The 70041-nt window shown below is 39.6% G+C and overlaps 6 protein-coding genes across 12 annotated transcripts in view; 3 read left to right on the top strand and 3 right to left on the bottom strand.

Annotated features, from left to right (window-relative positions):
- Positions 1-3656, bottom strand: part of kmt2d (lysine (K)-specific methyltransferase 2D) — a 34426-nt gene extending 30770 nt beyond the window's left edge. Inside the window, exons 1-3 of one of the 4 annotated variants that reach the window (XM_016673669.1) lie at positions 2817-3656; positions 539-621; positions 1-93 (exon numbers count right to left, since the gene is read on the bottom strand). The exon at positions 1-93 is cut by the window's left edge and continues 16 nt beyond it. In XM_016673669.1, the coding sequence (XP_016529155.1) occupies positions 1-93; positions 539-587 (142 nt within the window). In that variant the 5' untranslated portion in view covers positions 588-621; positions 2817-3656. Of the gene's footprint in view, positions 94-538; positions 622-1110; positions 1579-2816 lie in introns of those variants that run through there. The other 3 variants (XM_007556596.2, XM_016673668.1, XM_016673666.1) reach the window with 3 other exon arrangements.
- A 4479-nt stretch (positions 3657-8135) lies between these two features.
- Positions 8136-15010, bottom strand: dhh (desert hedgehog signaling molecule). Its single transcript, XM_007556594.2, has 3 exons — positions 14006-15010; positions 10275-10536; positions 8136-9354 (listed from the first exon to the last, which is right to left on the bottom strand). The coding sequence occupies exons 1-3, from the start codon at positions 14312-14314 to the stop codon at positions 8585-8587; spliced, it is 1341 nt and encodes a 446-aa protein (XP_007556656.1). The 5' UTR covers positions 14315-15010; the 3' UTR covers positions 8136-8584.
- Positions 15011-24017: 9007 nt separating this feature from the next.
- On the bottom strand, positions 24018-40898 carry lmbr1l (limb development membrane protein 1-like). Of its 2 annotated transcripts, XR_476562.2 has the most exons (18): positions 40718-40898; positions 33186-33270; positions 30120-30153; positions 29666-29805; positions 29155-29258; positions 28835-28958; positions 28666-28734; positions 28514-28578; positions 28076-28148; positions 27907-27993; positions 27707-27783; positions 27532-27609; positions 27359-27432; positions 26405-26495; positions 26247-26313; positions 25359-25520; positions 25117-25213; positions 24376-24462 (listed from the first exon to the last, which is right to left on the bottom strand). XR_476562.2 is itself a non-coding variant. In XM_007556591.2 (17 exons), exons 1-17 carry the CDS (start codon positions 40778-40780, stop codon positions 24377-24379), a joined length of 1479 nt encoding a protein of 492 aa, XP_007556653.1. In that variant the 5' UTR covers positions 40781-40898; the 3' UTR covers positions 24018-24376. The 2 variants fall into 2 exon arrangements, 1 of the variants encoding a protein (XP_007556653.1); XM_007556591.2 differs by lacking the exon at positions 25117-25213 and having other exon boundaries at positions 24018-24462.
- A 116-nt stretch (positions 40899-41014) lies between these two features.
- Positions 41015-44426, top strand: LOC103141128 (dnaJ homolog subfamily C member 22-like). Its single transcript, XM_007556592.2, has 4 exons — positions 41015-42559; positions 43023-43626; positions 43712-44004; positions 44084-44426. Exons 2-4 carry the CDS (start codon positions 43080-43082, stop codon positions 44258-44260), a joined length of 1017 nt encoding a protein of 338 aa, XP_007556654.1. The 5' UTR covers positions 41015-42559; positions 43023-43079; the 3' UTR covers positions 44261-44426.
- Positions 44427-48607: 4181 nt separating this feature from the next.
- LOC103141125 (dnaJ homolog subfamily C member 22-like) lies at positions 48608-55715 on the top strand. The gene is made up of 4 exons (XM_007556589.2): positions 48608-52235; positions 52699-53302; positions 53388-53680; positions 53760-55715. The coding sequence occupies exons 2-4, from the start codon at positions 52756-52758 to the stop codon at positions 53934-53936; spliced, it is 1017 nt and encodes a 338-aa protein (XP_007556651.1). The 5' UTR covers positions 48608-52235; positions 52699-52755; the 3' UTR covers positions 53937-55715.
- A 24-nt stretch (positions 55716-55739) lies between these two features.
- On the top strand, positions 55740-68454 carry ikzf4 (IKAROS family zinc finger 4). 3 transcript variants are annotated; one of them, XM_016673694.1, is made up of 8 exons: positions 55740-55827; positions 59196-59250; positions 60976-61083; positions 61219-61518; positions 61596-61790; positions 63306-63440; positions 63539-63670; positions 65039-68454. In XM_016673694.1, exons 2-8 carry the CDS (start codon positions 59211-59213, stop codon positions 65857-65859), a joined length of 1731 nt encoding a protein of 576 aa, XP_016529180.1. In that variant the 5' UTR covers positions 55740-55827; positions 59196-59210; the 3' UTR covers positions 65860-68454. The 3 variants fall into 3 exon arrangements, with proteins under 3 accessions (XP_016529180.1, XP_016529179.1, XP_016529178.1); XM_016673693.1 differs by having other exon boundaries at positions 55818-56600; positions 61623-61790; XM_016673692.1 differs by having other exon boundaries at positions 55818-56600.
- The last annotated feature ends 1587 nt before the right edge of the window (positions 68455-70041 follow it).

Raw genomic sequence — 70041 nt, 5'->3', positions numbered from 1 at the left:
AGGTTGCATCAACACCAGACTCGTCTGCGGCAGGAGAGACTTTGGACGACTCCTGGAGGGAGACGGGCTGGTGTCCAGAGGCGCTATCATCTGCTAGCAAATACAAAAAAAATAAATAATAAAACAGATATATAGAGATATCAAATTATTTATTACTGCTTAGTTCAAATTAAATTAGAGATCCATATCCCCATAAAAAAAAACTATATCCAAAATAAAGATGCATCAATAAACATAACAAAAAAGGTTTTTTTTTTTCTTGTTCTTTTAAATATTAAATGCATCACATTCAAGAACTCCCAACTCATTTTGGATCATAAACACATCAACCAACAGAACAATTTTCTGCTGGATTAAAATTCAGTGCATCTATCCGAGAACATAACAAGCATTGTTCCTATTATTTGGTATAATCCTTAGGATTATCCCTAGGGTTAAAAAAATAATAATACTCAACAGAAAGAAAGTTGGAAATCAGTATCAATTAGAAAAAGCTTAATTGGAGCAGGTATGAAATGGAATACCATGAAAACTTTACCTGTTGGTTCAGAGTCATTCTCTTCGCAGTTCGATTTCTGCTCGTCCATTCCACGTACAAATTTTGACCTCCTTAACAGAGATCTACAAAACAAAACAAAATTGTGGATCACAAACAGGGCAGGTACGAGAAAACTTTTAGCACATATCAAAATTATTGGAATGATTTCCTTTACTTCGGAAATGGGCAAAACCATCGAGATTAAGTCTGCTTACTTGAAATACCCAACAACTTGGATAAAACACTGACAGTAAAGTGTTACAAAGTCACACGTCTCAAAAATGCAAGGCACTGATTGCAATCTGAAAACCAAACAACTCAAATATTTAGAATAAAAACAAGCATCGGATGCACAACACTGCATTAAGCAATTCAACGTAAAAATACTAAATCAGCGACACAGCTAGTTTAATAAGACAGCCACATTTAGACTTTCCTGTGATCCCCATGTGTTAATTTCGTAGCTTTATTATTAATGCAACCGAGATTTAACGCCAACTCATGAAAATACCGCGAAGGTTACGTACGAGCGATCATTCAGAAATGGCTTTTTAACTATCCAACTTATTTACCAAGCGATGCATAATCCACGTCGATGAAGCCTCCGTGGACAAAAAGCCCTCGAGCTCGCAACTAAGCTGTGTATTATTTAATTAAACAGCCACAAAACGGGATACACAAAGAAAATACAACTTCCTTATTAAGAGCTTCCTGTTGCAGCGGAGCCCTTTTCGTGCAGAACACGGTCACTGAGAAATAATAGTTCCGCCATGGGATTGAAGCGCTCAACGAAACGCCGTAAAACAAACAATGAATGCGAATCGGTTTTAGCCACATAATAGATGAGAAAGGAGAGAACAATAAGTGCGACAACTCGTGTGCATATAAATACACGAGTAATTAATTTTCCAAGTGGCTCTTTGTGTATTACAAAACAATTATTGTGTCATAAGCCCCGAGTACATGCATTTCGTAATGTTTCCTTTTCATTGTATAAAAGTAAATGGAAGTAGATGACATAGTTTTGTTATTGATTCCTTTGCTCTGTCTTTTTTTTTTTAACGAATTCACTCAAAAGCACCACTCCTAAACAGTTTGAATGCAAACGACGTTAACAAAAAAGATCATATTTAAATTAAAAACTTGTAATTAATACGAATAAACATCAGGGGATAACAGTTAAGGTTAAGCAAAGATTTTTGCCACATCTATTTGAATGATCACGCATATATTACAAACATATCCTCATTTTCATGGAGGAAATACGAACAGAGGGGAAGTGATGTGTGGGGTCAAAATACTGTATTGGGGCCTTAAATGAAAATCACTCGAATTCAAATAAAGATATGCTCCCCGATCAAAACCTGGACGATCTTAAAGCAGGCTATTTTTTATTTTATTTTTTTACAACTACAACCAAAACTCCCACAATAAGACTCCACAGACGTACACAGTAAAAACATCCCGAACTGCATCAAAATGAGTGTGAATGCAACTGAGCTAATGGACACAATCTCTTTAGCATTGCAATCTCTTTAACATTGCATCGCTGTTCTCAATCGGGAGCGAGAAACACTCGAAACACACTCCAAAACAAGGCGCACATTTCACAATCCGATACCCCAGCACTAACACGCTTTAAGACGACACGTTTCCGAAGATATGCCATATGCTTTGCTGTAAAGGAAAAACAGAATTGATCGAAGCAAAAGTAATAAACACGATGTCCACAAGACTTCACATTATAGTTAGTGTTGCAAACTAACTGCGAACAGTATTAAATCTGGATATAAAATGGTAATAATCAGAAACTGGGGTGTGCTGCTGAACTACAATAAAGAGTTTATAGCTGAATAATAGCAGAGCCAAGCACTTTCTCAATGTAAACACCGACTTCAAAGGGTTGGTTCCAACCAGCAATTAGACGCATCCATGTCAGTGACGAAAATTCTACAAAGCTAACAATTACCTATTGTGGCGCAGCTACAAACTTTCCCGAAGAAATCCCAAGAACCGAAACTACACTACGCTCAGGGACGTGTAGTTTTGAAATATGTCAACTGGATTTTACTTGGATCTCCATGTGAATACAAGCAGTGCAGAACAACCAAAAGAGAACACACAGGGTACCACAGCTAGCTTTCCAGCAATTAGATAGATTCATCTGGCAGCTAAATGCTACAGATAGCAGCGCTAACACCGGTCTAAGGTCAGGGTTAGTGTGTTTAGATCAGTATGCTGCAAGGAATTAAAGCATGCCACACATGTCCCTACCTACCTTAGAAAAATAATGTCCTCTTCTCATGCATCAGCAAGATCTAAAGAGCCACAAAGCTTCCGAAAATGCTGATGCTCGCTTCATTTTATGTACCCGGACTAACGCTGCGGCTAGCCCCGGCTGTTGTGAGAGTGGGGGAAGTGCAAGTCGGCGGAAGGCAAGTCAGTCAGCAGGCAGGCTTTGCTAGCTGTTTAACTACACGGACAACACCGTCGTTACCCGGCTAACCAACGGCCGGACTTCTGTAATGACCAGTCGGGGAACTTTTGTATCCAAAAGCAAGTCTCCGGCTAGTCCAGAAAAATGTTTCCTGGCTCCACGTAGCGATGGTGAACGTAGCTTGAGGGCTAACATTAGCAAGCTCCAGTTATGTTCTGGAATCTCACTCGAAGAGGTCGTTCGTTGCAGCAAGTTTGCATAAATTGTCTGTATCCGGAAAGTGCTGCGCTGAACTTTGTAGACAAGCCAGGGAAAAATGGTTTCCTTCAAGTTTTTTTTTGTTTTTTTTTTGCCGAGTGCTGACTTTCATCTAACTGAATTTGCAGTTCAACTTTGCATGGGTACCCTTGTATTGGGTCACTAGCATCTCTTCTTTCCCTTCGCTAAACTGCGTTGCGTCTCCAAACGGCTGTTCCACTAAAGTGGCTAGCCTATGCTAGCTGTGCTACGTTATAAACAACTACGTCGAAAATTAATTCATCCAAACGAGCAATTCGTAATTATGCCTCACCGGAGCATATGTTACAACTTGGGGGTGATGCTAAAGAGATAAACCCTGTGGAGGTTGATCATTGAGCACGCAACATGGGATTTTAATTTCGAAAGCGCGGCCACTGAAATATGGTGGATAATAGATATTAGGTCATTAGATTTTCGATCCAGGGAAGCCATTTTTCATTAGATTGTTATGATTGTAACAGCAGAGCTACACTGATATCCCTGTTTGTGAGTGATTTAGCTGGGTTTCACAGTTAAGAAAAAAACGCTTTCTGAGTTAATTCCCTATTTATACAAATTAATATTGGTAAGCAATTGCAGCAAATGTAAATATAGTATTACGACAGATTATTTTTATACTTTTTTTTTACTAGATTTACTGAACGTTTCATGTTGTAAAACAATAAGATTTTTAAAAATCTGATCCTGACCAGTATTTGTTGAGAAACATTTCGTTTTGCCGAATCATTACGAAACTTAGGTGTAATCAGTGGAAAATAATTCAACATCTCTGTCTATGACACAATTACAGTGTTTGTACAAAGATTTAATTAAAAAAAATATGTCATGTGTTTAAATTGATTTAATTTGATACAGAAAACAAAATTTGTCTCCTCTAAATATACTGCCATAATAAGCCATAATATGTATGGCTTATTATATTAACTCCAAAAACCACTGATTATTACTTCAACCAAAGGGCTTTTTGTATTGTTGTGAAATGTCATGAGAAAAGGAATGAGAAAGTAGCAAAAGAAAAAACAGTTCTTTATCTATTTACAGAAGTTGGAAGTAAGTAGTTACATTTACTTTAGTAACTTTTTTGGGGGAGTGAGGGAAGGTGGGGGGGCAACTTCTAGGAATACTTTTGCTGCACCCGAAACGCTTTTTCAAAACTTTTTTGAATTTGAAAACAAAACATTTCTTCTGCTTTAGATGTTTGTTTGTTTGTTTTTTTAAATTATGTTCCAACTTTGTGGGAACAGCTTGAGGGATGATTCCTTTTTATTTCAGTACAACTCCACACCAGATCTCCTTTTTACTCCAGTACTCCACACCAGATCTCAAAGCACGTTCCAAAACGAGACGGATGAGCGAGTTTATTATGGAGGAAGCTAACTGGCCTTCACAAAGTGCTGACCTAAACTTGATGTATTAGATCAGAGATTGCAACCCAGTCCTTACTGCCCAACGTCACTGCAAGACATAACAAATGCCCTAGTGGAAGAATAGTGGAAAGCCTTCATAATTCCAAAACCTCATGGAGAGCTTTTCAAGAAGAGTCATCCATATTCTTAATCCATATTAAACACTATGGATTAAGAATAGGATGTCACTCAAGTTCATATATATGTAAACAAAAAAAAAAAAGATGAGTGGTTACTTTGGTTATATGGTGTTTATAATGCTTAGTCCACAGTATAGTATATTTTTGACCAAGTAACACTAGGAATCTAAAAAAACTCATATTAGTTGTTTACTTTGTCAGGTTTTTTGCTTGGGCATAGCCTGCAGTTAATAAATGTGATAGGCAGTTCTTCTCTCGGTTCAACACCATCGTAGTCCATGTTTACCATAACTGTAAGTGGTATGAAAACGTAGGTGTAAATTTTAGCTGCCTATAAGATCCTAGAGGTGTAGGGTCGCAAATAGCAAAAGGGCGCCGTCTGAGTTGTTGCTTTTCTTCATCTGATGCCTTATCCATGTCAGAAAATTACTCAAAAATAAAACAAATAGCCAGGGAAAAATAAGTTCAAAACAGCTGCTCTGAGAATTAATCTGCTTCTCATCTTGACTAACACTCTCTTTCTCATTGAGCACTTAAAATCCAAGAACAGTTTGCCTACAAAGCCGTTTCATTTAGCAGGAAACTGTAGCCATTTCCCAAGCCCTTCTATAATCTATGAACGGGCACACATGCATAGTACAAGGTTAGCTCTTGGTTTTGTAGGTAACCTTTCATGAAGGCGCCAACCTCCTCCCAACCCTCCTTTCTTGATCCCATTGTGAAAAGGCCTGAGGCAATACACACACTAAAGCTCTAATGTCATTTGGAATGACCCTGTGAACTTACAGAAAATGGGGAACAGCCTGTCCCACTGGAAGAAGGTCACAAGTTTGATCCACGGCCACTCCTGACACGTCTCAGAGGGGGACGTACAATCTAGAAGCAGCTCAAAACGAAGAGCCGCAGTAAAAGTAGGTTTTTATTTATTTTTTTATCGAATTCTCCAGTTTCATTCACTGTAGATGACAGAATTTTCACTGCTGCTGGAGCATTATCTGCAGTTGTGCTAGAAAAAAGAAATCTGATAGACTTTGAGAGCAGAGCACAGAAATAATGTAGAGTGTTACAGCTGAAACAAAATGTTCTGGTTTGAGTTAAACCTAATGGGTATTGTTGCTCCAACGTCAACTTTTCAACACGAAACTAAACGAATATGACATAATTTACAACACCCTCTACATTTATTTTCATTGGCACAACACTTGGTAGCAAGTAACACTAATAATTCATATAAACTAGAAGCAACTGAAGTGTTTAGTACTCTGCACTTTTTTAAGGACATTAGGGTGTTAAAAAAAACAACCTATGAATTATAAATTGAAAACAAGTAACCTTTCCTTCATTACCTTTTTATGCTGATATATTGAGAAGCTCAATTTTTCTCCATGACGTCCAGTGGCATACATGTGAGGGTACATATTTCAATTTCAAGTTGTCCCTCTTCAAAATGGGAAAGACAAGAGAACCGCAGTCTTATCTTATTTGAGATTATGTTTCTGCAATAAAATATCAATTTATTTTAGGTTATTGTACACCAGAGATGCTGTTAAATTAGGAGGTCAGTGTCCGGTGGAAGATGTTAAACCTCTGTGGGGTTTAACGTGAAAATGACTAAAGCTCTTCACAAAGTCTAAGGAGAATAAAAACAGCTTGCCAGCTTCTGCCTCATAAAAATTGTAGAAATACGTACTATGTCTTCAATTTCCCCTACATTCATGAACCCCGGATGTGCCACCTTTGACTCTTTCAGAGAGCTGTCCCCACATACAGATTTTATTGTTGGAGATTTGCGCCAGCAGTTTTCCTCTGGTTCTGTTTGGTCAGCTAATGTTTGAGTTTCTCTTCGTCTGAATGCGAGGTGAACATGTTTTCATTTGGAAAATAAGGCATTACTGGTTCCAGTGACAGGATTACTTAACTCCCCATTCAGCTTTAAGACAATTAGATCAGATTTTGGAGGGGGCTGAGACTGGTTAGAGCGGGTTGACTGATTGGTCAACAGATCTGAACAGAGGGTGGTATTAAAACGCCAAGGTGCTCCTATTGGCCAGGCGATGAGGCCAATGCTTTCCCATCTGGCTCCTGCGCTTCAAGGATAATCCCCTGGAATACCTCCACAGATGTTTACAATGGAATACGAGCCTGGCAAGCACAATGCATTTTTTGTCTTTAGTTGGATGTTTCTATTCAATTTTATTTTATTTTTGACACTTAAAATTTAAAGGTCACTCAATAAAAAAAATAAAAAAAAAAGAAATGGCAAAAAGAAGTCATAAAAAGCCTCTTTCACATAGCTGAGTTTTGTTTATCTGCGGTTTATCCTCTTAATATTTTATTATTGAGGTCACTGGGTTCTGGTAACATCCTACAGAATGCCTAATGCATGCATCTGATGTATAGTTACAGGGATTAACAAGGTACATTTTGCTATGTATATATATTAATATGTTTTTGTAGTAAATTAATTTAGTATTATGAAAAAAAAACAACTTTGTTATTTTATGTTTGAGAAACCACTTTATGTTATCCAGATGACAATACACAATTCCTCCACAAGGGGGTGTATAACCTCATCCTCATTTTATTAACACAGGTCCATTAGCTTTTCCATTTCTGTTTACATTTAAAGCATGTGTCTTGGTAACAAATAAAACATTTTAGATCAAGTGTTTAATGTGCATGTCGGGGGGCACAGTTTCTCCTTAGGTGTATATTTAAGACCAAAAATCCCCAAAACCTTTTCAAATATTAGAAACAAAAAGAAAAAAAAAAAACACACAAATATGCTTTTGTAAATATAAAATGGGAGTAATTACAAAACTACTAAGATCAGAATTCATCATATACACAAAAGCATGAAATTACATTTCATAGTCAAAATAAAATGTTTTCATATTTCCTGGCGGGTTGCACAGTGGAGCACGTTCCGCCTTCATACTTTCCAAGTTAAGGACATTTGCTGAAGAAAAAGTTTAAATTGTTTCATTTCTTATCTACTTTGCGACAGCTAAAAATATTGAATCCACTTGATTTAGACACTTGTTGCCCTCCAAACAAGCATAGTGTTTAAATGTAAAAGAACAGTAACTCAGACGTCATAAAACTGGCATAATTCAAACTGGAATTGTTGCACATCACACAGAGGAAACCCTTTACTCCAATAATCTCAAGGCGATAAAGTCAAGGAGTGGCACAGTTGAGCGTTTTGTTAACTTCTTTACCTTGCATGGACCTTAATCCTCCAGCCACATTTTGCTTAACAAGTCAAAGAGAAATCACTGTAAAATGTGCAGAAGCTAAAGAAAACACAAATATTGCATTTATGGAATTACATTTTTATTCGTTTGGTGATGCGATACCAAGTCAGTGCTTACAATACAAGTTGTAGAATTATTATAGCAATAATAAAATGCAACCTCTATATATTATGATTCATGAAGTACAAAAATAAAGATTCTGTTGTACAGGGAATTCATTCCTATCCCATCATATTTTTCTTTTTTTCTTTTTAATGCAAAAAGAAATAACAGCTGTACAAATACTGACTGATATACAGTAATATTTGGTTTAAATCTTTTCTGACCAATAATTTCATTATTCAACATATCTTACAGACTGCTTATGTTATGGATCGACAGTAGATTAGCATACAGACAGTAGTGTAAAAAGCCAACCAGCAATTTCAGATTCTCACATCCTTCTTATCTGAAGGAAGACAAACAGCAGCTTTACTTCAGGTGTGGCCTGCAGTATGTTTCAACTTTTAAGCATGGAAAATGTCGGAGTCTAAGAAGATGCATGCAAATCTGTAGAGTAGTCTAGCATACCAGTGTACTTCTGATGTCTTCAAGGAGCACTGCTCTTGATCTTTCACTCTAAGAGGTTCGCTGAGATTGTCTTGCTTGTGAATACTTATTTTTTCTGTTGTGCCAAACTGTGTTGCAGTCTCAATGCCAGCTTTTTGCTGCCCTTTTACGTCTTCCCCCCAAAACGAGCGCTTCAGGGAACGGAGAAGCCGTAAAGGTCCAAATGCCCAGTGTGCAAGGTCGTGGTCCTCCAGCAGCGCGTAGCTGGACACAAGCACCCCGTCAACAAACATAGTTCCAGCTTCAGTGAGGGGCGCAAACACTCCCACACTTTCAGTAAGAGAGACGGATACAATTCGGGATGTTTCCATTTGACCCCCCGGTGTGCCGATGAGGACGCAGTCCCCGACTCTGGCTCTGCTCGCGAACACGGCCCGATACTCATTCGCGTTATGTCCGCAGTCAGGGTCTAAAAACACCAAATGATGTGGAGTCACGACCAGTCGGTTGCCACCGTCCGCCTCCAGAGACAGAAAGACAGACCGGCTTTCCTGGTCCCGGTGCAGAAACAAGAGGACTTGGCTGTACACGACCTGACCTGTCCCAGACAGAGCCAGGATCCGGTCGCCAGAGGCCAGTGATGACAGAGTCTTCTGCCTCCCTCCAGCAACCGTCACCCGGGCCCAGCCTGGGAAACAGCCACCCCTCTCCACTGCTTCAGATTTATCTGCAGAGAGGATGAAACAGAAAGTGTTCCTTACTGTCCTTAGTATTAAAAAAAATATTTCAAAAGGTGATACATTTTATTCCTCATGCAGAAGGAGCGACTCAGTAAATTAGAATAATTAAAAGTTTGTTTCAAGCTTTTTAAAATCAAAAACTAAGACTATTGTAAATGCATTTTACACAAAGGTCTGCAATTCAAACATTTGTTTCTGTAAACTTCACTTAATGTGTCGTAAAAATAATATCAACTTCCCAAAATGTTGTTTCTAAGAACATTAGGATGAAAGACTGTCCACGATTCAGGAGTCATTGACATCCTCCACAGGGAAGAAAGATACTAAAACTCATTGCTAAAGAAGCCGTCTGTTCATAGTGCTGTTTCCAAGCATTTAAATGGAAAGCTTGGTGAAAGGAAAAAGTGTGTGCACACAAATGCAATTCTGAGAGATTTTTTTTTATATACATACATTTATATTTTCTCTTCTCTAGTGGCCTTTCTTTGACAGTGATTGGACATGAAAGTGAGTTGTGAGAGAGGAAAAGACATTCGGCAAAGGTCAACAGGCCAGGACTCGAACCTGCTGCGGCCGCATAAAGTTACACATGGGTTGTGCACTTCATGAGTTTATGGCCTCTATTAGTGCAACATTGACTCAGAGACGCCCCAGCAGAGCAGCAGGTAGAATCCCTCGGATATATGCTCCAAATACACAGAGCCATAACCAACGACTGAATGCAGACACTGCTTAGTAAGTCACAATTGTCAAAATTAACAGAATATTGAACGTAATGAAGTTCACTTTTTGAAATGAATTACTGAAATAAACTTTTCATAATATTCTAAATTCACTGAGATGCACTTGTAAGTAAAAAAAAAAAAAAAAAAAAAAAAAAAAAAAAAAAAAAAAAAATCTAACTTACCTGCTTTGACCGAACAGTGGATGTGATACCTAGACTCATAATGGACCCAGTCAAATCCTGCTTCTACAGCCAGCTGGGCCAGGATGCCGTACTTCTTTGTTTCTCTGTCGTCTGTGGTTATATCCACGGCTCGGCCTTCGTAGTGCAGAGAGCCCTGAGGGTGGTGGCCGTCTTCATCCCAGGCCTCCGTCACGCGCAGGTGCACCCCTGGCCACTGGTTCATCACGGCAATGGCCAACCTGTTCAAACAGTCCTTACATCGCTGCAGGAGAATAAAACACACGGGTGGAAGGTTTAAGAATAGGAGAAATGCAGACTGTTTTCAGGCAGGTACAGAGCCACAAGCAACTGTTCATGTTTTAGACACTTCCTTGTTTAAATTAAAAGGATTGGTAACCAGTGTGCTGAGGAGAAATGCAGGATTTTGAATGAAGTGTATTAGAGCAGGAACACATCTAAAGACGTACCTCAAACCCACTGACCTCGTAAAGGTCAGTGGGTTTGAGGTACGTTGTTGAGGACCGCTGGTGTAGAGGACAATATGAGCTTTTTATAGCTTTACATTAGCAAGCACATGTTCCAACACTGCATTAGTTTAACAGGCAGAGTGCCAGAACTGCCCATTATATGTCTTGACATATCTTAAGAACTATATATTTCTCTTTAAAAACATCTTAGACTAAACGTCTTAAAGAATTGATATGATTTTGGTTAAGTTCCCATGTTTTTAAAAACTAGAACTGCACAAAATATCGACTCACATAGGGAAACAAACTTGCAAGGACTGCTTGAATGTACTATTTGGTGGTCTGTAACTTTTAAAGCTCCATTCATTCACGCCCTGTAATATTTAGTCGTTTGCATGGGTTTTCATTTGGTGCATCGTGATGTTCTTGGCTAGAGGTCGTAGTTTTAAACTCAAGATGCACCGATCAGGCACTTACTGGCTCATAGAAATTAGTATTTTCCTTGACAAGAAGGTTAAAGATGGTCTGCATTTATATAGGCACACACCCCGTTTTTACTAAACTAAAAAGCGAGTAAAAGTACATGCTGTTGACTGATGTTTTTAATCAAGCAAACCTAGAGGGAGTTTCTAGCCATGATACATTTAATGAAAAAGAGCAAGGGAAAACTTGCCGATTCCAATCTCTTATCGATCGATTGTGCCATCTTTAACCGTTGTGTGAAATATTTTGTTTCTAGACATTTGGACATTAATATTTCCATTTTCAGTTAGAAACGTCTCTCGCAGGGAGCTCTCGGATGTCTTGCGTCTCCATTTGCAAATTTGAATGAGCTTTCTATGGCGTCTGAGCCGAACTCATGCTCATGCAGCAGACGTTTGCAAGCTTCCTTAAACAGCAAAGGAACTGCTACAGTTACCAGAGCCATGTATCCAAATCTACACCTAAGTATAGAGACCGATAAAACACAGTTCCTCCCTCGCTCTGCTAAAGGCCATCTCAGCTTTGTGCAAACAATCAGACTGCAACCTACTGTAGCCAGTTTGGCACATTCTTTGGTCTTTTCAACAGGGTGGCAGAATAATCAAGGCCATTCTCTGCCTTTCCAGATTGTTCCAGGCTCGAGTTAGACACTTTCACCCCTGAGACATTTGATCAAATGTGTGCACAGTGACTCTTAACACCCCCATGGGCCATAATGTTGCAGACTGTGTCAGCATTGTCGCAAAATAGAGAGTTGTGGGGGGGGGTGGAAGTGGAACAAAAATATGATGACAGCAGCAGCATCTGGGATGATACACTCACTACTTCTTCAGTGCATGATCACTTTAGTCATCTTGTGGCCTTTACAAGTAATTTTAAAATATATTTGTGCAGCAAAATGATGAAAGGCAAAAAAATAAATAAAAAATAGAGGATGAGAGCAAGTTCAGGAGCTCTGTGAGAAGAAAGCAATGCAGAGGAGGGTCGAGGTTGAGGCGAACGAGGAGGCCAGAGGGGAAGAATGTATGGGCTTGGACTTGGGAATGTGACAGAAAGAGTGAGAAAGAGTGAGGGGCAGAAAACAAACTGGGTACATTTCTCTCGCAATGCCATTGAAGAGAGGCGTTTCATTGTCACAACCACAATAGTCGCTTTTCCGACGGTGCCATTACTTCAGCAGGCGGGAATTTTAGTATAGGCGACTTCTTCGGAGTTCTTGAAGTGACGCACAAAGAGCGTCTTTCACGTGTAGGGGGGGTCATATGCACACATTCTGATTGGGTACACAGAGGGTATGCACATACAATTAAAGATTTTCATCACGTACAATCACTCTGGGTGGACGAAGCAACACAGACCTACATCCCAAACATTTACCAGAATCCTCCGTATGATGGATAGAGCTATATCCGATTCAGAAAGAGTTCGGCTGAAAATGTGTTTTTTTCAATACCCGCAATTGTCCTTTTTTTTTTTTTCCCCCCAAAGATCAATACATTTGGGGTTCTATCCCTAGTAAGCAAATACAAACGCAAAAACTTACTGGCACACAAGTGGATTTTTGTTCTATTAAGACAGGGGTGCCCAAAGTCGGTCCTCGAGGGCCGGCTTCCTGCACGTTTTAGTTCTCTCCCTGGTGGTAGTAACAACCTTTTCAGCTTGTCAATGTTCCTCTTAGGCCTTCTAACGAGCCATTACTTGATCCAGGTGCATTAAACCAGGGAGAGAACTAAAACATGCAGGATGCCGGCCCTCGAGGACCAACTTTGGGCACCCCTGTATTAAGAGAACAAAATCTGCAATTTAAATATTTAGTTTTCAGTGTCAACATCTTTGGCTAAAGATTAAAAAGGAGTTTCTGTGGAGGAGCTGGTGCACAGCATTACGTCCTGATTGTGTAATCTATAAAAGATGGAGGAGGGAGTACAGAGTTTTAGCAAACATTGAGTGACGTCCTTTGATTTGAGCTGAACGCAACACATACATAGCAGAAAGTATATGAGCTACAAATCTCAGGAAGTGTTTAAATACAAAAGATCTTTTTAAATCGACAGCAACACACTGATCAATTGTCCACACATAAAAAATTGACTAATTTGTCCTTGATTGGCGAGCGGTTGATCAAATACTAAATAGAATCAGATTTTTGAGTGACCGGATCAAAACCCCCACAGATTTGACTTTTTCTTTCTTTTTTTTTTGATTGAGAAAGTTTAGGGAGTATTCTTCAATGCCTATAGATAATCTTGTAATTTATTATTTTTATGTTCTGCTCTCGTTGTTAAAGACGAGGAAACACGTTCTCTTTCAATTTATTTTTCATTCAAATCCACCTCAAAGAGCAAGCAGCACATCTTTGTGTTATATTCCTTGAAATAACAACATCCAAAGATCAGTGTTGTGGGGCTTTGTTTAATGGCAATGCAGAGGCCCCATAGGAGGGAATCCGCATGCAAAGAAGTCATCTGGGGTTCGAATCCCGACCTCCTGGCCCATTTTCTGTCAGATTGCGGTCAATAAAAGAACACTAGTGCCAGAAATGTTAAAGTCAGCCAAAATCAGATTTGATTATAAAAACTTTATAGTCAAATCTGAATATCTGATTTAAATACTCTCAGATATCGACCAGGTAAAGCCTGATCAGTGCAACTCTATTAATTGATAGTACAAAGACACAAAAAACATCCATCTGTCAGGCCACACTGTTCATTTTCCTGGAGTGGAAGTGTAACCCAACTGAGACCAAGTGATAAATGTAAATCCACAACACACCAACCTCACCTTAGTCATGACCCGATCTGCGCTCGTGTTCTCCTCATCCTTGAAGACAATGTCTGGGTTGTAGTTGCACACCAGCTGGTTGAAGCGCTCAGAGTTGCGCGAGATCTTGCCCTCGGCCCTGCCACTGGCCCCCAGGGTGTTCTCAGAGAAGTTGGGGAAGAACTGCTTGTAGCGCATAGGTGTGAGCTTCCTGGGCCTGGAACGCGTGCCGTACCCAGGACCGGGTCCGCATCCCTGGACCACGCCTAGGCAGGTACAAGCAGCAAGCAGGCCGAGCGGTGCCAGGCGGGCCCACCAGAACTGCTTCATTGGGGAGGGTTGGAGCTCAGAGGCTCAGGATGACAGCCCTGTTCCAGGTGAGTGACGGCAACTGAATGAGGGTCAGATCTTGGTCCATACCCAATCATGGATAACTGGTGCTGGTATTTTAAAATAAACTTAAAGTGTGCCCATTTGAGGTATTTGGATTGTTATTGTTAAACAATAATAATAATAAATTAGAAGTTAAACTACAAAGTGGATATTGCTTTTAACAGTCCCAAAAAGTGTTCCGACTGGTCGAAGTATCTAAAAAGTTTGACATCAGGTATTTAAAGTGATGCAGCATGAGGGTTTCTGAAGAAGTTTCTCAGTAGAGGCGCTGCGTTCCTGTGCTACTCTCGATTCCTCCACAGGTGCCTGTCTTGACGCAGGTGTTTTGAAGGGTTTTTCTGCTCACTTACCGCTCCTCTCCTCTCTCCTCTCCAGCTCCCCTTTAGGAGGCGCACACACCTAAAGCCCGACGCTTCCCCAGACTACAAATCCCTCCTCTGGCGCTGTCATCCTCTTTTTGCGTCCTAATTTCTCGCGTCTTTTGAGATCTTCTCTCTCCTTCGTCCACCCCCTTCTGTTCTCAGCGCTCCTGTCCACCTTGCGCCAGCCATTGGGTCTTATTAGCATCCGGACAAGATTGCCCTCCCTTCCTCTGCGCGCCACAGCACACGCCTCCAATTCAGCCATACAAAGAACATACGATGTTAACACAATGACCCCAACCCCGTCCACGTCAATTACCGTCTCGGGAGGGTTAACCCTTTCATGGATGAGTTATGATAGCCTCACTAGGGATTTGTGATTTCAGTCGGGATTTTTAAAGCAGGTGATTTTTCAAGTTCAGCTGCGTGTTTTAATTTGAATATGTTTCAAAAGTTAGCTTAGTTCACTAATTGCGCGTCAAAATTAAAACATTATTATTTATAATATAGATTAACGCCACAGAGAAGTGTAGACATTTACTTTTGTTATGAAAAGGTGAAACTTTGTTTCTCTGAACATTATATAAGATCAATAAAATATTTTTTTTTCAACGGAAATGGTATGACATTGCTCATTTATTTATTTGATTTGATTTATTTTAGCAGGTAATTTGACTGAGAACAACTTTTCATTTTCAACATCTTGTTCAGAAAAAAAAAACATTATGAGGAGTCTGTTGAACTGACAGTTAGGTAAGGTACGGTAAACTTTATTTATGTAGCGTCTTTCACAGGATAAAACCACAAGGTGCTTCACATTAACACAACCGTAAGAGAAAAATAAAACATAAAGGAGAATAAAATAGCACGCAAAGCAATTATCCAGTAGGAAGTAGTAGTAGATGTCCACAAGGAGGATCAGTCATAAAAGCTCATATATTAACAAGCTGGCTGTTGACAGATTAATGGAAAGTTGAGTAGAAGGAAAAAGTGCCTTGAGAGGTTTGTGAAGCAAACCACTTTTAATAATTTGCTGAACGTCACGAGAAACGGACTGCAGCTCCTTTTCTAAGGCTCACTGAAGTCAAGTTTATCAAGTTTATTTGCATTGCACATTTCAGCAACAAGGCAGTTCAAAGTGCTTTACATCATAAAAACACAAAAATACAAAGTCAAAGAACACATAGTCAACAGTTGAAGTATTACATTTTGTCAGGTGCCATTGTTACACATCCGAATGTTAATTAATGTTTAATTTATTATAGTTCAAAAACAACTCTGAACAGGTGGGGGGTTTTCTGGAAGTTTATTCCAGATTTGTGGTGAGTAGAACCTGAATACAACTTCTCAATTATAAGCTAAAAATACATTCCCATTATAGAAAATATCTGCAAAAAAAACAAAAAAAAGTGGTTTAGTTTTAAACCACTGCTAAAACTAAATTGTTCTGAAAGAAATTTTAGAAAGAGTGAAAACAATCTCAGGAAATTGTTCTGAAACTAAATTGTTTCTGAACAATTTAGTTTTAGCAGTGGTTTAAAATTCAGTGAACTATTGACAGTGATGCATGACGTTCACTTTAATGGACAGATAATTAATTGCAAAACGTAGTATCAGCACTTTAAATTTAATCAATTAAGCAAGTCCTTAATTATTGATGATTGTTACAATTTACTTGGAAAATGTTGTGGATGTCATAAAAAGTTTCTGTAAGCTTTCTCTGCCTTCCCAGTAGGTGGCAGTGTATTGATCCAGTGAAATGGCTCAAACGTGCAAATCTATCATCAACGCCTCCACATGTAAAATAAATCTGCTTTTAAAAGTTGTTCCCCTTTGCTGTGTTTACTGGACACAAGAGACTTAAAATTGTAAGAATTTAAAAAAACTTAAACTCCTGAAACTGCAAAGCTGCGCCCGATAAACTCAAAGGTTCCCCACTAGCTTTGCATTATCATCTTTGAGATACATCCTGAAGAGACATGTCATTTGAACGTACATGACCTTGCTTTTCCTTGCTCATCCCGCCCACTGGAGTAATTTATTAATAGACCGAGTTGAAGGTGAGAGGACCTAAGAAGGAGCACAAGTGTCCTGCCTCGATACCCCTGACCGTGACTTACAGTGTTGCCTTCCTGTGTTCGGGGAGCCGGCCTGACCCCATCTGACACCCAATAACCCCCCAAGACCTCATCACTGGAACGCCCCGTGGCCAGATTGCCAACTTATTATTTTTATCCACCTCGAGACAATAGATGGGAGCCTCATAAAATGACTCCGATAATGACAGACGAGAGAGCAAACATTGTGTCCCAGGGGTGAGACATCTGCAATCACAGGAGGAAGCTGAAATTAATGGCAGATTAAAGGTCAGAGTTTCTCACAGCGCTATCTCTAGTTTCCTGAGACACACAAGGCTCCATTTTTGAACTAAATTTCCTTTTCTCCGGTTTGGTTTGGTTTGGTTTGGTTTGGTCATGTGCAACACCTTGCAATAGTATTGAAACCCTTTGGACATTTTTTTTTTGTTGACAGACTTCTTTGTATTTTATTTTGTTTTTGTGACAGATCAACACAAAGTGGTGGAGCCGAAGAAAAATGGCTTCAGATAAAAACCTTACTACAGATTCTCAACTGGATTTAGATCTAAAGTCTAATGGAGATGGTGTGCTCCAGTTAAATTCCTGTCTTAGTCTTTTGACGCTCATGTCTTGGAGGAAGACTAAAACAAACAATTTTGGGACTCATCTGACCAGTTCACTTTCAACTTGTCCTTGTGTCCCCTGAACGACTTGAGACAAACTTCAAATCTCTCAAAAACATTTTTCTTCTTGCCACTCTTTCATTAAAAAGACCGATCAGAGGGAAGCAAAACAAATAACTGGGCCACAAAATTATGCTACCTGAGTCACGGATCTCTGAAGCTCCTCCAGAGCAACCATCAGCCTCTCGGCTGCTTTTCTGAATAACACCCCACATGATTCTGTGCATTCATTAATGTTGACTTACAAACCTCTGAAACCATCACAGGACAGCTGCGTTTGATCAAAATACACACGTAGGCTGTTTCTAACGTCAACTGGTTTCTTTTGATCTTATTCATAGGGGGTCAGAGTAAAGGGGACTCGTTGTAAATGCATGCCACAAAATCATTTTTATTACATTTCAGTAATTATGCACTAATTTTTCCTGCTCTATCACATCACATGAAACCTCAAGGTAAGGCTTGTGGTTGTAACGCGATAAAAATGTGAAAAGGTTTAAATTCTTTTGCAGTCTTTTATATTTCCTAACACTTTACTCTGACTGAACATGAGGCTCAAATATCTAACGGAGGTCTTAAAATAACTGATTGAAAGAACATTGTTTGATTCCTTCTCCAGCGGTCACCGAGTTCCACGGGGATCGTGGAAAAGGCATCCTCGTTTGGGAGAAGTTTCCAGATGATCCCAGGATGTTGTGGGGAGGGGTGGCGAAAGGCAAGGCTGCATCTTCCTGTCCTTACAGTAAACACAGAGGAAGCCTCGAGTCTGGCCCGAGCGACGCAGATGAGAGATTTCGGCCTCCGTAACAAACGCAGAGAATGACCCAATCAATAAAGGCAACAAACACTTTCGTATCTACAATCGTCCACAGCAACTTTTCCTCTTCAAAGTCGTTTGAAGGGTGAACGATTTCCATCAGGCTTGAAAGGGAAAGGAAGGAAGCAAACATCTGTGGGCTGGAGATGGAAATAAAGTCATTATTATTATGCGTTTTTTTTTTTTATTTTGGTACCCCCTCCCTCTGCCTCTCTCTTGCTCTTAACTTTTCACTCCCCAGATTTCAGGATGGGAGTGCGTGGCTCGGTGAATAGATTTGTTTCCTGCTCGGCCGTAGCACAGAAAACGAGATCTTTCCTGCTTGTGTTAGCTTTCCCCGCTTTGTTCTTTTCCAAACGCGTTCACCTGAACCGCTTGCTTTCGGTGACTTGCGGGAAATCAAACCCGCTACCCAGAGCTTCCGTTAGACGTTTCCACCTTTCCACCCTTCGTGACGCGTTTATCGAAAAATAGAACTTATATTTGCAAAAAAAAAAAAACAAAAAAAAACTGCTGGCTTTGACATTTCAAGTGTTTGTCTTTCTCTGGGAGCTGAATGGACACTCTGCAGGAGCAACTTCCTCCGATGGAGGCCGTTTCATGGGTTGTGGAGGAGGAAAGTCAAGGAGCTGCCATATTCCACACACACACACACACACACACACACATGCACACACACACCTACCCTCTCTCTCTTTCTCTCTCTCTCTCTCACACACACACACATCCTTGCTCTCAGCCCATAGCCACACCACCCTCTCCACTGTCTCTCACCATGTTATCAGTGCAGGAAGAGGCAGGGTGGTGCATTGTGATGTGGCTGTACACACTGGATGATTCTTGGCTTCTGTGCTGTGGTTTTGCATTGGGTATTACGTCAATAAAAGCCGGGTGGGTATTTCTGGTGATGTGTTGAGTTTTGCATTTAAAAAGTCCAAATTATCAGTGGCTACTGGTTACCATTCTGTTCAAGTTCTTTTTTTTAATTTTTTTATTTTTTTTATCAGCTCTGATGAAAAATAGCACCGGTGAGCCGAAGCTGAGATGATGCTGCACAGACATGAAGAATGAAATATAAGGGCTGGAACATCCTGTCGGCAGACAAGAAGGTCAAAGTTTGGGTAAGACATACCGTTCTGCGTGAACCCTGGCCATGAATCGGTGGAAGCCGCACAGAAAACATACGATTTGCTCTCGATTCTCCACTGAAATGAATCCCAGTGAATTTGCGATATCGTCTGTCCCACCCTTTGTGCCACGCTAGAGTCCCCCCCGCCCCCCAACAAAACAAAGGCGCTTCTGCGCCGTCCGATTGTGTGAAGTGAGTGTGCCGTGAGCGTGCACACAGGATGGCGGGCGGCTGCGGCAAACGGACAGTGTGGCCCATTATCTGTTGATTAGCGAGCAAGTCTCGCCTTTTCCTGAGTGATTTTTGTGTTAGCAAGTGCAGAAAAGAGGGAACAACAGTCCCTAATGCACTCTGGCACAAACATCAAACGGGCGACTGTCAGGAAGGCTAATCTGAGCCTCTTTTCCCCCCTTCATTCCCATGTTTTGACAATAAAGATAGCCTATCTCATCCCATTACAAGCTGCCAGTTTCCCGCCTTGTTCCCGATATGCCTGAAATCTGGTCCTGTGGACTGTGTTGCCCAGTGGGACTGCTGGGACGCTTCGACTGAACTGTGTGTAACCTTCGTGTTGCGTGGAAGAATAAATCCAAGGTTTTGATTTGTGGTAGGTTGTAATATGCTGTGCCCACCACACGCCAGCGTTTTAAAACTTTTTAATGATCGGCTCTGTCTGTATGACCGAGTTTTGGGCCAGCGGTTATTTTCTCAGAGACTTTTCCTGACCGGTGAAGGTCAACACACATGTGCTTCACTTAAATGCTCTCTTGTGTTTCTCATTTTGAAGAGTGGCTAAGAGAAATGGACGTCTGTGTCAGATCACACAGTATTTAAACCACATGAAAACACAGTGAGTTTTACTCCACTGCAGTCAGACTCGCCTGCTTTGGAAGAATGCATTTCATTTCAACTCTAGGATCATTTCTAAATTACAATGGCCTCTGAAAGTTTACGCAGCAAGTCTGGTTTGTGGAGACTTGAGAAATAATAATAATAAAAAAGACTTTTGTCTTGACTTTGCCTATTTTTATCAAACGTAATCATTAAGTATTAAGTCGAAGAAGAAAAATAGGAAGATACAAGTGTGAAAACGTGCAATAATCTGGTCACGCATGTGTTTAAACTAAATCTTGAAACGCTTTCTAATTCAGTTTCAGCATTTAGTCTTTGTGAGTTCACACCTGCCATCAATAACATGTAATTTGATCAGCTTTAAACAGTAATAATAATAATAATTCACATCCTTTTAGCTAAAGCCATAGTACATCTGTATGTATGAGGCCTTTTGTTCAACATTATATAATTTTGTTTACTTTAAAAATATCCACTGATTTAGAAAGGGCCATGATCTGTATTTTGGCTTAGCTTCAAGTGTATAATTTCAAATAGAGGAATAAACTATGTCCTAAGAATCACTAATAAAAATACAACTAACTAGAAGCACTCTAGATTTCAAATAAAATAAGCTTATTTTCAAAGAACAGTCATGGTTCACAATCCAGAAATCTCAAGAAAATCAGGTTTTATGTTTTGTTAAATTATCCAGGAAATTAGTCAAAGTTTAAAAAGATTAAAAAAACAAACAAAAAAAAACAGCTTCTGTTAGGCAGAAAGAAGGTGCCAAATTGTCCCCAGTAGGACTACTGTGCACAATGCAAATTTTAACATTGACGCAATGTAGTCATAGCAACAGATAATATGAGTGCCTGACTGGCCTTCCTGCAGTTCAGATATAATTCTTTAAAAAAAAAAAGTATGGTGTATCACAAAAAGGAGAATCAAACGACGACCACAAAGTTCCAGGGTGGCTGAAATATTTCATTCAGCAACGGAACATTCAGATTCTGTTCGCAAAACTGCAACAGACAGCATTCCCAGTTCCCAACTGATGAAAACATCCGTCTACAAGCAGTTATTTTATATTTTTGAAGTTTGATGCTATGGGAAGTAAACTGAGCTGAATGCCGTGGAAATGGGAATTGTACAAACTAGCTAAACAAAACAAAAAAAAGATGACACGTTTGTTTGCTGAACAGAAAGATGGGTTGAAGCACCAGTGCCATACACTAGGCAACATTTCTGCTGCCTGTAGCAAAACGCAACACACAGATTTACTCAGACAAGCAACCTGTCTGGGTTTGCCTCTTTATACACACGTCCTTTCAGCAATGAGGACTTAGGGCCACCGAGCAAAAGTAACAGCAAGATATTTTAGACACTGTTCAGGTCGAGCTTCAGCTCACGTCCTCCTGAATGTGCCTTTGTTGTGCCACTTGGAAGCACCTTAACTCTTTATGGGGCTGTGTAACTTGTGAAGCAATTTCTACAGTATTTTTTTTATTCCACTTAATAATATACTGAGATGCACGACAAGCAGTCAGCTTCTTCAACAATAACCTTGTGGCAGTTCTCCTCCTCGCAGGGTGTAAATCGCTGTCTGGTAGCACTATGTCTGAATTGAAAACATTTAATTGGCTTGATTTTCCAAGCAGCAAAATTGGGGGTTTTGATTACATGTGTGCAAATACTCAAAAAAAAAAAAAAAAAAACTATTTAAATGTAATGATTCTATGATTTTCACAGCTGCAATATGGAAATAAATGAGCTTTCTGATGGTACCCTAATTTATTGACAAGCACATTTTTCATTTTCTTTCAGTGGTTTTATTTAGGGTTTTTTAAATTAACTTGTTAACATCTTTTGTTAAAGACATCAGTCTGTCTCCTTTCCTTTTAGACTCTGGCAAAAGGTCGCACCTTTGATCTGTCCTACGTGTCACTTGGCCACAAGGTTTACCAGCCTCCAGCTGTAGCGCTGATGTTACAGCGACATTTTAGTTCATTTCCTTCAAAACCAAAAGGAAGCAGAATTGCAAAACAAATAAGCTTAATTAAAGCACCCAACAAAAGAAAACAAATGCAAACAAAGAAAAGAAAAAGAAAGGAGGGAGAAATTAATCAGACTTTGGGTTGGCTTGACTTGAACAGACTTCAAGAAAAAAAAAAAAACGGGAGGACGGGAAATGAACAAAAGGCAAGGAAGAGGAAAGGACGAAAGGAGGAGGAAAAGGAGGATGACGAGGAGTTAATGCGAGTGAATGTCCCCTCTCTTGATTTGAAGGGTTTTCTTTTTATCTGGCGCTTGCATCAGAGCGGGGAAAGCGTGGGCCACGGCCACGGCGGCGTCGTGGGTGGACACTGCTGACAGATGGGGCCAAAATATGGCTTTCTTCTGCTGCTGATTAAAGAAGTGCAACAAAAGGGTGGAGAGAGCGCACACACACAGTACGAGTCGCAGCAGATTGCTCACAGCGTTGTTACACTTCATAAAATGTAACGGCATCAAAGGCATGGCTTACAGTAAAAAGGCATATTGATGCGTTTCCAACAGGGGCACAAAAAAGATAAAAAGTCAAAACATTTTCTTTTTTTTTTATTGCTTTACGCTCATAACACTGTAAAACATGAAAAAAATGGAATGCCAAACCAGAGGCCTCTAAAGTAAACACTTTTTTTTTTTTTTTAAGTTGCAGTATCACTTTAAATATTTACTCATACATCACCTAAGAGTTATGGAGAAATGAATAAAACGTGACGTATAAAACCCCAAAATACCCATAAATAGAAAACATTAGACACTTTCTGTTTCAGAAGCAAGAATGAACATTCCCTGAACATCAGTGGGTAAACGTAGTGGCTCGTGTACATAACGTTGGGACTACAAAACACATAGAAGAGGACGATCTCCTCCAACAGAACTTGTTTTTGCGTTTGAGATGCACTGCCCCCTGCTGGTCAAACCAACGGAAAACAAGCTGTTGATGATGCAGGCGCAACAGCAGTGACGAGGGATCACCAACACGCAGCAGATAATGACATAATGCTGAGATTGTGGAATTTTGCACCAGCCCATTCTGGAAACCACTCAGAGCCCTGAGGGTCATATTTGGTTTCTTTACTTTAAAAAAAAAAAACAAACAAAAAAAAAAACAAAACAAAACACACACACACAAAAAAAGGATTCTAAAAATCCTAGCATAAAAGAACAAAACAAACAAACCAAAAAACAAGCAAGTTCTAAAATGACTTTTGGTAAAGTTTCAAAGTGTGCTTTTATGTATAAAATATTGCACAATCCCACACAGATTCTTAGTGATTCACAGTTTGATTGGTAAAGGCAGCAATTCCTCACTAGAATAGTTACATTAAAGGTACAAGGCTTAAGACACATTTCTTGTTTTTTTTTGTTCGTTTTTTCTTCCCAAAAAAAAAAATAAAAAAAAAAGTACAGTTCTGGCCACACTCACAAAATGCTCCCATTCGCCTGCAAAATCAGCAAACACACATAAAAATTCCCTGTGTAACCTCTAGGTTGACATACAACAACGTCTCTTTTCCTCCAATAAAACAACCTCATACTTATTTACAGTAAAAACCCTGTTAGAAAACCAGACCCACACAGAAGAAGAGTCCCAATCTCACAAAGGTTGTGTAATGTGCAATGAACTGACTGGAGTACCAAGAAAACCCTGAAGGAGGACGATGGATTCATGACACAGCTTCACTTCACAAAAAAAAAGAAAAATACTGCTGACTTTATTGTTCAGAAAGGCAGAACTCCCAATATGGCTTCCATCCTTTCTTTGTCGTCCAACGCAGTCTCATCCATGATGACTTGGGACTGAGTGCTCAACTTGCAGTCACTTAGCAGCACAGTTCTTGATCGGGATGCGTCGCTCATGAAAACACACCAACATGCTGTGTTCCTGCTGGCTAAAGAACGGAGGGGCTCGTCTTTGCCCGTCCCTTTAAAGAGGGAAGGCCCCGCTGTCTAACGGCCAGGAGGAGGCTTGAATCACTGGTTCACAAAGTGGTTTGGCCTTAAAAGGTTAGACTAGCCAGTGCTTAGGAGTGGTTTAAAAAAAAAAAAGTCACTGGATTTTAGACAGCCCACTGGCCAGGAGGAGTTTAAAAGGAATGGTAGACGGTGACACAGGTATCGGCAGCCTGTCGAGTCCTGAGACAAAAAGAAAAACAATGGCAGGATTAAATTAGCAAAGCTGAGCAAAATTAAAGGAATTAAAGCAAAATTGAGGAAGACCAAAATTAAAATCTAGAACTCGCAGAACAAACGTAATTCGGGAGGCAACGGAAAGACTGCAGCAGAACCGCTGTGCTGCTGAGATGCTATCTTCACGGCGAGGAAGGGGATCGCGTGTGTAGATGTGACGTGCCCATGCTCTGACTGCTTGTTTGTGTTGGGTGGAAATTTCGAGGGTGTGTGTGTGTGTGTATAATGCAAGGGGTCTAGGGCGGTGTGCCTGAAGGTCCCCAATGGACCTGACTCTCCTCTTGTCCCTTTACAATTTCCTGAAAGAATTGTATTCTTTCTATCTGAGGAAGAGAGACCAGCCCATCGGGAAATGGGGCCAAAGGTGGGGAGCTTATGGTGTAGCCATTAAAGTGCAGCAAGCAGAGTGGAGTGCAGACCCCTCCTCCCCACAAAATAGACGATAAAACAGTCAGAGCTTTGCAAAACTACTTTGACCACTTTTTCCACATAACCTGAAAATCCTTTGAAAATGACACAAAGCATGGATGATTGATCTTCGATCAATCATCCAAAAATTTTTTTTATTTTTATTTTTTTTTTTATTTGGATGTCACCAACCTAAGCTGACGGGTAGCAAAGCAAGGAGATAACTAGCCAGGGACGCAGCTGGCAACCTTGGAAGAGCTGCAGAGACCTAGAGCTTAGGTGGGAGAATCTGCAACAAGCCACGTAAGGAACACAGCAGAAGCATAGAAATTAAGCTCTGGTCAGAGGAGACAAAACGAGAGCTTTTGGTACACATGCGATGCATATATAAAAAGCCCACTTTATGTGAGGATCTAAAGCATGCACTGACTAACCAAAGGCACGGATGAGCTCCCTCCGCACCGCCCAGGTGACTGTCTTTGCAAGGGAGGCGGAGGTGAGACCAGCAAACAGCATGTTGTACAGGAAGACCACGTAGAAGTTCCCAAGCCAGTTATATCGACCAAAGTCTCCCAGCAAATCGAAGCGGGTGATCCCTACAGGAAAGGAGCAGAGGTAGAAGAAAACAAAACAAAAAAAAAGTTACACCAATAGGGTTTGGCTGCAGTGTTGAGAATCATGAAATACATGTGCACTCTTGTGGTCATTGTTAAAACTGCAAGTAAATTGATTATTTTTGCAATTTCTTAAAAGAATTGCCTAAAAAAAGAAAGACAAAAAAAATGGAAGCCCTTTCTCCCCTTATCCAGACACTCAGGAAATAGAGAAAAAAAAATGGCAATGCTACCCGACCTAAAACATGACATATACAGTCTGTCTTCATGTCAACAAATGACAACAAAAAGGTTATGCATATTTTTATACACTGTATACAAATATCAGGTTTAGCGCCTCGAATTTCCTATCTCTCTACTTCTCACTGCAATTTTAACGGCATTCACACCAGAACATGTAAAAATGGGGAACTACACCAAACACTGCAGATGTAAGGCTCCCTATTATCTGCTTGAATAAGGAAATATATTGTCCTCCAATGTTGCAACCCTAATGCGAGTTACACATTCAAGCAATCAGTATTTCCATGGAAACAGGACGAGACACGACACATTCATTTAACCTGTTTTTTTCCTTAAAAAGGAGGACTCAGACGAAATGTTTTATAGCCACATTAACCGCACATTCAAACGTCAAGAGTTCCATTAAAAAAAAAAAAAAATATATATATATGTATATATATATTTGTTATATATGCATGTTCTTACCAAGTGTGCGTGAAAACACCGGCAGTGCAGAGCTCAGAATTAGCAGCGAAACACAGTTTGCAATGATCTGAAAGGGGCATAAACTCAGAGGTAACAGCCAGTAAACAGTGAAACATCTTCAGTTTCCCAGTTAAATTCAGACACTTAAAGCAGCTTACCTGCGTGAGGTTAGTGTCTTTCACGCGAGGCAGGAGGCCACAGAAGAGAGGAGAGCTGTAAAAACCCACAACTGAGGACACCATCAGGTAGCTGCAGTTTACTTTAAGGACTACAGTGAAAACGTGTGTGGAAAAAAAAAAACCTGGTGACTACATCTCACTGTGTTGCTTCAAGAGTAAATCTTAACGCAGGCATCAAATGGAAAAAAAAAAAAAAAAAAAGACAAATAAATCAGTTTGCGGCAACAATTTAATCATTTAGGACTTGAAATGATTAATTGAACTAATAGTGAAGAATCGTCCACTGATTTAGTAATCGATTAATCGTAAACTGGAGTATGCGGACTCTGAAAATGGCCATTTAGTGAAACAACAACACAGAGCAACAATTAAGCCAAAACTGTACAAAGAATATACACAGTTTGCATTTGAGATGAATAACCTTCTGTTCTACCCAGAACTCCTGGGGTGGCATAATCTGCAAAAACAAACAACACAACAATTTTTAAGCACCTTTCGGTATCATTAATCTAAAAACAAAAACAAACAAAAAAACAAAAAAAATCAACAGTTTGGTGCAGTATTTTAGCTGCAGGTCTATCCTTTACTACAAATATTCAAGTGCTCTATGTTTTTGGAATTAAGGCAACAACATTTTCTTAAAAATCAATTAAATTACTTGTTTATTTGCATATTTGAATGTATTTCTAATATTTTGGAAAAAAAAAAAGAAAAAAAAACAGGCTAAGGGTTAAATGAAAATTCTGCTGAATGTGCCTACTTTTAAAAATCTGATTAGAATTTAAAAGAAAAAAAAAATCATTATTTGGAGCCCTTCCGTCCATATGATAACTGACCTGTTTTCTTTTTTTCTTTTTTTTTTTAAATCGGTTACGAGAAAGGTCACTACAAAGCTGAGCACACCACAGGCCGCTGGTTCTGTTGAAAGGATACAGGATGAGGAGCACCTGAACTGCAGCGCCCAGAGAGCCGAACATGGAGAAGGAGGCCATTCCCAGGTGGGGGTCCTACAAAGCAAACATGACAATCCTCACTGTAGGCCGCCGGCTGTCCGTTTCCAACAAAACAGGAAATGTTTCTGGTGCCTTCAAAAGGAGAACCCTGACCTCCATTCCTCTGGGCATGGCCGTCTCATCCAGCAGCAGCTCCAACACATTGAAACAGACCATCAGCACACACATCACCTGGAGAACACACGCAGCAAACCCGTCAGCGAAGGGGTCACAAACCGAGGAGTGAATGTAGGACTCGTGAATGCGGCGCTGCTCTTTGTTTATATACCGTCAGTGCAAGCAGGATAAGCATCGCCAGAGGATAGCCCAAGTTTCGTTGCCATGGTGATGCCTTCCTCCGCATCTCTTTGGGGGAAACAAAAAGGAATAGAACAAAACAAAACAATATATTTTTTTTTTTTTAAACTGTGTGATGTTGATGCTGTGGGAGAAACCCTGCAGACACAAAGCGCCGCCAGTCAGCCTCACCCAGGGCGACACGCCTGCTCTGTACTGCTAGGTACTCTTTTCTCATGGCCTCCATGTTCAACTTGACCCAACACGACGGACTGCCATCTTCGATCGCACATGCAAGAGGGAGAAAATAACCTTTTAAGAGTCAAGCCACAGGGGGAGTGATCACAGTCAAGAGACTTACAATTCAGCTTCCTGTAGAGCGAATCTTCTTCAAACACGGTGCAGCTCAGAGTGTCTTCTATGTCCTCCAGAAGCTGAAACGCAACACGGATCGATTAGGGTGGGACATCAGAACGTGTTCATGTCATTTTCTGAAGTGACACTCTGAATAGATGTGCAATAAAATTTAAAGTAGAGAAATACGACAAAACAATATAAAATTATGTCGAAGTTTTGATTTGTGTCAAACGTTACTGAAAAACGTCCATGGTAAGCAGTACTTCCCGATTAGAAAACATTGTGCTTAAGTACAGCAAGAGCTTCAGTTAAGCACAAGTTAATGCAATGCAAGCTGCAGACCCCGCTTCATGTATACTTTGTTCAAAAAGGTTTTTAAAGACCTGACGGAACCTTGGTACGTGGTGCGGGACTTTGATTTTTGCGGAGAGGCTCGACTTACCCGAGGTTTCACAAGCAGGCTACCCGTAACGCTGAACATTCGAGACAAGCCAAACGGGGTGCACACTGAGAAGGGAAGACACACATTAGTACACAGAAGTGACACAACTCTGTCTCAAAAAGTCTGGCATTTGTGCTCAAGCGTATACTGACGCAGAAGCAGCAGCACTCCAAACAGAGAGATCCCAGAGTACAGGTATGGCAGGTAATACTCCCACAGGTCTGCAGTTTGAAGAGTGGGGGCGGCAGGAGGGGGATAACAATTAGCGACACTTCCAGTGAAGCCCATGTGGAGTACAAGGGTATGATGAGAGTGACTCACCGTAGAGGCTCTGTCGGGCAACGTTGTCATGGAGGAGAGCTGATGCCACCCACACAATACCCAGCACAAGGAGAGCAAGCAAGATCAGCAGGACGACAGCTTCATACACTCGCGCCATTACTCCCTACACAGAAACACGAGTTGTTTGGTGATCAGTTTGAGAGAAGCTCATTTTAAAATCTTAGACATTTACAGGTGTAAGAAAAATAAGGTAGTAAAAAAAAGGTAGGACACAAGAAAGAAATAAAGACAATGATGGGTTAGAGGAAAGAGGGAAGGTCAACAGGAAAAACAGAAGGTCAAAAAAAATAAACTCCTACCTTTTTGGATCCAGCAAACCCCTCCGACTCGGTGAAGAAATACACAAAGGGCATGAGGAAGACGAGGGACAGGTTGGAGAATAAAAACACTAGGTTCCATAACCCTGACAAGAGAGAAACAGATCATTGTTAAAGATTTTGTGTGTGTGTTAGCATTTATTAGTAATTACGACTGTAATGAAACATTTTAGTAGTTCCCTCCATCAACCACTATGTGGCATCGTACTAAAAGACTGGGATATAGGCTCCCTTCCACTGACGATGTGAAATATTTAAAGCAGAATTTCAACAAAGCATAAAGCAGAAAACACACAGCTCACATTGGCTTTACACAGCAGCTCAGGGTGAACCGAACGGCTTCGGTCTTACAGCGAGCATCGCTAATTATCTGCTGGGCTACAGGCCAGTCGAGTATTGACGTGGGTGCTATTACTGATCCTGTGGCACGGTGACTCCCAGCTGTTCTTAATTACTTTCAACGGGACGGACGAACGAAAACAGCGAGACATACCGTGGATGAGAGAGCCATTGAGCCACTGCATGTAGTAGCTGTGTGGGAAGGTGAGCAGAACCTCGTTTGACAGGATGGAGATGGGGAGAAGCAGCACGGCGCACACTGCGACAGAGAGGGTGAACGTGCACAGCCAAAGCCTGGGAGGAGGAACAATAAGATAAGTCAGGAGCGTTTGTGTTTCGCCTCAGCCGAGCAAAATCAGTCTCCGCTAAGCCAAACCGAACACAAATACAAGCATCCCAAATGGAAGGTGCAGAGTGCAGAGCGACAACGGTGCTGGATTTTCACTGCCAAAAGCAATAAACACGCAGGCGACCATGTAACAAGGCGATAAATCAAAAGAAAGACCTCTGGTCGCCAGTCATGTCCCAGTCACTGCTATCTGTGCAATCATCCAAAGTGACAGTCAACGTAACTGCTGTCCAGTTAATCATTACAAGTTTGCACTTACGCAATTTTGTTGACGGTAGCATCTTCGATATCATCTGAAAAGAAAGAAAAAAAAAAAGACAAGTTATCTTGTTTGTGTTTTCAAAACGGAACATGTTTTTCCCCTACACATCTCCGATGTGACTTTTTGAAACTAGGAGTTTAATAATAATAATAATAATAATAATAATAATAATAAAAAAACAGAACAAGAAGTTTTTAATCAAACACTTTATATGATGGGTTTAAAAAAAACAATTCCTGAAGCAGCGTGCGAGCGTGTACTGCACACAAAATGCTGAAGAAAGCAAACCTCTCCCTGAGCTCAGAGAGGGTGTGACCAGGGGTCAGGCCTGTTTGGAACATTTTGTTCATTCTGGACCAAGACTCCCTTTAAACCAAAGTGTGCAAAAAGAACCGAGGTGCAGTCACATCCAAAAGGTTTAAGATTAACAGAGATCTCATCTTTTAATTGTCTTCAATTGGAATTCGGTCTTGATTGCTGTGAAGAATGATACCATGAAGGTGCAATTAACAGTAAATCAAACCAAATTTTCTTAAATTTTGGTCAAAGTGCTGCACAAAAAAACAAAAACAAAACAAAAAAAAAAACCCAACAGGAATTCCAACAGAAAGAAAAACACAAACACAGTATAAGACAGAAAAAGAAACGCATAAAGCCCAACACATGAATCTCTCACACTGGTTTAAAACCCAGTGAGTACAAATGTGTTTTAAGAAGCGACGTAACATCCAATGCAGCTGGTTCCACAGTTTAGGAGGTAAAACTGAAAAGATCCAATGTCCAAAATACTGAAAATAAACTCAATCTCATAGACACACACACACACAAAAAAAAAAATCATTTGCTGTGTTTTAGACCTTCTTCAAAATGACATTTTAAATGGTTTTATTGCATCTCACAGATAATTTGATGAAAACAGAGAAACATAGCACAACTAGCATATGATGTCCTCATTTAACATAAAAAAAACTTCACATACAAGAATATTTCTGCTACTATGATTGACTCAAATAAACCATTCAAAGAATCATTAAGGAGTTCAAGGAGAGATGTTCAGCTGCCTGCAATTTACTAAGGAGCAGCCAGGGCAGAGTTTGCTCTGGAATGGCAGCAGGCAGGTGTGACTTACAGATTGTCAAAGGGACCAAGAAAACAAAAGCAAAAACAAACCAAAAAAAATAAGCCATTTCTTTTGAAGAAAACCATCACAGAGTGACAGATATTCAGTAGGAAGCATTATGATCAAGACTACAGAATGCAAAGTTATTTTTTCCTGAGGAAAACTTTTCTGGATGAACCAAGCAACTTTTTTCAGGTTGTTTGGGACATCTGTAAAAGTGACTATCCACTCCAGAGGGGTAAAAAAAAAAAAAAAAAAAATGGTGAATGCTCCCATGAGCATTGCCCTCCAGACAGTAAAGAATCCTGAGACAAGTTGTGACTCAACCCTTTAGGAGTCACTTTATCGAACTATTCGGGATCAATCCAAAAACTCCAAAAGGTGAAAGTGAAAACCGAGTGACTGGGATCAAAACTCCAAGTTCCGGACTCGTAGCCAAGAAAACTCCCCCAGGACTCTGAGGTCATCTTGAAAACGAAAGGTTGACATGAATTTGATGTGCACTCACCAGCCTCATTACTAGGTACACCTGTCCAATTGCTGGCTAAAACAAATATCAAAATTAACTAATCAAATTCAAATTTAGAACTAGAATGGAGAAAACAAGAGATTTAAGTGACTTTGAGAGTATGTAGTGGTCTGAGTATTTCAGAAACTCCATTCATACTTTTTTTTTCTTTCCTTTTATCTGCATTACAAACAATCAAGTCGGTTCTGGAGGCAAATGGGAGCACAACTTGATTCTAGCAAAGTGTATCTAATAAAGTGGCCAGTAAGTGTTTATCTCACAAAACCTCTGAAACTGAAATGCTTCCTACTGAACATCAGAAAACCATGGAAACACCTATATTGTTGTAATTCAAGTATTATTGAATTACAACCATAAATAGCAAACAGAAAGAAAACAAAACAAACAAAAAAAAAAACTCAACACCTTTTATTATGCACCCGAAAGGAATTAAGTGCTACTCTTGGTCAGGTGTGTGATAATACGTCCTTTTGGCGATGCTGTCGCAAAAGTTCTATTGCAGAGTAAAATCCAAGGAGCAAGAACCAGTTCTGGGTGTCATAAGCGTCTCTGTACTGTGGGATTGCATAACTGTCACATAGCTGCAGGGCAGAACTGTGCTCTTGTTGTTGATGCACAACCTCAGCAGAAGGAAACCGATGCACACAATGTGAATAAAAACGTGCAGAAGAAATGAGCGTCCAACTTGGGTGCAGCCCCGGCCGTGGTGGAGAACCGAGGAAAAATCCACATCTGCTTCCAATGGACTCGCATTTTATTGGCTTGAGCGAATGTTAATCAGCTCAACAGAGCACAAGTGACTGGGATCAAATGTGCCTGAACACACAATCGTTGCGCCGACGCATGTGCTGCCGTCTCGCAGTACATGCGTCTTGTTCTTAGCCTCGTGGTGACAATCGTTTGCGCCTGCCAGGAAGTTTGTACGAGTTTAAGGTTTCAACTTTATCTTGCAGAAATTTTTATTTATTTTTTTAACCACTCCTCCGCCTTTTTAAAGAGCTTTCTGCACACCGAGCAAAACGTCTCCTCGACATTATCTCCAGGCTTTTCAAATCAAAGTTCAGAGTGTGACGTCCTAAAAGAAATGGGCAAACTTTGTTAAATGTGCACACATGCAAAGAAAGGAAAAGACAATGAACAAAACAATAAACAACTATGAAAGCAGAACAGAAAAAAAACAAAACAAAACAGACTCCTTACTCAAACAGCGAGTTTCTCAGTAGGATTTATGCAAGCCTGAAAACGTGTTGCCAACACACTCAGTGGAAAAGAAATTCCAAAACTTCAATGTAATCGGTGCGCTTGTCAACACTGTTCGTTTTCCTCAAGGCAGTTCTCAGTGAACTGTTGATTGAAAGCCAACTCGCAGGGCTCTCTTAAACGCATACTCACATCCAGAAACCGTCGAACTCACCTGTGATAAACTCGGCAGTCTTTTTGAAGTGTGTGAGGACGAGGTAGCACACCATGTAAAGGCACGTAAGCAAGAGGACACAGATCTGCAGGAGAGAAACAAAAGGAACTTAGTCTTTTCTGCACGAGTCTGAAGACAGAAAATGTGCCGTCAATCTGTCAGAACAGCTGTGGCTGAAGACATCGACCTGCTTTTAAACCATCTAGTTTCGCTCAGGCGTTGAAGTAAGACGTAAATCACAAGACGGGGGAGATGAAAACAAGAGACGGGGTGGCAAAAGCTAAAAACATGAACTGTTTTGTCTTGCATAAAGACTACTCAAACAAAGAAAATGGGGTCCCAGTGCTCAAAGGGGATAGTTCCCCTTTGCTTGGATTAGAGGGACTTGGGGAGACAGACGGGTTAAAACCAGTGAGAAACACTCCACCCTGCCCCCTACAGCAGAGAGTAAAGGTCATCAGCTGATGTTACATTCATTCAAATTTAGGTTAAACCAGCAATCTGTCGTCTGGCAAATCTCCAACACGCCAAACACTAGGGTCTGCTAAAACCCTCACACTTGTATAGAGTTTCAATTAATTACAAGCTATAATAAAAATTTCAAGCCTTTAAAAGTTACAAAATGATTGCAGAAGCTTTTAATCCCCAACAACCAACAGACTACACAGGACTAATCGCCAACTTTATATTGTTTTACTATTTATGCATTCTAACATGCTATTTTGATTTTTGCTGCTTGATTTGTCCCCACCATTTTTATTTATTTATTTTTTATTCCTCACCACAGCTTTAAGGAACCACATGTAATCTACAAACAAACACGCTGGGCAAATTGAAAAAGGAAGTAATGTTGCAACGCGACGGCATTTCTGGACAGGTGCCAAAAAGGAGTTCAATACGCAAAACGGGATTTACATTTTTACCCATAGGGCAATAACAGCAAAAAAACAAAAACAAAAAAACAAAAACAAAGATATGCTCTCCTAAATAAGATAAGATACTTTAACATAAATGTGAATAATGAAACTCAAATGATGGTAATGTTAGATTTGGTGCTCTATATAAAAAGCTCATGATATACATTCACCAGCAATCTTATTGGGTGCACATTGCTGGAACAACGATTCGCTGTGCCAGAAAAATTCATCACATATTTGGTTCAAATCAAATCAAATGCTTCATTGTTACGTGCTTCACCAGCTGCACATCTTTGATGGGAATGTCACATTCAACCTCATACAAAAAGCTCCACTACTGAACTGAGATCTGGTGAATGCAGAAGCCAAACAGAGTGCAGAAAACACACCGTTGAAGAAACCTGCTTTGAGGTCACAAAGACTCCGTTTTATTCTGCTGGGCGAAGCCACGCCGACGACGTCATAAACACCGACATGAAGGCAGGACACATTTTTGCTTTCAGGTTATTGTTCACCTTTTAAGTTTCAGTTTCCTGTTCTTAGATTACGGGAGGGCCGCTCACTGTGGTCTTCTGCTGCTGCAGTCCATCTGCTTCGGGCTTCGATGTCTCGTGCATTCAGATTTCATTTGGCATACCTTGGTTGTAACATCTAGGTATCATCTCAAACCAGTTCCGTCCATTCTCTTTTGGCAACAACAAGGAATTTTCATCCACACAACTGTGACTCACAACATATTTTCTTTTTCTTTTTCAGAGCATTACCTGGAAACCTGGGCGATGGTCGTGCATGGCACACACTGCAAACTCGTTCTTAGAGCAGCATTTTCGGCCAGAGTTGCACTAACAACCATGGCATGTTTAAACTTGCTAAAAAATCAGTTTCCTTTTCCTGCTGATGCTCCTCATGAAGTCCAGTGAGTTGCATTCACCACACCTAGATACATAAATCTATTAAATTACTCCCATGTGATTGGCTGATTCAGTGTTAACAAGCAACAGAGCAGGTGTTCCAAAGTGGCGAGTGCAATTTCTGTGAAAAACAGTCATTTATCCCACAGGGACACTTGACCCAGTTCATCGGATCTCCCTACTTCTGCCTGAGAGTATCCCAACACCAAACGAATAAATCGGCTTCTTCCTGAATGTTTTTTTTTTTTTTTTTGTTGGAGAAAAGCTGAGGATAAAGCAAACTGAATTTAGCTTTCAGCATTCTTCTTTTGGTTTTTTTTTTTTTTTTTTTGTTGGAGAAAAGCTGAGGATAAAGCAAACTGAATTTAGCTTTCAGCATTCTTCTTTTGGAGAAATATTTGAAATTTCTCGTCATAAGCAGGAATAATCGGTGGCAACAAACAACCTGCATACCAACAACAAAGCACCCTATACAACAACTAATCTGCTCCAACTGAAAATTCTTCAATAATGCAGCCTAATTTGGCAAGAGGCTAATCCGGAAAAAAAAAAAGAAAAAAAAAAAAGAAAAAGGAAAAGCAGGGAACAAAGGATGTGTTTGGTTTGAAATAAGACGGGTAGAATAAAACCTTTTCAGCCCATGTTGGTGAGAACACACATCTTTCTTTGGTGTCAAGAGACGGAAGACACCTTCAAGACGGTTTTAAAGTTTTTAGCATGGAGGGGAGAGTATCAGAATCCTATGCAAAGATACAGTGCAGAGAAATTTGAACTTTGCAGATTAACTTGGACACATTTGTTCTGATGCAAAAAAAAAAAGTATCCCTCTAATCCCCCCATAAAAAACAAACACAAAAAAAAAACAGATTTGAAGTTAGCTATAGGTACCAAGATAAAAATAGTCCACAAGTTGTTAAATATGCCTTTAAACTGGCATTAAAAAAAAAAAAAGTAGGAGCACCACTAGTGATCATACTTTCCCAGTCCCGAGCTACTCACATGCACTTTGTACAGCAGGTGCCTTTATGAATCTCCGGTTCGTACAAAGTGTGTGTACAGCTGGGATGAATCACTCTGACCTGCTGCTTGGCTTTCCAACAGACCATGACCTTTTCATAATCAATATCAGTACAGGATCATCTACTTCCTCTGCTTTTGTGATTATCTGTCAAAAGATTTTGATCATTTAGGATCAAACTCGAAACCTTTGAAGAAAATATGAAAAATCTTCATAGCCAAGAGAGTCAGACTAAGATTTCCAATGACGTACATTTCAGATAGATTTGACTGGCAACCCTGAGAAATCATTGCATATGTCTTGAACAGGCTCCAAAAGGTAACGTAACCCTGTTTAGTAATACTAAGTTGTGATGAAAGTTGTGAATTTTTACTTTTCTAGAGATGCAGAAATATTAGCTGGAAATATTAGTAGGACCAAATTTCAGTTCGCTGGTCTCAACAAGTGACCTGGAAGACGGAAACTAGAAATGAAATTCTCCTCCAACAGCAAATGCACCATACTGAAGCGCTAAATCTTGTCACTAACAAGATTTAGTTGTTCATGTGACAAAAACATGAACAAAGAATTAATGTTGGATTTTGTATTTCCAGTATAGCTGAAGTGTTTAAGGCGGGAGGGGGGTGAAGTTGGGTGAAGCGCAAAAGCTGCAATAAGGCAACAGTATTTCTTAGGAGAGAAGCTTCAGGTGCTACAACACAGTCCTCCTAGATTTTGGTAGGGTAAGTGGTGATCATTTTGCCTCCTGAAGTTGAGCAGGCTGCAGCAGATGACAGGAAAGCTGAACATATTACAGAAAGTTGCTCAATTTTATTCTTTTGAGCTTTCAACCTCAGTCTGACAGGAACAGGGTTAGGGTTGCCTTTCGTAAATCTAAGAGTTAAGGTACGAATCTGGATTCTTGAGGAAAAACACACAAACTGATGTTTAGTGAGTAATGCTAATTGTGCTAATTGCCAATAAGGACAGTTTAAAATACAAACTTCTCATAATTCTCATAATGTTTGTGCCACTGCCATAACACATCACTTCCCGGAGGGTTCTGGGAGATTCTGTGCAACCATCTACTTTGGAAATAAACCACTCACTTCCAATATTTCCAAATATTCCATAGTCCGTTCACTCACATTGTTTTAGGGCATCCTATTTCTGACCTGCAGGATTCTACCTTGACCTTTTACCCAGCCAGACATTGATCCTTCCTGGCTCAGGATGCAGGCTAAAGGCATGGGCTCTCTGCACAGTTTACATCCTCAAACACAGGCTGTTCTTTTTCCATGTCAGTTATGCATAAATTTGCCAGATGTTATTAGTCTTCATGATTTACAATGATACAGTGGAGACAGATATTTGGCAGCGACAACATTTTCCCAAGGATTTTTTTTTTCTATTATTATTTTAACCTGAACACTGGTGTGCAGCACGCGTACTAGGCCACTTGTTGAGTCGCAATGTTACACTGCAACAGGACGCAACCATCAAAAGTGTGTTAGAAAATGGGAGAAACACATAGGTTAAAATCTTTCAAGTAATTTACATATGTCAGGTTGTTTGGTCAGATTGTTGTTGTTTTTTTAAAGATTATTTTAAAGTGTTGCTTTCAGTGGAAAAAAAATAAATAAGAAAATGTACTAAAATGTGAAACCACTGAAAAAAAAATGTATGGGAAATCAGGAAAGTACTTTCACTAAAATGTCTGAAGTTGCTGGTCAGTGAAACAGACATTTGACAGTTGCCTGTTTTCTAAGTAAATTTAATTTATGGAGAATTTTTCAATAATAATCATAATAATAATATAATTAAAACATTTCACAAAAAGAGAAAGAGGGTCCGTTATATTTTTAAGTTATAATATGAAATCCAAAACAACAACACATATCTTGATAACATCTTGCGATACTATGTAGCATTCTCATTATAATCCCATTTGAGCTGATTCAGCATTTATCGCGCTCTCCTGAATGTTCCCTTTAAAGTTGCTCTCGTGACATGCGCTAATCCACCCGCATAAAATTACCATCGCTGATTTATGTTTTTGCAACAAATGCCAGGTTGTACCTCTCCTCTCAACCTAAAGGAGGTCGCATGCATCATTTCTACACGGAATCTCTCACTGTGTGAATTGTCTGACCTCAGCACCAGTTTCCCATGCTGCCTTAGTCCATCTGAGCCAGGACTAGAAGTCAATGTTGTACAAATGTTTTGTTGCTACTCTATGAAATTACACACTTTGCAGATGAGACTTTAATAACTGGGAATATTATTCTTTTTTTTTTAAATTTTTTTATTTAACTTCTAAGTATTACAGACTTTTCCAGGGAAGTGCAAATGTTGGCAAATGTGACATATCTTTAAAATTTGAAGTGACTCTGTCATAGATAGCTTGTCACTTGGATTTGTCTTAGCGTTGCTGGGACAGCTGACTGTGATGAGAGGGTGCACTGTCAGAAGGTGAAGTGCTAGACACTCACGGCTCGCCTGCGGCTAATAGCATTAGGTCCTGAGGGGAAAAGGTCACTGACAATCTGAAGCAGCAAACAAAGAGGTGATTAATTAAAAAGGAGTACAACTATAGACAGGAACTGCTTTGTGTAACATGTCACTTTCCATCGATACTTTGCGTTTTATTGACAAATGTCCCAAATCTCTTTATAGTGTAAATATCTCAGGCCAGTCCCAAGAGAGTTAAAATGTTGTGATTTGAAAATCTGGCTTAAAGTTTACGTTCGCTTAAAAAACAAAACAAAAAAAAAAAAACATATATGGGTTACAAAGTTAGCCTAATTTAAAAATTAAGGCTTAAAAAATGTGATATTACTTGATATTGATTTTAACTAAAACTCATAAATGATATGATTTTAGCTTCTATAAAAAACAGAAGCTTTCGATTCTCGCCCATTTTAACAGTGCAAGAAAAAAAAACAAAAAAACTAAATTATTTGGAGATGAAGTCACAACATCTCAGAAAAATATGTCATTGCTGAAAACCAGGATAATAATTCTGATTAAGATCAACCTAAGAATTGAAAACATAATTTAAAAGTTGTTGTGATGACGACTGCGATTCAACATGTTGTGCAGCTTTTGTGCAAAAACATTGGCTGATAACTGGAATGGGACAATTCTGAGCTTGAACCCAAAGAATTTCTGGCATAACTTCGTCAACTCTCATTGTTCATGGATCGGGTCAAAGACCTGATAAGACGGAGACATCAGCAACACTTGAATTGCTAAGAAACAACTTAAGTGGTAGACCAACGCATTCCTCAGCATTTTAAGTGTTACTACAGTCAGCTTCACCATAATAATTATGAGCACGAGTTGAAACACTGAATATTTTTGATCAATGAATGTACCAGTCATTTAGAAGGGATTTTCAGAGGAAACGTTTTTCTTTTTTTTCTCACAAAGACATGTCAGATATTGACCATTGAGTGGACTTCAGTAAATACCTGAAAAGCTTAACATATTGCAGCAAAGTCGCTCTGTTTAGGGGTTTTGAACAATCAACCACTTACAGGACATCCCGGATTTGGAAATTTCAGGATTAAGGAAGGGGTTCACATTTTCCAGGGAACAGACGCCGAGGCTGATGTTCACAGTTACTAATGCTAACCTTGCTAATCATGCTGACTGATAAGATGCTTGAAAAAGCTTAAAATGTCAGCTTCAAATAATTTTAAGTATTTGAACTTTGTTTAACTCATCTGCTTCTAATATAAAATTATTAATCATCACCCACAGCATCCTATATTTCTGAGCACTTATAATACAAAGAAATCAGATTAAGATGAAACCAGTGTTGGCAGGTCAAAAGCTTTATAAAAACCAGGAAACAGTTATGGGAAACAAATCTTTGATCATTGTATTTCTTATGCATTACTACTAAATTTTGATCAAATAATATGCCATATCAGGTCATTAAAATTTTGGATTTTGTTTTTTTTTTTTTTCTGTTATTAATCATTCAGATTATTCATGGCAAGCACAAAGTTATCACACATATAATTAATGTATCCATAAATGCCGACATAATCTCCAAAGAGATAACCTGTGCTTTCCCCCCCTGTATCATTATATAATGGTCTTACATCTTTGTCTGATCCTAACTGCATAGATTTTGCTCATCCCTTCATATCCTGGGATGCAATGCGCTTACAGAAATAAACAAACTTGAGCAAAACCGCAAGGTCAACATTGTCCTTATTGATAAATTGGTGTTTCAGCAACATCTTAGCTTTCAGGAGCGGATCTGTCGGAGGGGGACCTGAATGTTTTATATCGGGTTAAAGTTCTCTGCCTTGCTGCAACGGAGGAGATCGAGCTGCAAAGTCTGAAGTTCAACATGAGGTGTGGTTTTAAACAAAGCCGCGTCAGGCACAAGAGCAAGCAGCATAGTTATAGAAAATTATATACACAGGGCTAAAACAGACAATAATGCAATACTGCTACGGCTGCATTTGTCTTGTAACGAATACAGTGAACGTGACTAAAAAAAAGAAAAATAAGTCAGGTTAAACAACTGTAATTTAGAGAGAGGCTAACACAGACCTTTTAACAAGGTGACTTTTTGCATGTGAAAAGACAGCATGCTATATTGTCAGTGACGAGCCCCCGTACTCCCCCCCCACCCCCATTTAACTCGTCAACCAACGGTTGCTTCACTTTTAGCCCAGCTTTACTTACTATCGTCTCTCGGACGCGGTTGTGGAAAAGTTGCTCCCTAATCGACACTTCGTCCGTTTCCATCCTCTAAAAACCATGCCACTGCCCTGAGCCCTGAAGCCGCTGAGAGGGCCAGTTTGATTAAAAATGTTGAACCGGTTGCATCGTCGCAAGTCAGCAACGGATGTATCAGTTGGTTAGAAGGGCTGAGTTTTAAAAATCGGATACAGCTACCCTGATCAAAACCGGGCGGGGCGGGGACATTGGGGCGGGGCTTAGCACCAGAATGGATCCCATTGATTGGTCGAGGCAGCTGCCAATCAGAGCTAAACTTAAAGAGGTTATTTGGCTTACAGATGTTCTGTGTATTTTTCCTAAGTAGCAAAAAATTAAAAAAAAGAGCACATATCTAGTAGCAAGACGATATTTGAATTGAAAAGAACTAATTTATGTATCATAATTATTTACACCATGATAGTTAGAGGAAATCTGTTTAACATTTGTTTTTTTTTGTGTTTGAAATTTTGCACACCCCAAATGACATTTTTATTGTTAACAAAAAACCCATAAACTTTAAAGCATCTTCTTAATTACATTCATCCATACATACATTTTCTTATAAGACTAGGATAATGAGTAACTTTATGAAGAAGGCTGCCTCAGTTCTGGGAGTTGTTCTGGAGTTTCTAGAGCTGATTGTGCTATAAAGAAATCTCTGAAATGAAAAACATCATAAAGAACCATATGCATCTTCTTTGCAACACAGCAATCTAGCAATAGAGAGTCACCAGTGATACACATCTTCAAATCTAATTAAGGACAGGCTGCTGTTGCAAAAGAACCTTGAATAATAAGGATTATTAAACCATAAAATTTTATATTGGGATCAATGAAATATTATTGAATTAAATTAAACTGAACCTAATTGAACAAATGTGCTCGATGTGTGTCAGACGTCGGAACTCAGATCAAGAAATTAAGCCTCCCCCTCCAGGTTGCAACCCAAAAAATGAAAAGCAGAAGGTTAATCAATTGTTGTGATGCTACTGCTAAAAAAAAATATACACTTATAACAACATGTGTTTTTCATGTTTCAATTCAAACTCTAAAATGAATATGATTTCAAATAAATATTGTGCAGCATGGACGCCACAGATTTAATTGCTCCGATGAGCTTCTTTCAATACATTCCGTATGCATGGGAGTCGACTCAAATACTAGATATTGGGTGGAAGGTAAGATGAGGCTTGTTGGAGAGCTTTGGAATTCCCAGTCTGAATTTGGACCTCAGGGACATTTCTCAGAAACTCTGACTTCAAAGTATACATAAAAAACCACCTAGATAATTGTTAGTGTAAATAAAACAAAGGAACAATGCAGCAGAAAACCTCTGCTTTTCAAAACACCAGGGCTTTACAATCGAAGCAACATGCATAATTATTAAAAAAAAATAAATTATATTGCTAACATTCTTGATTGATGTAGAATGTTTTGCATTTTATTATTGCTGGTTAATCAGCTGCATCTTTGACAAGTGTTTCTCATTTTTACCACTGGAAAACATTTGAAACTATTTTTGAATGTACTGAATTGTCTCAGTCAATATTTTAGCAGCCTATTTTTCCTTCAAGGCTTCTAATAAATTAAAAATATTCAAAGCTTATAACATTAGCATCCTGTTTTCAAAAATCAAGCACTTTGTTTTTATTCCGTCAGTCATTATGACGTTCTGTATCTGGGCTGCTGTGTAATCTTATTGTCATGATCCAAAGTCCAACTGTTGCAACAACGTGCTGCAACTTCAACAGCGGAAACCACTGAAAAGGATTTCTCAGGATAAGGATTTTTTAAACTACGGACTACGTAAGTAAAACGTCCTTTATGACACAAAGCCAAGTACTAAATACGTGAAAGGAACAGATGGGCTTGGTGAATAGAGAAAGTTGGTTGAAATCTTTTTTCTTTTCTTTTTTTCAGTCTACTTAGCGAGGTCATATGATTCTTTTTCAACGGCATTAATTTCTGGGGATGTCAAAGTAAATGACTTGATGATTATGAGCAAAAATAAACCCCATTTATATAACATATTAATCCAAGTAGGGACATGAATCACAGAGATTAAAAATCACTCTGACTTTTCTGCCAGAAATGACTGGAACAGCTGGCAGATAAGATCAGGAAATCACGGCATGTGGCATCATGTGAGTTTCGGAATAGCTCACATGGGTTAGTCCTTCCCCCCCAAAAAAACTCAGTCCTTCTTAATAACAATCTTTAAAACACTCTCAAATGTGAAAGCAGACATAATACTGTCACTCCATTGCAGGAACTAAACAAGGATGACAGCTCACAAGAGCAGGAACTGATCCACTGCTACAACAGCATGGTGAAGAGAGTCCTAGTAGCCTACGCCCTGTGGGCGATGGGTGGGCCTTTGGGTCTTCACCATCTCTACTTGGGAAGAGACAGCCATGCTCTGCTGTGGATGCTAACTCTGGGAGGTTTTGGCTTTGGCTGGGCAAGAGAGTTCATACGTATTCCAGCTTACGTCAGCGAGGCTAATCGAGATACAGAAAAAGAAAGATGGCCGCCCAAAGAGGGACTCCCACCTGCCAGCCCCGTCAGATTTGCTGGGCAGGTGTGTGTTGGGATCTACTTTGGCATGGTGGCTCTCATTGGACTAAACTCCCTCAGTTTCTTCTACTTGATCGTTCTGCCCCTAAGCGTGGGCGCAGGGGTTCACTTGGTGTCCAATGTTGGTCAACAGACTGCCGATCTCCAAAAAACCCTCACTGCCTGTCTTGTGACATCACCGATATTCTACGGCAGCTCTCTTTCACCTCTTCCTATAAGCTTGGCTGCTAGCATCACTGCTGCACAGCACCGCAGGTTCAAACCTCCGAAAGCCCCTGGCAGCCAGCAGAAACTAGGTGAGCTCCTTTTCGTACTCAAAGATCCCTTACTTGAATTTATAAAACTCAGCTGAAACAACGTTTTCCTCCACGTTTCGTTCAGGTCCACGGCTTTACAGGATTGGTCTAGCTTGGCTTGCCTTCTCTGCTCCACTGGGTTATTGTTTTTTTTACAACACTACGGCCACACTGTATTACCTGTCTGACTCAATAGCTGCACTGCTGGATATTTTCTGGTTCCTGCCTTGGCTCAGAAGTGTGCTGGAATACTTTCTTTTAATGCCGTACCGCATCCTGTGTGCACTGACTGGAGGGGGATACCACGAAGAGGCTTGGAGGAAGGTGCTGGAAATACTGCTGAAAGAGTACACACACAGAGAAAAAGAGGCGCTAAAGGTGAGCAGGCTATGAACGATGAGTTAATACGTCCATGCCCGGTTGACGTTCTCTTTGTGTTTGAATGTTTGTACTCTAGGTGTTGTCATTGGAGACAGAGGCGTCTCTGGAGGAAATAACTCGAAGCTACAGGGAGCTGGCCAAGACATGGCATCCAGACCACAACCCTAACAACGATGCTGAGAAAATGTTCATGAAGGTCCAGGAAGCTTATGAGGTCTTGATGCGATGGCACAAACCCCAGAGATTCAAATAGTAGTGCTATTTTTCTTACAGATTGGCCATCATTGAGTTTCATTTAAAAAAAAAAAGAACTGTTTATGGGTATGTGACAAATCATTTGTACAGAGATGTATGTCTTGTTTATTGAGCATCTCTCATTTGCAGTTCCTACAATAAATCTTCAGTTGGTTTCAGATACATTTTGCAGGGTTTGCAGGACATGTTATGTTGGTATGCATTTCTTAAGCAAGGTTTGAGTGCTCCTTGTTTGTTTGTTTGGAAGATACATCATCATCACCATCATCAATCCTTGTGGACTGATGGAACAAGAAAAGTGTCTAAAATATCAATGTCCACTGTTGCATTTGCTGCCATCCAGGGAAATTGACCTGTCTCTACATCGTCCATGCGTTTGGAAATTTGGTTGTTTTTTGTTTTTATTAGGCAGGCAGCTTCACATGTTCCACTGGATTGGGATGGCACCAAACACCATTCTGCCTTCATCTTCATGTTGTACATGCAGATTCACATTTGGGCCTTTTTCTGCATGTAAATCCCATTTCATCCTCATTATTTCTTTCAATTCTGTGTTCTGAAAGGAAGCGTGCTTTGAAATCTACCTTGATGGGTTTTTTTTTATTATTATTTAATTTTTAGAACTTTCCGATTTGGTAAGATTTAGGCTGTAGGTAAAATTAAATGAGAAAACTCAACCCTTTTTTCCACACCTTGTGTTCTTTTGCCTTTCCTCCTACACCCAAAACCATGCATGTTATGTTAATTGCAGGTTCTAAATTGAACTAAGGTATGAATGCATGTATGAATGGCTGTTTCTGACACCTGTCTCTATTATGGCCCTGAAAAGGACTTGTCACTCGTAAACGTTGTAGTCTGTATGTCTACTATTGCCCAGCAGACATAGAAACCAGCTTGCCCTGTGACACTGAACCTAACATAAAGCAATTATAGACAATAAATGGATGGATACATTTTTCATCTGGCATGATCTCTTGATAGAATTATGTTTCCTGTCAGTCAGAGAGATGCAACACCTTGTATGGCCTCCTGTCATTCTCTTTTAACTTCACACTCATTTGAAGACTTATATACTTGTGCAGGTATTGGTTTCAGAAGTGCAAAAGATAAGATAATTCTTTAATTCTATTGTTTCGCTGTGTGATTTAAAAATGTTTTCTCTATTAGGTATTAAAAGAGTATAGAGCAGAAATGTCAGATCAATTATTTGGAGCTATGTTTGTACAAAGCCATGCTGTTTAAATGTATTTTTGTAATTAATATTTCTCTCAAAACCTGAACATCATCCAATTCATAACAGAATTGTACTATGCCTAATGCAATAGAATTTTACACCTGTTTGATTGCGCCAAAAACAACAATTTGCTGCCATCTTGTGGTACAAATGTAATATCAAAAGAAACAACGTCATTACTAATTTTTACCGGCTGTCATAATCATGTATGAGCAGGTACTATATATGTTTACTTATAAGTGTTTATAATGATCAAGACAAGTGCAAATAATAAAAATAATAATACACATTTCGGGCTTTTACGTAAAACTTGTTGCTGGTTTGTTAGACTGATGCTGCTCGAGAACACACATTCTCGCTGGGATTGTGTAATTTCTACGAGCTCATGTTGTTATGAAACTATAAACGTCAACATATTGTTTGTGTCCCATGTGTGTATCGATGCATTCGACAATCACTGGATCAACAGCTCTGTCTGTATCCCAGCATGGGCCCGGAAGTTGTTTGGGTTTCAGGTGAAAAAAAAAAGACGAAAAAAAGAAAGAAGGGAAGACAGAAAGAGAAAAAAAAAAAGATCCCAGGGATGCTGCCGTCGCTGGGGAAAACAAACAAGCAGGCAGACAATTAAGGAAGGAGCGCACCGATCGACCTGCAGGTAAGGACGAGGACTCCGCCGCCCATCCGTCGCCGCTTGATCGGCGTGTTTTTGAGTAGTTGCTGCGGGTGAATGCCATTTGTCGTGTGGTCGGGTGCCATAGCAACGGCTCGTGAGAAACATATAGCCCAGGTCGGTTTGACGCGCTCGGTGTTGGATGACAGCTGCGTTCATGCGGACAATTCGCTCAGTCGCAACTCCTGCAACACACTGCCGCCGCCGCCGCGTCTCGCCGCGTCTCGCCGCTGTCTGGAGCCGTGCGTGAGCTGATCGGACCAGAAATCCTCCGAGAAGGCTAAAACAAGTAGCCGCGGATGCTCTGAGAGAGAGAGAGAAAGAGAGAGAGAGAGAGAGAGGAAGAGAGAGACAGAGAGAGTGAGGCATGACACTTATCTGGAAACATATATGATCCAATGCACACTCGACAATCTGAAGGCCAGAAAGGATTGTAAGGCAAGGGTTGGTGCCGATGCGCGTCCCCTTGTCTTTATTTATCTCTGTTATTTTATTTTAATCGCCGTGCCCCGGTGCGTCTCCCGACTGCATCAGTGCCTGTTGCTTCCCATGCGGGGCCAATGCCAGGATATTAATTCTCCCTGAGATGTGCTGTCTCCGCCTCCCCCTCTCTCCAAAGTCAATGTCCACTGTTGTCATCCATTTGAGCGAGAGGTGCTGCCGCCTTGTACATCTTGGTCTGTTTCCGTTTCCTAACGTGAAAGCTCCGTCTGCTCCCAGTGAACATAAACATGTTGGCGGCTATGTCTAAAGACAACGTAAGTCAGCAAGAAAGTGTCTGGTCTCGGTGTATCTATCTGTGTCACTTGGTTATTGGATAACTGTTTTATGTAACGTGCGCTATATGCCCCTTATTGTTAATTATTTGGCAATTATGCATGAAGGAGGTGGACAGAGTAGGAATAAATGAGAAATGGGCGAAAGACCTGTTTAACCTTAACTAACAAAAATCTGAAAATCAGAATAAATATAATATAATATAATATAATATAATATAATATAATATAATATACAAAATATTATATGATTGTTTCTATGTTAAAATATGAGTCCTTTACAGTCTACTCTAGTTTAGCNTGTCAGGTTGTTTGGTCAGATTGTTGTTGTTTTTTTAAAGATTATTTTAAAGTGTTGCTTTCAGTGGAAAAAAAATAAATAAGAAAATGTACTAAAATGTGAAACCACTGAAAAAAAAAATGTATGGGAAATCAGGAAAGTACTTTCACTAAAATGTCTGAAGTTGCTGGTCAGTGAAACAGACATTTGACAGTTGCCTGTTTTCTAAGTAAATTTAATTTATGGAGAATTTTTCAATAATAATCATAATAATAATATAATTAAAACATTTCACAAAAAGAGAAAGAGGGTCCGTTATATTTTTAAGTTATAATATGAAATCCAAAACAGCAACACGTATCTTGATAACATCTTGCGATACTATGTAGCATTCTCATTATAATCCCATTTGAGCTGATTCAGCATTTATCGCGCTCTCCTGAATGTTCCCTTTAAAGTTGCTCTCGTGACATGCGCTAATCCACCCGCATAAAATTACCATCGCTGATTTATGTTTTTGCAACAAATGCCAGGTTGTACCTCTCCTCTCAACCTAAAGGAGGTCGCATGCATCATTTCTACACGGAATCTCTCACTGTGTGAATCGTCTGACCTCAGCACCAGTTTCCCATGCTGCCTTAGTCCATCTGAGCCAGGACTAGAAGTCAATGTTGTACAAATGTTTTGTTGCTACTCTATGAAATTACACACTTTGCAGATGAGACTTTAATAACTGGGAATATTCTTCTCTTTTTTTTTTCAATTTAACTTCTAAATATTACAGACTTCTCCAGGGAAGTGCAAATGTTGGCAAATGTGACATATCTTTAAAATTTGAAGTGACTCTGTCATAGATAGCTTGTCACTTGGATTTGTCTCAGTGTCTCTATAGGCGCTGGGACAGCTGACTGTGATGAGAGGGTGCACTGTCAGAAGGTGAAGTGCTAGACACTCACGGCTCGCCTGCGGCTAATAGCATTAGGTCCTGAGGGGAAAAGGTCACTGACAATCTGAAGCAGCAAACAAAGAGGTGATTAATTAAAAAGGAGTACAACTATAGACAGGAACTGCTTTGTGTAACATGTCACTTTCCATCGATTCTTTGCGTTTTATTGACAAATGTCCCAAATCTCTTTATAGTGTAAATATCTCAGGCCAGTCCCAAGAGAGTTAAAATGTTGTGATTTGAAAATCTGGCTTAAAGTTTACGTTCGCTTAAAAAACAAAACAAAAAAAAAAAAACATATATGGGTTACAAAGTTAGCCTAATTTAAAAATTAAGGCTTAAAAAATGTGATATTACTTGATATTGATTTTAACTAAAACTCATAAATGATATGATTTTAGCTTCTATAAAAAACAAAAGCTTTCAATTCTCGCCCATTTTAACAGTGCAAGAAAAAAAAACAAAAAAACTAAATTATTTGGAGATGAAGTCACAACATCTCAGAAAAATATGTCATTGCTGAAAACCAGGATAATAATTCTGATTAAGATCAACCTAAGAATTGAAAACATAATTTAAAAGTTGTTGTGATGACGACTGCGATTCAACGTGTTGTGCAGCTTTTGTGCAAAAACATTGGCTGATAACTGGAATGGGACAATTCTGAGCTTGAACCCAAAGAATTTCTGGCATAACTTCGTCAACTCTCATTGTTCATGGATCGGGTCAAAGACCTGATAAGACGGAGACATCAGCAACACTTGAATTGCTGAGAAACAACTTAAGTGGTAGACCAATGCATTTCTCAGCATTTTAAGTGTTACTACAGTCTGCTTCACCATAATAATTATGAGCACGAGTTGAAACACTGAATATTTTTGATCAATGAATGTACCAGTCATTTAGAAGGGATTTTCAGAGGAAACGTTTTTCTTTTTTTTCTCACAAAGACATGTCAGATATTGACCATTGAGTGGACTTCAGTAAATACCTGAAAAGCTTAACATATTGCAGCAAAGTCGCTCTGTTTAGGGGTTTTGAACAATCAACCACTTACAGGACATCCCGGATTTGGAAATTTCAGGATTAAGGAAGGGGTTCACATTTTCCAGGGAACAGACGCCGAGGCTGATGTTCACAGTTACTAATGCTAACCTTGCTAATCATGCTGACTGATAAGATGCTTGAAAAAGCTTAAAATGTCAGCTTCAAATAATTTTAAGTATTTGAACTTTGTTTAACTCATCTGCTTCTAATATAAAATTATTAATCATCACCCACAGCATCCTATATTTCTGAGCACTTATAATACAAAGAAATCAGATTAAGATGAAACCAGTGTTGGCAGGTCAAAAGCTTTATAAAAACCAGGAAACAGTTATGGGAAACAAATCTTTGATCATTGTATTTCTTATGCATTACTACTAAATTTTGATCAAATAATATGCCATATCAGGTCATTAAAATTTTGGATTTTGTTTTTTTTTTTTTTCTGTTATTAATCATTCAGATTATTCATGGCAAGCACAAAGTTATCACACATATAATTAATGTATCCATAAATGCCGACATAATCTCCAAAGAGATAACCTGTGCTTTCCCCCCCTGTATCATTATATAATGGTCTTACATCTTTGTCTGATCCTAACTGCATAGATTTTGCTCATCCCTTCATATCCTGGGATGCAATGCGCTTACAGAAATAAACAAACTTGAGCAAAACCGCAAGGTCAACATTGTCCTTATTGATAAATTGGTGTTTCAGCAACATCTTAGCTTTCAGGAGCGGATCTGTCGGAGGGGGACCTGAATGTTTTATATCGGGTTAAAGTTCTCTGCCTTGCTGCAACGGAGGAGATCGAGCTGCAAAGTCTGAAGTTCAACATGAGGTGTGGTTTTAAACAAAGCCGCGTCAGGCACAAGAGCAAGCAGCATAGTTATAGAAAATTATATACACAGGGCTAAAACAGACAATAATGCAATACTGCTACGGCTGCATTTGTCTTGTAACGAATACAGTGAACGTGACTAAAAAAAAGAAAAATAAGTCAGGTTAAACAACTGTAATTTAGAGAGAGGCTAACACAGACCTTTTAACAAGGTGACTTTTTGCATGTGAAAAGACAGCATGCTATATTGTCAGTGACGAGCCCCCGTACTCCCCCCCCACCCCCATTTAACTCGTCAACCAACGGTTGCTTCACTTTTAGCCCAGCTTTACTTACTATCGTCTCTCGGACGCGGTTGTGGAAAAGTTGCTCCCTAATCGACACTTCGTCCGTTTCCATCCTCTAAAAACCATGCCACTGCCCTGAGCCCTGAAGCCGCTGAGAGGGCCAGTTTGATTAAAAATGTTGAACCGGTTGCATCGTCGCAAGTCAGCAACGGATGTATCAGTTGGTTAGAAGGGCTGAGTTTTAAAAATCGGATACAGCTACCCTGATCAAAACCGGGCGGGGCGGGGACATTGGGGCGGGGCTTAGCACCAGAATGGATCCCATTGATTGGTCGAGGCAGCTGCCAATCAGAGCTAAACTTAAAGAGGTTATTTGGCTTACAGATGTTCTGTGTATTTTTCCTAAGTAGCAAAAAATTAAAAAAAAGAGCACATATCTAGTAGCAAGACGATATTTGAATTGAAAAGAACTAATTTATGTATCATAATTATTTACACCATGATAGTTAGAGGAAATCTGTTTAACATTTGTTTTTTTTTGTGTTTGAAATTTTGCACACCCCAAATGACATTTTTATTGTTAACAAAAAACCCATAAACTTTAAAGCATCTTCTTAATTACATTCATCCATACATACATTTTCTTATAAGACTAGGATAATGAGTAACTTTATGAAGAAGGCTGCCTCAGTTCTGGGAGTTGTTCTGGAGTTTCTAGAGCTGATTGTGCTATAAAGAAATCTCTGAAATGAAAAACATCATAAAGAACCATATGCATCTTCTTTGCAACACAGCAATCTAGCAATAGAGAGTCACCAGTGATACACATCTTCAAATCTAATTAAGGACAGGCTGCTGTTGCAAAAGAACCTTGAATAATAAGGATTATTAAACCATAAAATTTTATATTGGGATCAATGAAATATTATTGAATTAAATTAAACTGAACCTAATTGAACAAATGTGCTCGATGTGTGTCAGACGTCGGAACTCAGATCAAGAAATTAAGCCTCCCCCTCCAGGTTGCAACCCAAAAAATGAAAAGCAGAAGGTTAATCAATTGTTGTGATGCTACTGCTAAAAAAAAATATACACTTATAACAACATGTGTTTTTCATGTTTCAATTCAAACTCTAAAATGAATATGATTTCAAATAAATATTGTGCAGCATGGACGCCACAGATTTAATTGCTCCGATGAGCTTCTTTCAATACATTCCGTATGCATGGGAGTCGACTCAAATACTAGATATTGGGTGGAAGGTAAGATGAGGCTTGTTGGAGAGCTTTGGAATTCCCAGTCTGAATTTGGACCTCAGGGACATTTCTCAGAAACTCTGACTTCAAAGTATACATAAAAAACCACCTAGATAATTGTTAGTGTAAATAAAACAAAGGAACAATGCAGCAGAAAACCTCTGCTTTTCAAAACACCAGGGCTTTACAATCGAAGCAACATGCATAATTATTAAAAAAAAATAAATTATATTGCTAACATTCTTGATTGATGTAGAATGTTTTGCATTTTATTATTGCTGGTTAATCAGCTGCATCTTTGACAAGTGTTTCTCATTTTTACCACTGGAAAACATTTGAAACTATTTTTGAATGTACTGAATTGTCTCAGTCAATATTTTAGCAGCCTATTTTTCCTTCAAGGCTTCTAATAAATTAAAAATATTCAAAGCTTATAACATTAGCATCCTGTTTTCAAAAATCAAGCACTTTGTTTTTATTCCGTCAGTCATTATGACGTTCTGTATCTGGGCTGCTGTGTAATCTTATTGTCATGATCCAAAGTCCAACTGTTGCAACAACGTGCTGCAACTTCAACAGCGGAAACCACTGAAAAGGATTTCTCAGGATAAGGATTTTTTAAACTACGGACTACGTAAGTAAAACGTCCTTTATGACACAAAGCCAAGTACTAAATACGTGAAAGGAACAGATGGGCTTGGTGAATAGAGAAAGTTGGTTGAAATCTTTTTTCTTTTCTTTTTTTCAGTCTACTTAGCGAGGTCATATGATTCTTTTTCAACGGCATTAATTTCTGGGGATGTCAAAGTAAATGACTTGATGATTATGAGCAAAAATAAACCCCATTTATATAACATATTAATCCAAGTAGGGACATGAATCACAGAGATTAAAAATCACTCTGACTTTTCTGCCAGAAATGACTGGAACAGCTGGCAGATAAGATCAGGAAATCACGGCATGTGGCATCATGTGAGTTTCGGAATAGCTCACATGGGTTAGTCCTTCCCCCCCAAAAAAACTCAGTCCTTCTTAATAACAATCTTTAAAACACTCTCAAATGTGAAAGCAGACATAATACTGTCACTCCATTGCAGGAACTAAACAAGGATGACAGCTCACAAGAGCAGGAACTGATCCACTGCTACAACAGCATGGTGAAGAGAGTCCTAGTAGCCTACGCCCTGTGGGCGATGGGTGGGCCTTTGGGTCTTCACCATCTCTACTTGGGAAGAGACAGCCATGCTCTGCTGTGGATGCTAACTCTGGGAGGTTTTGGCTTTGGCTGGGCAAGAGAGTTCATACGTATTCCAGCTTACGTCAGCGAGGCTAATCGAGATACAGAAAAAGAAAGATGGCCGCCCAAAGAGGGACTCCCACCTGCCAGCCCCGTCAGATTTGCTGGGCAGGTGTGTGTTGGGATCTACTTTGGCATGGTGGCTCTCATTGGACTAAACTCCCTCAGTTTCTTCTACTTGATCGTTCTGCCCCTAAGCGTGGGCGCAGGGGTTCACTTGGTGTCCAATGTTGGTCAACAGACTGCCGATCTCCAAAAAACCCTCACTGCCTGTCTTGTGACATCACCGATATTCTACGGCAGCTCTCTTTCACCTCTTCCTATAAGCTTGGCTGCTAGCATCACTGCTGCACAGCACCGCAGGTTCAAACCTCCGAAAGCCCCTGGCAGCCAGCAGAAACTAGGTGAGCTCCTTTTCGTACTCAAAGATCCCTTACTTGAATTTATAAAACTCAGCTGAAACAACGTTTTCCTCCACGTTTCGTTCAGGTCCACGGCTTTACAGGATTGGTCTAGCTTGGCTTGCCTTCTCTGCTCCACTGGGTTATTGTTTTTTTTACAACACTACGGCCACACTGTATTACCTGTCTGACTCAATAGCTGCACTGCTGGATATTTTCTGGTTCCTGCCTTGGCTCAGAAGTGTGCTGGAATACTTTCTTTTAATGCCGTACCGCATCCTGTGTGCACTGACTGGAGGGGGATACCACGAAGAGGCTTGGAGGAAGGTGCTGGAAATACTGCTGAAAGAGTACACACACAGAGAAAAAGAGGCGCTAAAGGTGAGCAGGCTATGAACGATGAGTTAATACGTCCATGCCCGGTTGACGTTCTCTTTGTGTTTGAATGTTTGTACTCTAGGTGTTGTCATTGGAGACAGAGGCGTCTCTGGAGGAAATAACTCGAAGCTACAGGGAGCTGGCCAAGACATGGCATCCAGACCACAACCCTAACAACGATGCTGAGAAAATGTTCATGAAGGTCCAGGAAGCTTATGAGGTCTTGATGCGATGGCACAAACCCCAGAGATTCAAATAGTAGTGCTATTTTTCTTACAGATTGGCCATCATTGAGTTTCATTTAAAAAAAAAAAGAACTGTTTATGGGTATGTGACAAATCATTTGTACAGAGATGTATGTCTTGTTTATTGAGCATCTCTCATTTGCAGTTCCTACAATAAATCTTCAGTTGGTTTCAGATACATTTTGCAGGGTTTGCAGGACATGTTATGTTGGTATGCATTTCTTAAGCAAGGTTTGAGTGCTCCTTGTTTGTTTGTTTGGAAGATACATCATCATCACCATCATCAATCCTTGTGGACTGATGGAACAAGAAAAGTGTCTAAAATATCAATGTCCACTGTTGCATTTGCTGCCATCCAGGGAAATTGACCTGTCTCTACATCGTCCATGCGTTTGGAAATTTGGTTGTTTTTTGTTTTTATTAGGCAGGCAGCTTCACATGTTCCACTGGATTGGGATGGCACCAAACACCATTCTGCCTTCATCTTCATGTTGTACATGCAGATTCACATTTGGGCCTTTTTCTGCATGTAAATCCCATTTCATCCTCATTATTTCTTTCAGTTCTGTGTTCTGAAAGGAAGCGTGCTTTGAAATCTACCTTGATGGGTTTTTTTTTATTATTATTTAATTTTTAGAACTTTCCGATTTGGTAAGATTTAGGCTGTAGGTAAAATTAAATGAGAAAACTCAACCCTTTTTTCCACACCTTGTGTTCTTTTGCCTTTCCTCCTACACCCAAAACCATGCATGTTATGTTAATTGCAGGTTCTAAATTGAACTAAGGTATGAATGCATGTATGAATGGCTGTTTCTGACACCTGTCTCTATTATGGCCCTGAAAAGGACTTGTCACTCGTAAACGTTGTAGTCTGTATGTCTACTATTGCCCAGCAGACATAGAAACCAGCTTGCCCTGTGACACTGAACCTAACATAAAGCAATTATAGACAATAAATGGATGGATACATTTTTCATCTGGCATGATCTCTTGATAGAATTATGTTTCCTGTCAGTCAGAGAGATGCAACACCTTGTATGGCCTCCTGTCATTCTCTTTTAACTTCACACTCATTTGAAGACTTATATACTTGTGCAGGTATTGGTTTCAGAAGTGCAAAAGATAAGATAATTCTTTAATTCTATTGTTTCGCTGTGTGATTTAAAAATGTTTTCTCTATTAGGTATTAAAAGAGTATAGAGCAGAAATGTCAGATCAATTATCTGGAGCTATGTTTGTACAAAGCCATGCTGTTTAAATGTATTTTTGTAATTAATATTTCTCTCAAAACCTGAACATCATCCAATTCATAACAGAATTGTACTATGCCTAATGCAATAGAATTTTACACCTGTTTGATTGCGCCAAAAACAACAATTTGCTGCCATCTTGTGGTACAAATGTAATATCAAAAGAAACAACGTCATTACTAATTTTTACCGGCTGTCATAATCATGTATGAGCAGGTACTATATATGTTTACTTATAAGTGTTTATAATGATCAAGACAAGTGCAAATAATAAAAATAATAATACACATTTCGGGCTTTTACGTAAAACTTGTTGCTGGTTTGTTAGACTGATGCTGCTCGAGAACACACATTCTCGCTGGGATTGTGTAATTTCTACGAGCCCATGTTGTTATGAAACTATAAACGTCAACATATTGTTTGTGTCCCATGTGTGTATCGATGCATTCGACAATCACTGGATCAACAGCTCTGTCTGTATCCCAGCATGGGCCCGGAAGTTGTTTGGGTTTCAGGTGAAAAAAAAAAGACGAAAAAAAGAAAGAAGGGAAGACAGAAAGAGAAAAAAAAAAAGATCCCAGGGATGCTGCCGTCGCTGGGGAAAACAAACAAGCAGGCAGACAATTAAGGAAGGAGCGCACCGATCGACCTGCAGGTAAGGACGAGGACTCCGCCGCCCATCCGTCGCCGCTTGATCGGCGTGTTTTTGAATAGTTGCTGCGGGTGAATGCCATTTGTCGTGTGGTCGGGTGCCATAGCAACGGCTCGTGAGAAACATATAGCCCAGGTCGGTTTGACGCGCTCGGTGTTGGATGACAGCTGCGTTCATGCGGACAATTCGCTCAGTCGCAACTCCTGCAACACACTGCCGCCGCCGCCGCGTCTCGCCGCGTCTCGCCGCTGTCTGGAGCCGTGCGTGAGCTGATCGGACCAGAAATCCTCCGAGAAGGCTAAAACAAGTAGCCGCGGATGCTCTGAGAGAGAGAGAGAAAGAGAGAGAGAGAGAGAGAGGAAGAGAGAGACAGAGAGAGTGAGGCATGACACTTATCTGGAAACATATATGATCCAATGCACACTCGACAATCTGAAGGCCAGAAAGGATTGTAAGGCAAGGGTTGGTGCCGATGCGCGTCCCCTTGTCTTTATTTATCTCTGTTATTTTATTTTAATCGCCGTGCCCCGGTGCGTCTCCCGACTGCATCAGTGCCTGTTGCTTCCCATGCGGGGCCAATGCCAGGATATTAATTCTCCCTGAGATGTGCTGTCTCCGCCTCCCCCTCTCTCCAAAGTCAATGTCCACTGTTGTCATCCATTTGAGCGAGAGGTGCTGCCGCCTTGTACATCTTGGTCTGTTTCCGTTTCCTAACGTGAAAGCTCCGTCTGCTCCCAGTGAACATAAACATGTTGGCGGCTATGTCTAAAGACAACGTAAGTCAGCAAGAAAGTGTCTGGTCTCGGTGTATCTATCTGTGTCACTTGGTTATTGGATAACTGTTTTATGTAACGTGCACTATATGCCCCTTATTGTTAATTATTTGGCAATTATGCATGAAGGAGGTGGACAGAGTAGGAATAAATGAGAAATGGGCGAAAGACCTGTTTAACCTTAACTAACAAAAATCTGAAAATCAGAATAAATATAATATAATATAATATAATATAATATAATATAATATAATATACAAAATATTATATGATTGTTTCTATGTTAAAATATGAGTCCTTTACAGTCTACTCTAGTTTAGCTCTGGCTGGTTCAGATGTCCAGGTGTTTAGGTGACCATTTTCATAATTTCTTTGATATTTATTTAACTCTACAAAAACTTTAAAGCTCCATGATTATTTAAAAGACACAAAATGAACTTCAAGTGCATGTTAGAACTCTTTACTAAAATAATAATAAAAAAAAAAAGTCTGGCAATCTCATGCCTGAGTTGTTGTGGGAAGAAAATTAAATAATTTAGAGTCAGACGGTCTATTCAAAACTTCAGAGGGTAACAAACCAGTCTGTGACCAATGTTAGCTGTTTAGTGCAATGTTTAATCTTAATAAATAGTTTCATTTAAGATCAAAATATTAAAATAGAGAGGAAATAAAACCAAAAATCTTTCAAAAACATGCTCTGACATTACTCACCTTGGACTGTTAACAAAAATGTCCCGGCTCCCTCCATGTTAAACTCTAAAAAAGAAGGTTGGTTCACATATAAAAAAAAAAGAAGGTTGGTTCACATATAATTAATGATTTTATATAGTGATATATAAAATCATTAATTAATTAAAAATACATAAAAATAAAAGATTTGGAAAAAGTTTCTTGTGCTCCACTGAAAAGTGGACATTTTAGATAACCTTTAAGTATCTAATAACAGTTAGGACTAAAGAGAAAACAAGGATTTGTTCTTAATAAGGAATTTGCAATTGGAAAATGATGTGTAAAGATCCAAACTGTTTTGCTTTTCAAGTTGCACTGCTGTAAAAAGATATCGGTCCAGATAGCTTCTGTTCTGGTTTCTATGTCACAGCTAAATGTTTCAGATCATAGATAACCTCAGTACATGGAAAAAGTGGTTTTCACATGATGATTCCATTTAGTAATAAAGTTATCCAAGCCAACCCTTTGTAAAGAAGAATTTCCTCCTCTTGTTAAATCGAGACTTAACTGTCACAAACTCCCTTTTTTTTAAAAAAGAGATGTGTTCAAGCTCCTTATTTATACCCAGTTCTCGTTACTGTCTGGCATTTATAATCAGGAGATCAAGTAGAACAACTGACATCATGAAATAAGTGAGAAGCTCTTTAACGTATCTCACTCTGATCTAAAGATTTTCAAGAACAGATCAGTAGCAATATCGCTAAGATCAATCAGTCTGCCAACAAAACAGTCCAAAATTCTGACAGTCTTTGGATACTTTGCTGCCCACAGCACCAAGACAACTTGTCATATCTGATGGAACCATCAATTATGTTCTCAACCTGAATATACTGAAGGAGTAAATCTGACCATTAGAAATGGAAGATATGGACTTTAAAAATGTTATCACAATAATTTGTGGCACTTATTGCAATAATTATAAAAGTAATGATAAAAAAATGCATCAGTATAGTCTTTATTACCATCCACACAAAATGGTGCAAATGCACCACTAATCGTTCATTTAAAAAAAAAAAAAGTATTTATGTGGTGCTTTTGTAAAACCAACATTGGAAATAAAGATCTTTCAAATAGCAAAAGTAAGAATCCCAACCAAACCGATAGTTTTCAGGTTATGCAAACATCATGAATTCCTGAAATAACTGAAATGATAACTTTTGTTTTTCATGATAGCAATAAATGGTATAATAATTTCCCATCCCAGCCAACCATTAGTTTGTGACCATGAGTAAAACTTAATTCCCATTCATCCATCCATCCATGATTGATTGATTTATTTACTTTTTTCGTTTTAGTACACTCATTGAAAAACATCTTTCAGCAAACATCATGTTTAACTTCATTAAGACAAAAAAAAAAAAAACAGGTCAAAATTTTTACATTTTTAAGTTTAAAGTAGCTTATTTGAACAGACTTCTTAAAATATGTTATCAGCTAACTAATGTGTAACCTCATGTTGAAAATAGTCTTCATTTGCCCTGCAACCCCCTAAACCTTTTTTTTTTTGTGTGTGTTGGTTTCAACTCCTCCTTTGACACTGTTTACCAGACGATTTGTATAAATGTCAGGCCTTTCATTATCATTTGCTAGACAGAGGAGGTTCACCAGAATACAGAAACAGTCAGATATAACTCAGGTTCAAAAAAAAAACCCCAAAAAAAGGTAGCGTTTTTTGAAGTGAATTTGATATTCGACAATCAGTGTTATACTGAATACAGTGTTCTGCATTTGCATCCACCAACTGATTAGTATATTTTTTTTATTAACTATAGCTAAGGTATTTATTTTTAATACTTTATAAAATATATTTTGTTTCATTTTTAAAAAAAGAAAATATCATGAATTGAAACGTGTGTTTTATTGTTACAGGCATCTGGTGAGAGAATGAATGCTGATGAATGTAATGGACGCTCATATTCACAAGGTAAATCTAAACATTTATATATGCGTGTGTGTCTTTTGTACTGAAAAAAAGTTTAAAACTCTTTTAAATTTTCTTAAAATTTGATGCTAAGGACTAGATTTTTGAATTTGTTCAGCAATAATTCTCAAGCATTTTGGAGAGTTTTTCCAAAATCTTTCTCTTTTTTTGGGCTTTTGATCCTTTTTTTAAAGTTTTCTCTTTAATTCTTGTACATTGTTGGACAATTCAGTCAAAAAAAAAAAGGTTTCAGGACAAATAGGGGAAAAGCAATTAACCATGGTATCTGGATTCAAGAAATTAACAAGATATGAACTTGACCTGTTTGCTGAAGTGCCTTTAACGTTTGTAGGGAATTAATGCCAAATAAATAAACTAAATTAAACAAATCTACTGCTGGTGAACTGTAACAGAAAGTCAAATCTTTAAGAAGTGAGAGAGGATCCAGCAAATGCCTAACCTAAAGGATGGATCATCAGACAAACAATTAAGTTGACAGTATTATAGGAATCATCTTGCTGCTAAAATGCAATCAAATATAAATAGTTTATTAGTAAATGCATTTGTTATATTTAGAGGCTTTCCTTGAGGAGATGATTAGTTTGGGGATTTAGCATCCACAGATAAAAATCACAAAGTTCTTTTCAAATACAGAAAATAAAACATGATTAAAAAGTCCAAAAACTCATTCAATTATACAAATAATTTAGACGAAAGATAACATGTATTTGAAAAAGATTTTTGAACAAAAATGGCTGCTTTTTGTAATGACTCAAGAATCTGAAGGCAATCTAAAAACAAAGGAAGATCATTCAACAGTTTAGGTCCAATATTCTGAAAGAAGTGATCCTAACAACTTTTCCATCTAGACTAGACAGGAGAGATGCGAGTTCTTCTGTTTTGGTCCAGTTAACGGTTCTGCTGCAGAGGTTTTTGGACCAGAGTACTGCTTTCTTGATACATCCAGAAAGGCTGTTGCAGTAGTCAGGACGAGCGAAAACATATGCATGAATGATCATCTCAGTTCAGTGTGTTGATAATACCAACCTTCTCAATTTGGAGATATTTTAAATGATTAAATCTCTTTGGGACGAGTTATTCTGAGCAACCTTCAAGAGACATTGACTGAAAGCAACACCTAAATTCTTCAAGTTTGGCTTAACAGCATAATCTTTTGCCTGTTCAGAGAATCCTTGCTCTTCAGGACAATGATCAGCAGAGACATGCTTTTCTTTTCAGAATTCAAATAAAGCAAGTTTTTTTGTTATTTTTTTTTTTTTACCAATTTGTAATTCTGAATAAGATGTATGGCTAAATGTCGTCTTAGTAAAAATTACATTAAAAAAACTATCTGGGAAAAAAAAAAAAAAAATATATATATATATATATATATCCAAAGGGGGAAAAATAAACCCAAAAACAGAGCCAAGAGGTACCCCAAACAAACAAAAAAATCTCTTAAAAATGCTTAGTTATCGGGTAACAACCGAATTAAATTAGAATCAGAGCAAAACATTTGTTATTCAGAGAAATACTGGGTAAAGATATTTTGTAAGAGTAAAAATGTTCAACAATTTTAAGAAAGTTTGAGTCCTTGGAAAAAACATAAGATATATTGTGAATATAAAGGAATAATTGAATAATCTTTTTCAGAGTGCAGTGGATTCGAAAGAGAAATCTGTGCACCCTTTGCTATGATTGCTTTATTACAATATATTTGTGTTGCAGGTAATGGAGGAGAATCATCAGCAGAGCAGGATTTTTATGCTGGGTTGCGGGCCACTTCTGTAAGATCTCCCAACAGCCAGCAGTCCTCGCCTCACCGCTCCCTAAGTGGTTAGCTTTTGCATCACTTTAAATGATTTCAGTCTTATAATATGTATTGGTTTTTTTTATTATTTAAAGCATGTATTCAAGTTAATGCATTTTCCTTTACCTTTCATTCTACAAAAAAAAAACAAACAAAAACAGACTCCATTAAGGTTGAGCTGTGTAGCGATGAAGAGTCTTCAGGTGCCCGACAGACTGAGAACAAAGAGGCTGCGAGGAGCGACGGCGGGAAAGATGACAAGGTGGGTCCCACTGAAGAAGGAGGTCCAGCGTTTGCTGGAACCGGAGGAGAGAGAGGAAACCTCTACAGTGAGATGGCTACTCCCAATTCGTCCTCACCGGGGCCAATCCGGCTGCCCAACGGGAAGCTGCAGTGCGAGGTGTGTGGGATGGTCTGCATAGGACCCAACGTGCTGATGGTCCACAAGCGCAGCCACACAGGTGAGACGAGCCTTCGGCGACGGCGTTCACGACCAAGCGCCGCAGGCATTAACGCTTTGATAAATAAATTAATGTAGCCCAAACATCCACGCACATGTTTGCAGGCGAGCGACCTTTTCAGTGCAACCAGTGTGGAGCCTCCTTCACCCAGAAGGGCAACCTGCTGCGCCACATCAAACTTCATTCAGGAGAGAAGCCTTTCAAATGTCCCGTTTGCAACTACGCCTGTCGTCGGAGAGATGCTCTTGCTGGTCATCTGCGCACTCATTCAGGTAAATCAGTGAACTAGAATCAGCCTTCAGCTCATAAAAGCCTGTTAAAAAAGGGGCTTTCAGTGGGGTGCTGTGGTGGCGTAGGGGGCAAAGCACAACTTACATAAGGAGGCCTTAGTCCTCAACAAGGCTGTCACAGGTCTGAGTGGTGATGATCTTTGCTGCATATCCTCCCCCTCTCTCATTACTCACTTTCCGGTCTAAACACTCAAATAAAGGTCCAATAAAACCTTAAAAAAGGTCTTAATTTTTTTTTTTACTGTCCACAGAGTCAGTTAAGCAAAGTCTCGCTTCTTAAAACAGCGACATTCATTTGTATCCAGTCCACTTGGATCAAGGCTTCATAGAACCATCTTTCAATGCAGTTAGAACTGATAGTTGTTTCTGACAATGACTCCACCTGCTTTTCATGTAGGGCCTCAAATCATGGACACATTGGATCAGTGGTCTTTGACCTAAATCTGGCTCTGTTTGTACGTTTTGGGTTGCTGTCCTGTTGGAAAGTGGACACCTGGTCCAGTCTCAAATCTTAAGCAATTTCACATCGAGCCTGATTAGCCCGCCTGTCCCTGCTGAAGAAAACCATGAAGCTTTCGCCGGCATGTTTTAGGACCGAAGTTGTGTGAGTCAGCTGGTGTGCGGTATTACCTATTGCGAACAGCATCTTGACTTCTCGCTGCTTTCTTTCTGCCATAAAGCGCTGAGTTTGTGGCCTCAGTCCTGTTGTCCTGTTGGCAGATACTTCTACGTGAGCTGGAAGCCTATTTTCTCTACCTGCTTATTTGTCAGATTATTATTTATCAGATTAAAGAGAGATGAATACACAACACTTTTCAAATTTTTTACTTGTATAATGTTCCTTCCACTTTGCAGTTCCTGTGCGCTCTTAGGCATTGAACTTAATTGATGTTGGTGTATAACCAAGTAAAAGAGTGCTAGAAGTGGGTACACTAACAAGACTGGTCCATTTCTCCTTTCTTTGAAACTCAAAGGAAGTAGGTCTTCATCACAATTTTCTGTAAAGAAAAAAAAAAAAAGAAACGTGACATTTACAGATTTAAAAACAGGAAATCATGTGAGTGCGCTTTCAATTTTGAGAACATACGTGAAACAGCAGGTGTTCACATACAGTGTTGATGCAATAGTTCTGGCTGGATGTGATTGGGTTGCACAGGTTCATTTACAGAGAAACCATCGCTGCGAACTGGATTACAGTGAATTGACGTCAGCGCTTCCGATGGCTTACCAAACTGGAAGGTTGCGGTGAGGGGTTAGGCGGTTCTTTTACCGTCACTTTCGGGCTTCAGAAGTCGATCTCAGGAATTTCTAATCGAAGGGAAAATCCAGTCTCATAAGCCAAGAAGATATTGGCGCTACTTCGTCAGTAAAAATCCCCTCCAATAGACGCACGAAATCTCTAACTTTCTGTCATGAATAGTCTACATTTTTATTGGTTTGTTACGTCTCTGGCTCCTCGACAAGCAATCGCTAAAATGTTTTCCCTCTGATTTTCAGTTTCTTCCCCGACAGTGGGAAAACCTTTCAAGTGCAGCTACTGTAGTCGCAGCTATAAGCAACAGAGCACACTGGAGGAACATCTGGAGCGCTGCCATAGTTACATGAAGACTCTGGACTCTCAGATGCCACCTGGTAACACGTCGCGCATAGAAGAAACCCAGGCCCTTCATGAATTAACATGTACTAGTTCAGGTGTCAGTGTCATTAAGCTTGGGCTTCTCCCTGTGCAGGTGAAGAGTCTGTAAATATGGAGAGCATCACCAAACCCGTGCTGCAGCCGTCCAATGAGAAAAGGCCGTTTGTGGATAGACTGACTGTCAGCATAACCAAACGAAAGAGGTCAACACCACAGAAGTTTTTGGGTGAGCTCGTTTTGACGCCGTCATACCTCGGATTTACCTCACCAGTCAAATGTTTGCATGCACTCATCAGCAGCAGGACAATATCATTTTGGACGTTTCATATTGCAGTTGACAGATGTGTCTCCTGAGGTGATATGATTATACAACCACCTCAATGCAATTTGGAAACAAGAACTTGATTAATTGTGAGGAGGATTTTCTTTTTCAAAATATGGCGTCACAGGGTCAAGGATATTCACTCACCCCCCAAATAATAACAACATGAAAGTAACAAAAACAAACTTCCAGCATAATTCTGACTAGATATTTGACCATTTGTCTTGGCAGAACTGGGAGATCTCCTTCAGATTGATTAGTTATCTACGATAGATCTGGCTTTAAAAGATAGACCATGTTTGTTCTTATGAATATGAGCTGAAAGCCGTTCCAGAAGTCGATGTTAGCTTGCTTCATCTGCTCCAAAATCAGTTTTGGATCATCCTGTGGGAACAGGCAATTATTTTAGCCCTCAACCTGAAGTGAAACGGAGGAATATAGAGGTAGTCCTCCTGTATTATTTCATTCACTTTGTTGGATATGAGAGTATTTTTGAGAGGGGGAAAAGACCCTCAGCATTATTAGGTCATTGTTTGAAAACCAAAAATTGACTCCTCATACTTCCTCTTAGCCATAAATAACTTTTAGCTTAATCTTTTGTCTTATCTGGCGATGAAACTTTTCTCCATAAGAGATTTGGACTGTCCATCTAAGCAACTGTAAATTTCATTCAAGTTTTCAGGCGTTTATTTTGTAACTTCGTTCTCGGTCAGCAGTCTCTCAGTCCATGTCGATGTTAAATGTGCTTCAGTGTAAATGGCGACAGTGGTGTTGTAGCAGTCTCCAGATCAGATTATGCTGACCATAAACTGATCAGATTATGCTGATCATACCCAATCTTAACCAGTTTCCTTTCCACAAAGGTAACAGTTTGGGTTGGATGAGTGAAAAGTTTTGACACAGTTTGGTGTTAACTCTTAGGTGTGGCCTAAGAAGACTGGCCAATTATCCAGCCAGAGCCAAGACAGGACCCTGATAGCAACAGATGATAGCAACATAATGTTTGTGGCTTCTGTTACATATTAGCTATGCACAAAGAGACATTTGCTCTGTTTTCAACATGCAACGTTGTTCAATGTGCTGTACCTGATTAAATACATTTGAATCGAATGATTAAAAGAAGAACGTTTGCATCCCAGCATTAGAGTGCTGGGTGCAAGATGGTGACTTCATGTAAAATGACAAGAACCGCTGGGTTAAACCATCAAACATTATCACTCTGTGTGAAGTTCCACCCTAGACAGAATTCATTAATCCACATTTCTTTTGCAGGAGAAAAGCACATGCACCTTGAACCACCAGAAGCACCTTATGAACTGTCCTCTGGCTCTGAAAAGGAAGGGGATCTCCTGAGCTCCCACTCTGCTGGAGACTCATCTGGTCTGGTTAGTTCACACCTCCACTTCGCAAGAAGTAAAGCCGAGAGCCAGGAGTCGCCCTCGCTGCATCCGCTCCATCCTGGCTTTGTGGCGGAGCTCCGAACCGTTGTGGGTTCCCTCAGCAGTGGCGTGGTTCCCCAGGGCCCCCGAGCCCACGGCGCGATCGGGCTCGCAGCGATGTCCCTCGGCCTCCCTGGGCGGGAGGCAGGCGAAGCCCGGGACGACCAGCCCTCGGCGCACAGCCACACCACCTCGCCCAACGGCTGCCCCGACTCTACGGACACAGAGAGCACAGCGGAAGAGCAGAGCACAAGGGCTACAGCCCCTACAAGTACCTCCAACAACCATCACCTCCACTATCTGACCCCAGCACTGCCCCGCGGCCACCCCACCATCAGCCCCAGCCAGGCCAAAGATTTGGACGCGGAGTGGGACAGAGGGGGTCCCGTTCTCCCGGGTGTTGTAAAGAGAAACCCCGGCTCGCCTCTCTCCTCCAGGAACAATTTCCAAGTTTTGGACAGTGGGGGCAGGCCTGTGCGCTCCTTCTACTGCCGGCACTGCTGCATCCTCTTCCTGGACCACGTCATGTACACGATCCACATGGGCTGCCACGGCTTCCGCCAGCCCTTCGAGTGCAACATCTGCGGGCATCCCAGCCAGGACCGCTATGAGTTTTCCTCTCACATCAGCCGTGGAGAGCACCAGGTGGGCTGAGGACAGGCGGTTGCACAAGGAGGGGTAGACAGCTATAATCTAAACGGGGGCTCATGTTTGTTCTGCACCAGATCAGCTATTTTAAATCCCTAGTTTAAGTCAAATAAATCCTGAGCTTGCTGTGGATTTATATCCTACATGCCACAGGTGAGCAAAAAACCCCCATCTTTTTAACGCATCAGTTAGATTAGCTTAGACAAATCGAATTGTGTAACTGATTGCACTCCCTTATCAAATCACATGGCAAACTACAGGTTTTGCCTCAGAAGTGCCTTCTTTGGGGATTTCCTCTGAACACACACACACACACACACACACACACACACACACACACACTCACACACAACACAAACACACACCCACACTAAAAGAAACAGTGGAGAACTGGTGCTCAAGAAACCCGACTAGCTATCCTTTCCTCGGTGACTTTAGAAACGATCACGTCCAAGAGGTCATGTTCACATGCAGTTACTGAAAGCATTTTAAGCATTTATCAAAAAACAGGTTTTATTCAGTACGCACTGAGAGCTTTGCTTCGGCGGCTGAGGAGGGTGCTTTCTGTGTCAGGCGAGCTACATATGCACCGAGAGCTGTGTGCCTCTGAGTGTGGGACGAGCTTCTGACACACAGACGAAGCACAGACGTGGATTGCCTTAACTCCTACAGCGGTAACTGTTGTAGGAACACATATTGTTTACAGCACGGTTCAACAGTGTGCAAAAGCAGGCATGGGCCGGTACGAGGTTATCGCAGTGTCAGATCTTTAAAAAAAAAAAGAAGTAAATACTTTGCTTTGGTGACACCACTGTATTTCCAAGAATAATTTAGGAAAAATCGAATGAAATTATTTATTTTCTTTTAATCAGTGTTGGTTATTTTTGATGTTTTCTGCCTCTTGCTTTCCATAGAGCAGCACTGAACAACGGCAAACTTACATTTGCTGGTTAATTGACAATGTTTCTGCAGGGTGTTTGAAAGTCAAAAAGTCAAAATATTTAGGCCTGAAAAAGTCTTAAAACTGTCCAAATGTCTTACATTGCATGTTTCTATGTGTTAAATTTATACTTGTTACCATTTTTAAAAAATGTTTTTATGACATTTAGCAATTCATAAAAACGTGAAAAAAATCTGACCATGAAGACGTCTTGCTGCAGTGTCACATTATATTTCTATTTATTCTGATTCTCACCCCGACTTTGGCTCTTTAATTCTAATGACATGTCATTAGAGTTGATATTTTGCTTAATACTGAAATAGAGATGATTTATTATGACCACAGAGCCACATTGTTTTAGAGAAGACAATTGGTAGAATGTAGAAAATTACGTTTAGTCGTTGGTTGACGAAGCGGTATAAAAGTATAAAATGTACTTCAACATTTCATACCCGAGAAAACTTTGGTACAAAATGATCAAAACTGCAGTGGTATGAAACGGTGATGGGGTGAAAGGACCAGCAGCCTTAGTAATTATAAAAGACTTAATAGATGTGATGGGTGGAGGCCTGGTATTTTCCATCCTATTTCTTTCCCTGTTATTAACAAAAGGATTAAACTTTGTTGTCAACACTGGAAGGATGGAAGTGCCTTTTCCGAGCAAGATGACCTGCAGTGTGCAGAAATAGGTGGGGGGAGGGGATATCCCAGTGCTGCTCTATGATTTGTGCAAACAGAAAACGAACTCTGCGGTTTCTCCTGCATCTCATTGAAGTGACTTTAAACCATGAAAGCCGTTTGACAAAAGATAGATACGTCGACACCGACGCCCATGCCTAGTGCAAAGCTAACTGTGTGGAACAGAGCCTCAGGATGAAGCTGATTCATTGAGAAAAATTAGGATGAAGTAGGCTTTTAGATTTCAAAAGTGAGCTTTAGGATACTGGTGCAGATCAGACCATGAGCTTCGTCGCTTATAAGAGCCGCGCTGAATGGACCCGGGGTGCTCTACCTCTCTGCAGGACTGCACTTTTTAGAATAGGTTCCCTGCTTACATATGAACGTCTTTACTGAAGCACTTCACTGCTTTACAGAGTTGTTACCTGTGATTGTTCTACTGCACTGATGAATTTAACAGTGACAATAGCCGACCGCCTGGTTTAGGTGGTGGAGTTCTTACTGGAGCCGGCCTTCTGCACCTTGGTTCGGTGGGGGGTTGAACCGTCGGCTCAGCTTAAACAATCTCCCTTTGTGGTTTTGCACTCGGCGGCCGCAGCTGAGATTTTAAACGAGTTCCATAATGTAAGTGATTTAAGAAATTATTTAAAGATGAATTATTAGCAAATCAGTTTGAGTCTCTTCTGTTATTCTCTCACTTGTGATTATCTACTTAGTGTCGTTTGTTTCTGCCTTGGTGTATTTAATCAGCTATATTCCAAATCTTATCCAGCATATTCCTCAAAGTTCATGAAATGTTACCTCCTGCTTCTTTATAGCACCCAAATACCTTATTGCTACAGTATGGTGAATGATTTGATGATGTTAATATCGGGAACATGAAAGAAACCAAACTCAGTATTCTTACTTATTATTGTTGGTTTGCTGCTTTATAGTTTAACCTGAGTTTCTCTACTAGCAAGCAAAATGTACTTGAAAACAGTTTTAAAAAATTATATATATATATATATATATATATATATATATATATGAAATGCACTTGGGTTTGATATGTATGCGTGTGTGTGTTTGTGTGTGTGTGTGTGAATGGACTATAGCATGGGTGCTTGTCATTTTCTGCTTTTACCTGAATTGTGAATTATTTTTGAAATGTGAAGTGAAAACGAGGCATGGGTTTTTATTTGGTCCCCTCCTCGCGATGACTTAATGTTCTAAAAAATAAAAATAAAATAAAAACCCTTTGTGAATGATGTAAAATAACAAAAAACACTTTTACCTCAAAGTTCGAGATGTACAACTGCCTCATTAGTTCAGTAAAACTAGGGGGGAAAAAAGGATTAAAAAAAAAAGGTCATGTCGCTTTCCAAGATGTTTTTGCGGTTACAGATTGCGTGCTCCTTGATATTTTCAAAACTTTTTACTGTCAATAAAGTTGCATTTATTGTAAAAATTTATTCTGTCCAGCTTGACTGATTGCGTCCAACTCTGTGTGCTTAATCACCATAAGAATGATAAAGTTTGATGTTTCAGAAAAAATAATGTTTTATTAGCATTACATTATAAGGACTGCCAAAATTATACTTTTGGCAGATTTAGGGTATTTGAATTGAATTTATTTTTATTTAGACATTTCTGATAGTAAATGAGACAGAGATCCCTTAAAGGATGAACAATTTAAAAGGAGTGTCCATTTTGAGATTTTAATTAACATTTTATTTACAAAAAAAAAAGGCATGTGAAAAATTTCATACACTACTCTCAATAATTTGGGATGAATGTCACTATTACCTGATTTTAAAGCTCATCTAAGCAGTGGATGATCTACTCAAATGGTGCTGAGATATAATCACGTCAAGGGACAGCAGATAAAAAATTAGGGGACCACAAATGAGACCCTGTGGCACCCCACAAGACAGAAGAGCACTGGATAAAAATACATTGCATTATTAGTCATAACCAAGAAGGACCCGTCCATCACATAGCATGTGAACCGTTTGACCGCTAAGTGACGGATGTCAACATAGGCAGACTGAATTTTTTTCAAAAATAAAATTATCTTCAAAAAATTATTAGTTGGGCGAAAACAAATTTCCCCTGTATAGCTTTCATTATTAATTATTTAAAGCAAATGTTTCGAGGCTTACATCTTCACTTTGTACGCAGCACAGTCATGATTAAAAGAAAGCACCCCTTCTGTGTTTCAACGTTTTAAAGATCTTGTATTTACCAGAGTCAAAGATGATTTAAAACTAAAAGACCACACAGCACCTGTTTCACTGGGTTGTCATTTATTAAACAAAGAAAAGGGCAAAATGGAAACCTTACTGGATTTACAGTAATTTGATTATTAAACATCTCTTTAAATAAATGTTGCTGATTTTAAAAAATCACATGAGCCAAAAAGAGAGAAATCGATTCAATACAAAATGTTAACCTAGAAACAACAGTATTTACTCTGTTTGTTCACAGCATCTTTAGGATGAATAACTGCATCCATGTACAGCTTGGAGGCAAACAAGTTGTTGTTGATTTGATAAGAGGACATTGCAACAGTCCTACATAGCCCAGGT

Source organism: Poecilia formosa, unplaced genomic scaffold, assembly GCF_000485575.1.
Source record: "Poecilia formosa unplaced genomic scaffold, Poecilia_formosa-5.1.2 Scaffold80, whole genome shotgun sequence".
NCBI lineage: Eukaryota > Metazoa > Chordata > Actinopteri > Cyprinodontiformes > Poeciliidae > Poecilia > Poecilia formosa.
Note: the sequence above shows the minus strand (reverse complement) of the source record. Positions and strands in the feature narration are given on the sequence as shown.

Coding starts and splice junctions, on each gene's coding strand:
- dhh (XM_007556594.2), bottom strand. CDS start 14,314: ATGAAGCAGTTCTGGTGGGCCCGCCTGGCACCGCTCGGCCTGCTTGCT. Junction 10,537..14,005: donor CAGATCGGGTCATGACTAAG/GTGAGGTTGGTG, acceptor ATTCTCCTGCAG/CGATGTAAGGACTGTTTGAA. Junction 9,355..10,274: donor CCACTGTTCGGTCAAAGCAG/GTAAGTTAGATT, acceptor TCCTCTCTGCAG/ATAAATCTGAAGCAGTGGAG.
- LOC103141128 (XM_007556592.2), top strand. CDS start 43,080: ATGGTGAAGAGAGTCCTAGTAGCCTACGCCCTGTGGGCGATGGGTGGG. Junction 43,627..43,711: donor TGGCAGCCAGCAGAAACTAG/GTGAGCTCCTTT, acceptor CGTTTCGTTCAG/GTCCACGGCTTTACAGGATT. Junction 44,005..44,083: donor GAGAAAAAGAGGCGCTAAAG/GTGAGCAGGCTA, acceptor TTTGTACTCTAG/GTGTTGTCATTGGAGACAGA.
- LOC103141125 (XM_007556589.2), top strand. CDS start 52,756: ATGGTGAAGAGAGTCCTAGTAGCCTACGCCCTGTGGGCGATGGGTGGG. Junction 53,303..53,387: donor TGGCAGCCAGCAGAAACTAG/GTGAGCTCCTTT, acceptor CGTTTCGTTCAG/GTCCACGGCTTTACAGGATT. Junction 53,681..53,759: donor GAGAAAAAGAGGCGCTAAAG/GTGAGCAGGCTA, acceptor TTTGTACTCTAG/GTGTTGTCATTGGAGACAGA.
- ikzf4 (XM_016673692.1), top strand. CDS start 56,574: ATGTTGGCGGCTATGTCTAAAGACAAC. Junction 56,601..59,195: donor CGGCTATGTCTAAAGACAAC/GTAAGTCAGCAA, acceptor TTATTGTTACAG/GCATCTGGTGAGAGAATGAA. Junction 61,791..63,305: donor TCATCTGCGCACTCATTCAG/GTAAATCAGTGA, acceptor TCTGATTTTCAG/TTTCTTCCCCGACAGTGGGA.
- lmbr1l (XM_007556591.2), bottom strand. CDS start 40,780: ATGGAAACGGACGAAGTGTCGATTAGGGAGCAACTTTTCCACAACCGC. Junction 29,806..30,119: donor GCTACCGTCAACAAAATTGC/GTAAGTGCAAAC, acceptor TCCTCCTCCCAG/GCTTTGGCTGTGCACGTTCA. Junction 24,463..25,358: donor GGAGCTCATCCGTGCCTTTG/GTTAGTCAGTGC, acceptor TTTTTGTCTCAG/GACTCGACAGGCTGCCGATA.